The sequence below is a fragment of the Natrix helvetica genome, assembly GCF_964273705.1.
Source record: "Natrix helvetica genome assembly, chromosome: 5".
Classification (NCBI taxonomy): Eukaryota; Metazoa; Chordata; class Lepidosauria; order Squamata; family Natricidae; genus Natrix; species Natrix helvetica.
In genome coordinates, this window is record NC_138551.1 from 6,212,623 (window position 1) to 6,284,711 (window position 72,089).

The 72,089-nt window shown below is 41.4% G+C and overlaps 1 protein-coding gene across 1 annotated transcript; it reads left to right on the forward strand.

Moving 5' to 3' along the window:
• Positions 1 to 31,953: 31,953 nt before the first annotated feature.
• Positions 31,954 to 44,960, forward strand: LOC309393663 (cytochrome P450 2J5-like). The gene is made up of 8 exons (XM_081956128.1): positions 31,954 to 32,022; positions 33,297 to 33,446; positions 34,173 to 34,333; positions 34,801 to 34,977; positions 35,796 to 35,937; positions 38,953 to 39,140; positions 42,400 to 42,541; positions 44,633 to 44,960. Exons 1-8 carry the CDS (start codon positions 31,998 to 32,000, stop codon positions 44,821 to 44,823), a joined length of 1,176 nt encoding a protein of 391 aa, XP_081812254.1. The 5' UTR covers positions 31,954 to 31,997; the 3' UTR covers positions 44,824 to 44,960.
• Positions 44,961 to 72,089: the final 27,129 nt, after the last annotated feature.

Here is a 72,089-nt window from a genome sequence, read left to right on the forward strand (position 1 = left end):
AGTGCAGTGATGGTGTTTATATCTTGATTTTGGCTGAAATATTTCCCAGCAGCAGGCAACCTATATTGCGATAATAAGAATAAAGCTAAATGTGAAGCGAATTGTAAACTTCATTTACACTCTGTTGTAAAACAGGATGAACACTTATAACAATACATATAGATATCTTAGTTTACAATACAATACAATACAATACAATATAATACAATACAATAGCAGAGTTGGAAGGGACCTTGGAGGTCTTCTAGTCCAACCCCCTGCCTAAGCAGGAAACCCTATACCATTTCAGACAAATGGCTTTCCAACATCTTCTTAAAGAATTCCAGTGTTGGAGCATTCACAACTTCTGGAGGCAAGCTGTTCCACTGATTAATTGTTCTAACTTCAGGAAGTTTCTCCTCAGTTCTAAGTTCCTTCTCTCTTTTTGATTAGTTTCCACCCATTGCTTCTTGTTCTACCCCCAGGTGCCTTGGAAAATTGTTTGACTCCCTCTTCTTTGTGGCAACCCCTGAGATATTGGAACTCTGCTATCATGTCTCCCCTAGTCCTTCTTTCTATTAAACTAGACATACCCAGTTCCTGCAACCGTTCTTCATATGTTTTAGTCTCCAGTCCCCTAATCCTCTTTGTTGCTCTTCTCTGCATTCTTTCTAGAGTTTCCACATCTTTTCTACATTGTGGCGACAAAAACTGAATGCAGTATTCCAACTGTGGCCTTACCAAGGCATTATAATGTGGTATTAACCCTTCACATGATCTTGATTCTATCCCTCTATTGATACAGCCTAGAACTGTGTTGGCTTTTTGGGCAGCTGCTTCACACGGCTGGCTCATATTTAAATGGTTGTCCACTAGGACTCCAAGATCCCTTTCACAGTTATTACTGTTGAGCAAGGTACCACGTATACTGTACCTGTGCATTTCATTTTTCTTGCCTAAATGTAGAACCTTACTCTTTTCACCATTGAATTTCATTCTATTAGATAGTGCTCAATGTTCAAGTTTGTCAAGATCCTTCTGTATCTTTAGCCTATCTTCTGGAGTGTTGGCTATTCCTGCCAGCTTGGTGTCATCTGCAAATTTGATGAGTTCCCCATTTATTCCCTCATCCAAATCATTGATGAAGATGTTGAAGAGTACTGGGCCCAAAACAGAGCCTTGGGGTACTCCACTGCATATCTCCCTCCATGTAGATGCAGTTCCATTGAGGACTACATGTTGAGTGTGGTTGCTCAGCCAGTTATGAATCCATCTGGTGTTGATGCTGTCCAACCCACATTCTTCTACTTTATCTAGTAGTAGGTTATGGTCTACCTTATCAAATGCCTTATTGAAGTCCAAGTAAACTATATCGATGGCATTCCTCTGGTCCACTAATTTTGTCACTTTGTCAAAGAATGCAAGTTTGATAATATAAAATTTTATATAAACAACACATGGAGGTTTAAATGTTTTATCTAGAATATGTTATAAAGTATTGTGATTGGATGATTTTAGGATGATTTAATGGAATGTTATCATATAATCCTATTCTAGATTTTGAAGTGACACACTTTCTACAATTTGTAATGGAAGATGGTTTTTTTTTATGTTTATGTTTATTTTGTCCTTGTTGAAAAACAAATAAAAATTGTTTTTTTTAAAAAAGTATGGTTTTCTAATGAGTTAATAATAATCCAATAATAATTTAATTCCAGCAATAAGCAAATCCAATTAAAAATTAGCTTTCTTCCAAGAGAGAGAGAGAGAAAAAACAAATAGAAAACACAAGCACTCCTTATATGTGATGTTGACTTAGAACAGGCATGTCCAAAGTGCAGCCCGGGGGCCAAATGTGGCCCTTTTTCAAATTTTAAGCGGCCCGCAGCCTCTTCTCCCCACTGGAGTTATTTGTTTTAGTCTTTCATAAAATACTGTATTTTTCGAAGTATAAAGATGCATCTTTTTCCCCTCAAAAAAGAGGCTAAAAATCTGGGTGCATCTTATACACTGAATACAGCATTTTTTGCCTCCCAAAACTCTGCCCCCTTCACTAAAATGGCTGTGCATAGCCTTTAGGAGGTTTTCAGAGTGCTCCTGGGGGCTGTGGAGGGCATACATGAGCAAAAAACAGGCCATTTTTTGCTCAATTTTGCCCCCCCCCAGCCCCCAGGAGCACTCTAGAAGCCTCTTAAAGGCTATTCATGCCCTTTAAAAAATAGGCCCATTTTCGTGGGAGAGTGCAAAAACTTTTTTTTTTAATTTGCCTCTTCAAAATCTTGGTGCATCTTATACTCCGAAAAATACGGTAGTTAATTCGCATTTAATGTTAAGGGTTCAAAGAATGTCAGGCTGAATGATCGGCCCCACACATTTTCACCTCACCAAATCTGGCCCTCCTCGCAAAAAGTTTGGACACCCCTGACTTAGAAGAAATGTCATTCATTTTTAGAGGTTTAATTCCAGCAAAGCAAGCAGCTGAATTTAAAAGTTTCTTCCACAAAATACAAATCAACGGTAGGAATATCACTCCAGTAATATAACTGGATATATAACTGGATATATAACTATATCAAGATCACGTGAAGTGTTAATACCACTTTATAATGCCTTGGTAAGGCCACACTTGGAATACTGCATTCAGTTCTGGTCGCCACGATGTAAAAAAGATGTGGAGACTCTAGAAAGAGTGCAGAGAAGAGCAACAAAGATGATTAGGGGACTGGAGACTAAAACATATGAAGAACGGTTGCAGGAACTGGGTATGTTTAGCTTAAGAGAAAGAAGGACTAGGGGAGACATGATAGCATTATTCCAATATCTCAGAGGTTGCCACAAAGAAGAGGGAGTCAAACTATTCTCCAAAGCACCTGAGGGTAGAACAAGAAGCAATGGGTGGAAACTAATCAAGGAGAGAAGCAACTTAGAACTGAGGAGAAATTTCCTGACAGTGAGAACAATTAATCAGTGGAACAGCTTGCCTCCAGAAGTTGTGAATGCCCCAACACTGGAAATCTTTAAGAAGATGTTGGATAGCTATTTGTCTGAAACGGTATAGGGTTTCCTGCCTAGGCAGGGGGTTGGACTAGAAGACCTCCAAGGTCCCTTCCAACTCTACTATTGTATTGTATTGGAGGGTAATGGCACTCAGCATCAGCGTCACGGTCTCCATTATTTCATTAGGTTTGTGGAGGTATCTCTTAGATGAGATGACTAACATGTCTTCAGTATTTTGTAGTGTTTCTTCTAGGACTTGCCTCCTTTGTAGAAGCCCCAAATTACTATGTAAATTGCTACTGAAATTAATCTTCCAAACCTTGAATTTGAAATAAGCAGAGCCATTGGCAGATACATTAAGTTTCATATGAAGATTGTCCCTGTGCCTCATCCAAATTAATACAAGTTTAATTAATAAGTTTCTGTTGGGCAATTGGTCAACTATATATGACAGCAGACAGAAGCTTTTGAAATCTGCAAACATCCCAGTAGCTTCTAAAGGAAAGATCAAAATGTGGTGGATAACACAGGAAATAGAAACCTGATTGAAAGCCTCTACCAATAAAATAAACACCTGTTGTTGTTTTGAACAAGTTTTATTGCATTTTTCGCCATCATACCTATTTTATGGGCAGAGTGTTGACCATCTCACATCTTATGCATCACATTCATAATTATAGTTTCCATATATTCTAATCTTCCCACTTTATCATATTCATATTTTATAATAATAATAATAATAAATTTGGATTTATTAGCCGCTCCCTTTCCGAGTAGGACTCGGGGCGGCGTACAATGGAGCATAAAACATAAAAGATATAGAACAGCACAAAAACGTACATACATACACAACACACATACATACATACACGGAGGAGGAAACAAATTACATCATTAGACAGTTAAAAATCAGCTTTAAAATACCCCAATTGTAAAAACCCAATATGCAGTTAAGAATTAATATTTAAGGACAATTTAAAAAACAGTTAGGAGGAATGAGAAAATTACGATTGCGATTGAGCCAGGCCAGATAATTGAAAGAGGTGGGTCTTCAGCTGTACACGGAAGGAGCGGAGATCGGAAGTAATCCTGATGTCACGGGGGAGGTCATTCCACAGGGCTGGGCCCATCACAGAGAAGGCTCTGCTCCTGGGTGTCGCCCCCCGGCACTGTTTGGCGGACGGCACCCGGAGAAGTCCCTCTCTGTGTGAGCGAATTGGTCGTAGGGATGTGTGGGGCAGGATGCGATCCTGCATATAACTAGGCCCTGTGCCATGAAGCGCTTTAAAGATCATAATCAAAACCTTGAAACGCACTCGGTAGACCACAGGAAGCCAGTGCAGCTCGCGCAGGAGAGGTGTTACAGGGGAGAATCTAGTCCTCCCCATAATCACCCGCGCGGCCGCGTTCTGGACCAACTGTAGTCTCCGAGTGCATCTCAAGGGAAGCCCCATGTAGAGAGCATTGCAGTAATCCAGGCGAGACGTCACTAGCGCATGGGTGACTGTGCGTAGGGCATCCCGGTCCAATAAGGGGCGCAATTGGCGCATCAGGCGGACCTGATGGAACGCCCCCCTTGCCACGGCTGTTACATGGTTATCCATGGACAGCCGGGCATCCAGGAGGACGCCCAAATTGCGCACCTGTTCCATGGGGGCTAGTTGGACGCCCCCGATGGCCAGAGATGGAAGCACCTGGTTGAACCGGGAGGCCGGAAGCCACAGCCACTCCGTCTTGGAAGGGTTGAGTTTTAGTCGGTTGCCATCCATCCAGACCCGTACGGCCTCCAGACACCGGGACATCATTTCGACGGCCTCATTGGGGTGGTTCGGAGTGGAAATGTATAGCTGAGTATCATCAGCATACAGATGATATCCCACCCCAAAACCACGGATGATCTCGCCCAGCGGTTTCATATATGTGTTGAACAGGAGAGGCGAGAGCACCGACTCCTGTGGCACTCCACATGTGAGTGGCCTCTGGGTCGAACTCTGCTCCCCTGTCAACACACGTTGCGTCCGATCAGAGAGGTAGGAGCCAAACCACCGTAAAACGGTGCCCCTGACTCCCAGCCCCTCTAGCTGGTGCAACAGGATACCATGGTCGATGGTATCGAACGCCGCCGAGAGATCTAATAGGACCAGGATAGAGGAACAACCCCTATCTCTGGCCCTCCAGAGATCATCAACCAATGCGACCAAGGCCGTCTCCGTGCTGTGCCCGGGTCGGAAGCCGGACTGGCGCGGGTCTAGATAATCATTTTCCTCCAGGTGACGTGGGAACTGCTGTGCTACCACACTCTCTACAACCTTCGCTAAAAAAGGAAGGTTGGAGACTGGACGATAATTGACTAGGTCCGTTGGGTCCAGGGAAGGCTTCTTGAGCAGGGGCCTCACCACCGCCTCTTTCAAGGCGGCCAGTAGAGACCCCTCACCCAACGAGGCGTTCACCAGGCCCAGGAGCCAGTCGCGCGTAACCTCCCAGGATGCCAGTACAAGCCAGGAGGGACACGGGTCCAATAAACATGTGGTGGGTCGCAGACGTCCACGCAACCTGTCCAAATCCTCGATGGCAACCGAGTCAAACTCCTCCCAAAGCGGTCCCTCAAGACTCGCAACGGGCGTCTCTACTGAACCACTGAAAGGGGTCCATCCCATCCGAATTTGAGCGACTTTGTCCTGTAGATAATTCCCAAACTCCTCTGCTCTGCCCTGTAGTGGGGCTTCCCGTGGTCTCTCAAACAAGAGGGAACGGGTCACCCGAAACAGGGCGGCAGGGCGGTTATCTGCAGACGCAATAAGAGCGGCGCAATGTTGACGTTTGGCCGCTCTTAATGCCACGAGGTATATTCCTTTATCTTCTAAAAAATCATTGCTATGCATCTTTTTTTGTCTTCAACTAAATACTATTAATTCATCTTTACAAATGAATCATTTTTCATCATAGCTTTGCTATTCCAACTTCAACAGTAATATTCTCTTTACATAGTTCTTTATCATTTCTTATTCAATTTTTACACACAATTAGCATCACCATATGCCCTATCTCTCTACATGGGGCTTCCCTTGAAATGCACCCAGAGGCTACAGTTGGTCCAGAACGCAGCCGCGCGGGTAATTATGGGGAGTACTAGGTACTCCCATGTGACACCGTTCCTGCGCGAGCTGCACTGGTTTCCTGTGGTCTATCGGGTGCGTTTCAAGGTTTTGATAACAATCTTTAAAGCGCTCCATGGCTCAGGACCTAGTTACTTGCGGGATCGTATTCTGCCCCATACATCCCTGCGACCAATCCGCTCGCACAGAGAGGGCCTCCTCCAGGTGCCGTCCACTAGACAGTGTCGGGGGGCGGCGCCTAGGAGTAGAGCCTTCTCTGTGGCGGGCCCAGCCCTGTGGAATGACCTCCCTCCGGATATTAGGAATACCTCTGACCTCCGCTCCTTTCATATTAAGCTTAAGACCCACCTATTCCAAGTAGCTGGCCTGGCTCAACTTTGATCTAACCATATCGCTCCTGACGGGCTTTTAATTGGGTATTTTAATTATATTTAATCATTTAGGGGTTTTTTAATCACTGTATTCTAATTGTTTTTTATTCATCAGCCGACCTCCTCCTTGTGTATGTCTCGGTATATGTCTCTGTTATATGTTTGTTTTGTCCACATATTTATTTCATATGTTTCATTGTACGCCGCCCCGAGTCCTTCGGGAGAGGGTGCGGCTAAGAAATAAATATTTATTTATTTATTTATTTATTTATTTATCTTCCACCATTTTTATAGTTTATCCAATTGTTTACCCTTTTTCTTCTTCTCAAAAAAATCTCATGAATTCCCCTTTCCCAATCGTTAACATTTTAAATTCCCAACATTGTTTAAATTACATTCAAAATTAATAATATTGTTAAATTGTCTACTTTCACATTCCTATCTACTGGTCTACCTTAATGTATATATTTGGCATAATTTACCCTATTATTATACCTCCATTCTATTAACATTTTTTCCTTATTATCCAACATCTCTTGCTCTTTTAAGGATCCCACTTTTAAAGATTTTGTGATCTACCTTTTATCACACTCTCTTGATGTCCTGCTTCTTTCTCTTTTTATTGGTGTATATGTTGTACTTTCTCTTCTGTGTCGCTTTTATCTTTTTTTGTTGTATTGTTTGCATCCTTCCTCACCAGAACTTTCTCTTGTACCTTCATAATATTTCCCTTTTTATCTTTTAACTGTTTCTTTTTTTTTTTTTGAACAAAATGTTATTGGTTTTTTAAAAAATAAACAAGGAAAGGGGTAGTGGAACAGGTTATAAATTTTGGCAGTTACATTATGCAGGAAATGCCCCCCCCCCATTCTCATAACTTTCATTTATTAATACATTAGATTATTACTACTTAGTGTTTTTGTCAGCATATAAACTTTTATCTTCAAATAATTTCAATCATTTTATACCAAACAGATTTTCTTGTTCATTTTTGTGATCTGAGTTTTCTCGATGTTGCCCCTTCTCCCCCCTCCAGCAGAGCTCCGGCCCCTCCCATGTCCTGTATGTCCGGTGTAGTATCATCAGTTTTATCTAGGAGAACTTTATTTTTTCCATGAAGGCCTGCGCCTCTGTGGTTGTATTGATCCTAACTCTCGTGTCCTCCCAGAATATTAGCATACCTTCCGGCATCAGCCATCTAAACCACACCCCTTTCTGGGATAATTTCTTCGCTAATAGCAAATAGTTTTTTCTTTTATCTCTCACTTTCTTAGGGATCTGTTTCAGAATGGCTATTTCTCTACCCTGGTATTTTAGTGCTTGCCCCCTTTGTGCACTCAGAATCCCATCTCTTGTGGTCTTTCTAAGAAATTTAATGTGTACCTCCCTTGGAACATTGTGTGTTCTGGCATATGCTGAGTTTACTCTATAAACCAGGTCCATGTCCCACCCCATCTGTTGTTTGTCTTTTTTAATATATTCCGCCAATAGGTTTGTCATAATATCCCTTAAATCTTCATCATAAGCCTCAATTACATTTTGAAATCTAAGAAAAAGGGACATCCTTTCAAATTCCATTTTTATCTGGTGATTCTCAAGTTCTTGGTTCCCTTTCTGCACACCCCTCACCTCCCCCCTCATCTCAGCAGTCCCCTCCTCCAAAAGTTCCAGTCTCTGTGAATTTTGGATCGCCTGGTCTTGGTTCTCTCTAAGCTGCTCATTCATTTCTTTCAATTGGTTTTTTAAGTCCTCCTGCCCCTTTAAAAGTTGTTCAAACATCTGTTGAAAGTCCACCTCAGAAGGCTTAGGCTGAAGCAAAGAAGTTAAAGTCTGTTGTCCACTGGGGCTGGACGTTGAAGATGTTGGGGCGGAGACAGCAAAGCCCGGCTTCCCCGGTGGTGGTCTTTTAGGTGGCATTGTAATATGCAAAGAGATCACAAAGTCAGTACAGAGAAGAAACAATTAGGAAGGTAGACTGCCAAGAAGGGTTACGAGGCAAGGAGTCCAAGCAGATAAGAACCTTTTCTGAATTCAGCTCCTGGCAATGAAGCAATAGGGTCCTTTGTTCCAAGCCCAGGGTAAAATGTAACAAGAGATTTGTCTGAGTGTCACGGAGACAAAGACAAGATGCAGGCAGTTTCTGTGGGTGGAGTCAAATTTCAATGTCTATGAAGACGACGGAAGTGTGCCATCTTGCCCTGCCAGCTCCGGGGTCCGTGGGCAACAATCCAAAAGTTTTCAAAGTAGAACAGATCATCACCTCATTTCACAATTGCAATATAAATTCTGCCTTTGCTATGAGCGTGATTTCGTTACTAGGCTCCCCCTCCTCCTCCTCTGGGGGCAGGGAGCAAAACAGTTTAAATCCACTTGTCCAAGGGGGGGGGAAATCCCCCTCCCTCCAATCCCCCTTCCCAGAGACAAGTTGAAAGTTGGTTTTAAAAGGCTGACAGTCTTTTTTTTCCTTTAGTCAAAAAAGGGAACGGGGGGGAATTTCCACCTCACCGCACAGCAGCTGCGTCCTTCAGGTCTTGGTTTTCTTCCAGCTGCCTCATCGCGAAGACGCCGCGGAACCTCCCCTCTTGCCTCCCGATGCCTAGGGCGATGCGGGGAGCCCCCCCATCGCCGCCGACACAGGGGTCCCCCGCTAAGCCGCCCCCTCGGCAGGAGCCCCTCCAGGGCATCCTGTGCCCCCCCGGATCAAGGGGGAGCCCACCAGGAGTGCGCGGGGTGAGCAGAACCTGCCCGTCGCGATCCGCAGCCGGAACCGGAAGCCCTTTTAACTGTTTCTTTTGGGGGCAGGGTTTTCCTCCTTTCCTCTCTACACTTTCTACCTTTCCATGAATTTCTATGATATTGTCTAATTGATTCTTGTTTTTAACCTCTTTCTCCTCTATATTTTTCACTTCTTGCATCTTGTTTTCATTCCCCCCTTCAACTTCCTCTTCTATTTTCTTTTCTGTGTCTATGAACAAACTTCTTGTCTCTTTATTGTCTATCAAAGATTCACATACACTTTTTAGTAACAAAAATATTTCTTCATATATCTGAAACTCCATTCTATAATAATTTAAAAAGCTTTAAAAATCTCCTCAACTATATCTCTTCACAATTAGTCCGAATTTAAAAACTATTTAACTTCCTTATTTTTCTTCTTTTCTTCAATTATTCCTCTTCTCTTCAAAAGTATGGTGTTCTGAGAGAGAGGAGAGCTGATGTCGCGACAGCACAATGTGCAATCTTGGTGTTCCACAGTCGAATTTCTGCCACTGGACAGTCCATTTGGACCTAAACCGTCCTGCAGAGACAGTGATTGAGAAGGGCACCTCCTGCTGATCTCATGGACACCGCAAAGTCCCTGAAAGATCCAGGAATAGCCCCTTTTTTTCAGCGACAGAAACACCGCTAATGAAGCTGCTGAAGTTGGGACAGCTCCAGAACGGGAAGAAAGCAGAAAGAGAAAGTGTGTCGAATTGGTGAGGAAATTTTATTATTAGCGGAAGAGACTACCCAAGACATTTTTTTAAGTTAAGTTAAGATTGAAGACAGAAGACTGTAGGCGGCGAGATTGATCTACATTGAACTTAGTGTGTTATCCAGTTTCTATTTTTTTTCTCACGGATGGAACTTTTGCAGGGGCTCCCTATTTTTTAAATTGAATGGATTAATTCTTTCTTCTTCTTTTTTCACTTTTGCTTATACCTATGGATTAAATTCCCCTTCATTTTTTAAATGCTTGATTTGATTGATTGGATTGTTTTTGATCTCCATAAGGGGTTAAGGGTTTTTTTCTTTCTTAAGCTTGGAATATAAAGAAGATAATAAGGATTATAAAGAGAGTTGTAACAACAGGAGAAAAAGCATTTACACTGCCACTTTGAGGCTGGAGGCCAGATACATTGTTTTTTCTTCTTTCTCTTTGATCACTTGAGATTCAAGGTTCTTTCAGTTTGTTTACTGACAGTGATAGTAGGAAGAGCACAAGTTGTTTATACAGGTGCCTTTTGGGAGTTCTATCACTAGCTTTGGAGGGAAGACAACATTTTGACTTGAAAGATAATAAATGAACCTGTTTGAAGTTTATTAAAATAGCCTTGAACCCTATAGTGGCAGTGTCTGAAAAATTGAAAGAATGGCTCAGCAGGAAAAAGAAACTGTAACATTGCAAATGTTTATGTTTGAAATTCAAAATATATTAGTTGTGACAGAGAGAATTGAAAAGAGATTGGAGAATATGGAATACAAAATAGAAAAATCTGGTGGAGAAACTGAGGATGTTTACCAAATGAAGAAAGTGGAGGACAGAGTTCAAAAGATGGAAGAAAAAAATGAGCAAAGAGATAAGAAAACTGGATACTGACAACAAAGTGAGTGTGGCTGGTAATGGCAAGAGCGGACTATGGAAAGGGAGATAGATAGATTGGAACTCTACCCCAGACTTCAAAGCATAGAAGAAAAGAGAGAAAAATTGACGGAGATAAGGAGAGAAATCTTGACATAAGCACTAGCGATAACCAAAGATAAGCTGATGGAAAGAACAGATGTTGGGTTTCAAGCTTTTATGAGATATGAAAGAAATAACATGTTGCCAAGAGAAGTTTATATAAGATTTATTAAGAAAGTAACTAGAACATTAATGCTACAAATGGCAAGAGATATAAGACCGTACTATTACTGGAAAGGTACAGGTTGATGCAATGAAAAGGTATAATAAAACATTAAGCTAAATTTAGTTTACAGTAGTATGTATAAAATGAAACGACAATAGCTATAGTTAAAAAATGATTAATAATGATAACAATGCATATAGATATATTAGTTTGATAATATGAAATTTTATATAAACAACACATGAAGATTATGAGAGGAGGTTTAAAAGTTTTATCTAGAATATGTTATAAAGATGTACTGTGAGTGGATGATTTTAGGATGATTTAATGGAATGTTATCATATAATCCTATTCTAGATTTTGAATATTATATATAAAAGAATGTAAAAACAATTATAGTCAAATCAAGGTGGAGATATAATAATTGTGATATACATGAATATAGGTGAATTTAAAATATGTGATTTGATATGAAAAGCAGGTGGTGACTATGGAAGAGATGCATGGAAATACTGTAACCAACTGACACACTTTCTACAATTTGTAATGGAAGATGGTTTTTTTATTTTTATTTTTATGTTTGTCCTTGTTCAAAAACAAATAAAAATTGTTTTTTAAAAAAGTATGGTGTTCTAATGAGTTAATAATAACCCAATAATAATCCAATTCCAGCAATAAGCAAATCCAATTAAAAATTAGCTTTCTTCCAAGAGAGAGAGAGAAAAACCAAATAGAAAGCACAAGCACTCCTTAAATGTTCTCACACTATGCAAATTATCTTCTTCTGTATAGCCAAGGTCAGGTCTTCCAGCTGCTACTTCTCTTATTTTGTGTATTTGGGTCTTGCTATATATTGCGCTCACCAAGCCTCTTGAGTGTGGAGTTAATTGGTTACCCAGTAGCTGGCAAACCACACTAGGGGATCAATCAAAGTCCACATTTCTTCCTTTTAATCCTTTGCTTACAAGAAGGTACGATGGAATTTACATGTAGACATCACATTGCATGCAGCAGAAGATTAATTAGCAGATCTATAGCATGAGCTTTCCACGAACATATCACAAGGATACCATGCCTTTGTAATCCAACCAGCTTCTGGCAACAGTACAAGTTATTCAGAGCTTTTACAATAAAAGGGAGCCCTGAACAATGCTCTGGGTGCCTTTTCCCATCACAACCTTGTTCCTGTCTGGATCCTCATTTCTACGTCACCAACATTGAGTTTAAAAATTGTAAAACTTTTTTTCCTCCAGTAGATGGCACTCTAAATTTCTGTTCCATATAAAATAGTCTAACAAATACAGCTAACTGTCAAAATATCCAAAGAATTTAAAATACACTTTAAAAATGCTGCATTCTCCTGAAAATCAATTTTTTAAATGTTTTTGCTTTCGCTAATTTTCCAAACAAAAGGTTTCTTCTTGGGCTTTTTATTTTATAATCTACATTTTCTCAAACAAGTGCAAAATGGCCCATTTTCTACTTCCAGCACTCCATCCAAACACCACTCCAGCTCAATCCTTTAGTCCAGTTGTCCCAGCTTCAAGGTGGCTACAGAAAAATGGCCACGACCCCAGCTGCTGATCTGACCAGAGCTGCTTTTGACCAGATGAGGAAATTTCCAATTCCTCAGGGTCCACGAAATGCCTCTCCTTTCTTCACTGTCCCTACAAGTTGGCTATGACCCGAAGGCCTCCTGGCAGAAGTTTAAAGGCTGGCTTTTCATGGGTCACCGCAGAGCCCGCTAGCTTCCAGTCCGTTCCTGCCATGGCTTTTGTCAGACAGGGAGCCATTGAGAAGGGCCTTTCTTCCCCCTACTCCCAAACTGGTTCTCGCAGTGCCAGTGCCATCTTGATTTTCAGTTCTGCGCATACGCAGTTCAATTAAAATTGTTCTGCACATGCGCAGAACTCAAAAGCAAGAGGGCAGCGGCAGAGACCAGGGAACTGGTTCAGGTGTGTGGCAGGCCTGGGTCGCTGTCGATTCTAGTGACCCAGGCCGCCATACCACTACCAGTTTGGCCGAATCCAGCTGAACTGGTAGGAACCCACCTCTGGTCCAAATCCTTAATCAGGCCATGCCAGGCCTTGGAACTAAGAGTGCTTCTTGCTGCATGACTATTAGTTCTGCAATGGTTATAAAGTTATAATGGTACTAAGCGAGTCCTGGCTGTTGCCCTTTGACAATTCGGAAACCCTGGGAGGTCTACTATACTGTCTCTGATAGTCTCACAGAGCCAGGTTTCTGTAAAGCAGAGCGCTGCTGAGTTGTGTAGTGCTCTGCTTTACAGAAAATCAGTTCCAATTTAAAAGGAGCAGTTCATATGTTTTTTGACTAGTAGTGAATGTAGGTTTGTTTGGTGAAGCAATGGAAGCAGAGTCCTAATCCCCCTGTTCCCCAGTCTCACCAGCACACCTCCACATCCCTTTGTATTCTCCAGCTTCCTTTATATTCTTCTTCTTTGCTTCCTTTGTATTCTCCAGTTGCTAAAGGGAGCAGCTGCTCCTCTGATCAGAGCATCCACGTAACCTCTTTCCACATTTGCAAAGTCAGGGGAAACTGGAGGAGGAATATTCTTAGAAAGTTGTCTGCAGTTTAGAAGCTCATTTTTGGTGTATGCAATCTACCCTTCAGCCCTTGCATATAAAGTTTGCAAGACTTTCTTGCCACATTGTAAAGTGTTATGATCACAGCCAGAAATTAAGTAAGAAATTAGTCAGACAGCACTTAAGACTTCAAAGAACATAAAAAGTCTGTATAGTGTGTTATTGTTAGATTGGGTAATGGATAGGCACACACAGGCTTAACGGTAACAACAGCTCTTTATTAAGTAAAACAAGTGAGAACAATCCAGCGTAGGTTTTATGGGGAGCTGTCAGACCCTTCGACCAATAGGATTAAACCTCTGTTCCCGCCGGTATAGATCTTGGTGGAAACCATTGAAGTTAGACCAAGTATCTAACAGTTACAGCATATGTTGGAATGAAAAAAAAAAGCAAAGACAGTTTGGCTTTTAATGTTTGCAAGCTACCCATAGTTGTCTCTGGGTGAAATGGATGACAAATAAATTAATACTAGGTAATTTCATCAGTGCTTGTGCAACATGTTGCCAAATGAAGCTAATCTGTTATTCAGATCTTTTGCTCCAGGGGATAAAATTAATGTCTCAGCTCCTGTTCTTTGTAACAGATTTGAATAGCCCTGACTAGTAATGGGAAAAGCCTCTTGGATAAGAAGCGAAATGTCATCAAGCAAAAACAAAGAAAGTTCAGTTGCCTTTTGAAAAAACATCTTAGGGACAACCATGACCTGGATGACTGACAATCTCCATAGACAAAAAATTGAGTGATGTGTCAATTGATCAACTAGAACAGGGCTGTCAAACTCCTGGTCTGTGGGCTGGATGTGTCACAAGCTGGCCATGCCCATGCTCAGTTTAGCGAAAGGGGGGGGGGAGTCCTGATACTTCATGTGATGCCACCATGATGACATGACTTTGATGCCCCTGAACTAGAAGGAAAGTCACATGACGTGTAGCAGAGGTGGTATTCAGCAGGTTCTGACCAGTTCTGGAGAAACGGAAGTGGAAATTATTAGTAGTTTGGAGAACCGGTAAATACCACCTCTGACTGGCCCGGCCCACATCTATTCTCTGCCTCCCAAGTCCCAGCTGATCGAGAGGAAATGGGGATTTTGCAGTAACCTTCCCCTGGAGTGGGGTGGGAATGGAGATTTTATAGTATCCTTTTCCTGTCACACCCATGTCCATCAAGCCATGCCCACCAAACCGGTAGTAAAAATATTTAAATCCCACCACTGATGTGTAGCATTTCTGCTACAAACTCTTTATGTCAATTGCTTTGTTTAACAACAGAACTAGCTGAGACTACAGAGGCTGCTGGAAATGAACAGCTTGCATCAAATGAACCTTGAAGAGAGGTTCACTTCTAATAGTGCAATATTGCAACTGGAGGATGGTTCATTCTACCACTGATGCCTTACTTTGTCCCCTTGCTGCTACCACCAGGTACTGATGCCTTACTTTGTCCCTTGGATTCTGGGCTCAGGCCAGCCATTCACTCCCCCCCCCCCCTTCCACACTGAAACAGCTTGTCTATTTGTCCAACAGGGATCTCCGAGTAACATTCATACCCCATTTCTGATGGAGGGCTACAGATTCTGGAATGTTTTAGAAAAGCTCGATTTTAAGAGTTAGCTAAAAAGCTCCACCTTTACCTTTGCTTGTCATTATCAGAGAACGAAACAGAACTATAACTTTTGTAAACTATCAGCAAACAATTGATCTAACCTTTTATCTATAACTGGGCTTTATCTGGACTGGAAGGTAAAGCAAGGTTGGGGCTGATTGGGGGGGGGGACTTTTTAGAGTAATGAGGAAAATTTCTTTTAACCTGAAAAGAAACTCTTTTAAAAGCAAGGGAATACAAAGGGGAAGGGTGGGAAAACTCATTTCTCTGTCAAACTAAGACTACCCAACTACCCATATTTTTCGGAGTATAAGGTTTTGAAGAGGCAAATTAAAAAAAAGTTTTTGCACTTTGCAAACCTTCCAAAAATGGCCTGTTTTTTGCGAAAATGGGCCCATTCCCCCCCCCCCAAAGGCATGAATAGCCTACACGGAGCTTGCAGGGTTCTCATGGGGGCATGGGGGGGGGACGAGCAAAAAATGACCCATTTTTCATGAAAACGGGCCCATTTTTCATTTAAAAAGGGGCATGGATAGCCCATAGGAAGCTTACAGAGGGGGCTGGGAAAGGGAAAAGTGTGCAAAAAAAGGGCAATTTTTTCCTCACCTCTGTCCTCTCCAGCCCCCAGGAGCTCTTTAAAAGCTTCCTAGAGGCTATGCACGGCTATTTTTGCCAAAGGGGCAGGGTTTCAGGAGGCAAAAAATGCTTTATTCAGTGTATAAGACACACTCAGATTTTCAGCCTCTTTTTTGAGGGGAAAAGATGCATCTTATACTCCAAAAAATACTGTATATTGAATCAATCTGACAGTTTAAAAGTAATCAACTAAGATAACATGGAATCTATAGGATTGTGGATAGTATCACAGGTAGGCAATTAGATGACTACATTATTTATCAGTTCATATGAGCCTCAGAATAATCAGCTCAACCCTCTGGGGCAGTCCAGTCTTTTCTCCTGTCCTTTTCTGGCACAGACAAGTTCATTCAAAAGCTATTACAGCTTAACGTTCCAATCACAAGACAAGGCAACCTTGGTCGAATGAGAAGAAATAAAATGGAATATCAACTCAAATAGCCTTTGCAGATCAGAGAGCTATCCTTTTTTGAATCCTAGATAGAAACACAAGTGTACAGAAAAACCATCCACACAAACTAAGTGCTTTACTACTGCAGCAACAACCCAACCTCCCACAAGGGAAACTGTGTAAGAAATCAAGAAACTTGATTTAAATGAGAACAAACTTACTGCAGCAATCCTGACTAGCGGAATAAGGAAACAGAGCATCTATACAACATATTCCAACATATCAATGCAACTTCATCAAAAATGCCTGACCACGCAACTCAACACAGCACAGGCAATGCAAGTCCTGAAAAAATATAAGAGTGCCATACGTCAAGAGCTTTTCAGAAACCACCAACAGACTGTTACAGTGACATGGAATCAATGTAACACACAAATCAACTAAAGCCGTTCAAAACATCCCAAGCAAATCAAAAGACTCAGCAGCCCCAGAAGAAAAAAACAGGAATCATCTACAATCTACAGTGTAATGATTGCAAAAGTCACTATGTAGGGCAAACAGACAGAAGACTGGCAGAACGCATCCATGAATACCACCAGCAATGAGAAGACATGGTGAAAACGTCCTTAATTTCACAACAGATAGACAGACTTGGAAAACTGTGACCATTCTAGACCAAGCCACGTCCAAAAATGCTAGGGAATTTCTAGAAGCCAGGAACTCTGAGAAATTAGCCATCAATAGACACATTAACATAAACAATATCAATATATTATGCAAAAGAGACAAGCAACAAGCCAAAAAGGGATCAGAAAGACCAAAACACCTCCCTAACGCATGGGATGGGGAAGGGAGGAGACAGGGTGTCAGCGTTCCAAATATCATCCGGAATTAAATCAGAGTTCAAGGCATAGCTTCCATCAAAGATCTAATTTACTAAGAGAGACATGTTGGTACAAACTGTGGAAAACCCAAATCTGAAAGCTTCCTGGGTTTTCCACCCAGTTGAACGTTCAAGTCCTTGCCCCCACACCCACAAGTCCATCACATGGTCCAATCTTCCTCTGCCATGCTAGCATTTCCACCCATCTAGTTCTTGTCAGGTGCAGAGACAAAAGATGACCTTGGGCTTCTAGAAAGGAATGTTGTATTTTGACAACAACACATTCTGCTCCTTACTATTACCCAACTAATGAAACAGCATAGGAAATAATAGAGAGTGTGGCAGGCCGAAGATCCTAAAAGGAATATAACTGCAGGCCTGACACAGGGATGATGGGCATGGGAGTAGGGGAGAGAAAGGCCCCTCTCCATGGCTCCCTGTCAGACAAACGCTTCAACATCTACAAACACCCGGGCAACGCCAGGTTTTTAGCTAGTGACTTCAGAAGTACTGCCTCTCAGTACCATATAACTTTTTGACAACTTTCTCCTGACACATTTCCTGGTCATGCATAGCTACCTTGGTTCTAATTATTTTTACAGACTTCGTAGTTTTCCTACAGATAAAACGTCTTTCTCTTAATGTTATAAAGCCTCCTTTAACTAACAGTTCCTCGACAGAGTTATTGGCTGAGCACAAAGAAAGTAAATGCGTCCATGAAAGAGAGAAAAAGAGAGCGGGATGAATCTACTTTCAGCCCTAGACGCTCATTGTATGTTGAAGTGTATGTCCATACAGAGACTCAGAAAAAGATATAGTAGTAATGTTTTTGATGGGGATTAAGAGCAGTGGTGGGATCCTGCTAGTTTAACAACCGGTTCAGTGATCAGGCCTTCGCGTGCATGCACATGCACAGTTTTAAGAAAGCTTACCTTCCGTGGTACTTCTGGGGAGTAACACAGCTGAGGCACAGCAGTCCGCTATGCCATGTGAATCAGCTGAGAAGATATAGGTCAGTGAAGCGCAGGGACAGGAGGGCCCACCTGATCTTTGGAGTGAACCAGTTTGCTCCCAGCTGATCGTTGGAGCTACCGGTTCACCCGAACTGGTCCAAACTGGTAGAATTGATTAAGGGTGGTTATTAGTTCAGGTTCGCAGAGAAAAAATGCTTCATAGAGAAGATGCAGGTGAGCTGATATCAAATGCCACACAATCTGGCAGATGAAATCTACTGCGGCTCTCAGCAGCTAAGGAATTCCACCTGGCAAGGCTTAACTACACCAAGAGCCTTTTTCAACATGGCCCCCACCTTTTGGCCTTCAGAAACATTCAGAAGATCTGGCTCTGCCCGTTGGCACGAGGTCCCTATTGAGATGCCTCAGGCTAGAAGTAGTTGGTGTAGTTAACAGAAGGCACCATTCCCACACGCCATGAGCCCCGAGGCTTTTACTCTAAGATTGAAGTTTGCATTCTAGTAATCAGTAAAAAAAAAAAACAATTAATTTGTTCCTTTGTTTCCCTTCCAAACCGGAGGCAAAATTGTAAGAGTTCTCCAAATCTGACTGATTTAGAATTGATTGATGTTCACTGTATTGCTCAGCAATGTAATAGAATCAGAGCAATAAAATCTGAGTTTGATTTTCTTCATTAAGACACCTGTAAAGTGATCCTTGTGTCACAGCTTAAGTCAATGAGGATTACATGAAAACACAGAGAAAAATATACTAATTAATAGTCCACAATTATTTATAGAGTATAGCCAACATTTTTTCATTACTAATAAGGCAAATACTTGGACTCAAACCCTTGAGGCTGAAAAGATTTTTCTGTCTTCCCTGATCTGTCCCACTGAATACAAAATGTGGATATTCGTTTGCCCCTACTGAATTTTCAATTTATGGCCAAAAAAAGACCATGCTTCCTCTTGTGGCAGATTAAGTCTCAAATCTTTTTATTCACTGGTTAATTGTATTATACAGCTGACAACACTATATTAATATAAACACAGGATCTATTGCTTGCTTCCTTTGATGTGCTAGCTGACAATAAAATCAAGACTTTTATATCCATAATGGGTTCCCAACAAATAGGCCAATACAAATACTTTGAGGGAATGCCCAAGATATAGTGATTTCAGTGCCTGGTAAATTCCTAGAAATGTTGTTTCTAGAGATTGGTGAAGGATACTATCTCAATTTAAAAATAGTTCATCCTTTTTCAAATAGAATTCCTTTGGTGAAAAGAGCAGTATAATTCCTTATTTTTTACAACTTATTTCTTCCTTTCCCAAGAACAAGAGTAACCAAACTTGACTTCTATCTGTGGTGAACCTATGATAAGAGCAGCTTTATAATCCGGCTCACCTTTAATGAAGGACAAAGAGAACTGGCAGGATCATCATGAGCCAGAATTATGGAATAAGTAGTTGATTATAGTTTTGATGTGGAAACAACTAATCATTTGTGATCCAGTTTCTTGCAGGGATGTGGCATGGATAAAGTTTGAATGGATATCCAAATATGATCTCTCACTGTTAAAATGGGTCCAGATTGGTGATGTCTGACTGCAAATCCTTTGTATATCTCTAACTTTCTTGAAGTAATGAAAACTTGATGAATTGCTACCAATTTCTACTGAAATTGCTCTGCCACTGGGACAAACAAAGATATTTGTGGGAATAGAAGGAGCCAAGGATGGACACCATAATTGGCAAGGAGGAGGGATATCTGAATCGCTATCTGATCTCCATTGTTGTATACAAATTCTCCAGCTGGCAAAACATTCTCCCAATTATCCTGTTGAAAATGGATAAAACATTGTACTGTATTCAGACTTTCCCTCTTTATCAGAAGACAAATGAAATCTGTACACCCATTCATAATGTATCTAATAATAGCTTACATTTCTATTCCCTTTGAATTTCTATGAATAAATATCTATGGAGTCTATTAGCTATGATTTTCAGAGTGTCAGGTGATCTGTCTGAATTCTATCACAGAATTATCTGTTTGTATATCCATCCAAACCTGTTCCCAAGCATCAAGTCCACCTAAGCCAGGTTTCTCAAGCCATTCAGACTGTTCGAGGGACCAGTTTCTCTACCCAATACCATAACCATGAATAACAACGCTAAGAATATCTTTTCACCTGTCCCTACGGAACACGGTAGCTCGTGTAGTTAGGAGATTGGGTTAGATGGTAGCAAATTCATGTTTGAGACTTGAGTATTGCTATGGGGGGGGGGGGGTGAGCTTCCATCCTTCATTCCAGCTCTTGACAGGGACATGAAAAAATATGAAACAGAGCATCTCCCAGGCAATGGTGATGTCATCAGCTAGCCCTTTTAACTCGGAAATGCTTTGGTGCTTCTGACACAAGTGTAATGCAATCTCTCCCAATTATTATTCTATCCCTATCCCTTTGTGATCTTGACTGTCCTAGAAAAAGGCAGAAAAGAAGCCACAATACATACTATAGTGGTTACATCATAAAATTCAATTATTATCCCTTTTTCACATATTTTTCTTCCTTCATCCTTTTTTTCTTTACACTATTCTTTTTGTCTTTTTCTTAATTTGTATATAACTTGTACATGATTAAAGATTTTTAACGTTTAATACAATTATTGGTTTTTTAAAATGTAATGTATTAAGAGGAACCAAACTTGACTTCTATCTGTGATGAACTTATCAACATGCCATTCTTAGTTTGACATGTACTGTAAATGGCCCGCTAACCAGAGGTTGGTTGCTACCAGTTCATACCGGGTGAAACGGTGGTGGTATTTTGTCCCTGGTCGCCTGAACTGACAGCGACGCAGGCTGGCCACCCCCCTGAACTGGTTCCCCAGTCGCCGATGCTGTTGCTGGCATCTTTTTTAGTAATCTTTTAATATTCTGTGCATGCACATGAAGCGTGCACGAAGTGAACCAGCAGGAAAGCCGGTAGCAACCCATCCCTGCTGCTAACTATTAAAAATAGGTGTTTATATTACTGGTAGAGGCTTTCACATCCAGTTTCTATTGGACTGTGTTATCCTTCAGATTTTATTCTTTCTTTTGGAAGCTGTTGGGATGTTTGTGGATTTCAAAAGCCTATGTCTAGCTGATCAATTGCCCAACAGAAACGTATTAATTAAAGTTATATTAATTTGGATGAGAAGCACAGGGACAATCTTCATATGAAACTTAAGGTATCTGCCAAAGGCTCTGGTTATTTGAAATTCAAAGTTTGGAAGACTAATTTCAATATCAATTTACATAGTAATTTGGAGCTTCTATAAAGGAGGCAAGTCCTAGAAGAAACGCTACAAAATACTGAAGAAATGTTAGTCATCATACCTAAGAGATACCTCCACAAACCTAATGAAATAATTGAGCCAGGTAAGTTTCATTTGTACATATTTATAGCTGAGCTTATGTACACAATACGCATACATATAGCTTTTAATACCAATCAATTCTTGATCATCATTAGATATGTAAGCCCTTGGCCAACAAGAGCTTGGTACAGATTTGAAGAGTGCCCTACACTTGCTCCATTTAGTAAACATGCAGCTTCAGTCTTCAGAAAGCAATACTTTCCGTTCAGTTTAATTATCATAGCACACATTCTTTTTCTGTAGTTAAGTAGTGTTCATCCTGTTTTATAGCAGAGTGTAAATGAAGTTTACAATTCGCTTCATATTTAGCTTTACTCTTATTATTGCAATATAGGTGGCTTGCTGCTGGGAAATATTTCAGCCAAAATCAAGATATAAACACCATCACTGCACTACCATCATCCTACATTTATTGATCTGGAAGGAACCACGGAGGCCATCAAGGTGAATATCCTGCTAAATTCAGGACTCCAAATGAAGACATTCTCCAAAGATGTTTATTCAACCTCTTCATTAACATATAACCCCAGAGCCCACTGCTTCTGATCAATTGGTTCCACTGTTAAACAGCCTTTATCATTTAGATGCCTTCTTCTTCTAAAAATAAGAGATTTGTTCCATCACAGGGCCACTTGATTCTTACACAGTAGAAATGTCCCTCATTCCAAGATTTTTTTTCCCATCCTGATTTGATGATTTGGAAGACTGCCAAATTCAAGTTTAATTTTGCTTCTGAGATAGAAATTAATGGCAATAATTTTCCCATGAAACAAAATTACTTGGTCTTTGATCGGTTAATCTTCAGATCCATGTTGTATTAAATTATCCAGGAACTGATGTAAATTATTCTGGTTTTCAGCCAAAAACCTAAGTTTCATCTACATAGAAAACTGCACATCACCATAAGCCTTCTTGAGTTTTGCCATTCAGAACCCAATGAAGAGTGGTTGCTGATTGACCTAAATTACTTGCATTTTCCTACCAATCCAATCCAAGGACCTTATTTGGTACATTGTGTTCTCTATGTACCAAGCTTAACAAAAGCGAAGATCAGAGGAACATTTTGGACTACTTGAGTGGAACCGCCTTAGGAGTACTCTTCTCAAATGATCTAAGTCCCTGGACTCACTGTAACAGCATTGCCAAAGAGGCATTAAGAGTTTTCAATCTAATTTTGCGAAGCTTCTTCACCGGTAACATTGTACGGCAAACTAGGGCATACAAATCTTTTGCCAGACCAATTCTCAAGTATAGCTCATCTGCCTGGAATCCACACTGTATATCGGACAATAAGAAAATCGAGTGGTCCAGAGGTATTTCATGAAAAGAATACTCCACTCATCTGCTCACAATACAATACCTTATATCACAAGGCTTGAAATTTTGGGCTTGGACAACCTAGAATTACACAGACTAATGTCTTACTTAAGTGAAGTACACAAAATTGTCTGCTACAACGTCCTACTTGTCAATGACTACTTCAGCTTCTCACCGCAATAATACATGGGCAAGCAATAGATACAAAGTCAAGGTAAACCACTCCAAACTCGATTGCAAAAAATATGACTTCAAGCAACAGAGTGGTCAATGCCTGGAATGCACTACCCAACTCTGTTGTTACATCCTCAAAACCCCATAACTTTAACCTTAAACTGTCTAGCGTGGACCTCACCCCTTTCCTAAGAGGTCTGTAAGGGGGTGTACATAAGCCCACCAGAGTGCCTACCGTCCCTGTCCTATTGTCCCCATTTATTCGTACCCATTTCCTCTGTTCATATCCACTTTTGTACTTATACCTGTTAACTTGTACATGTTTGACAAACTAAATCAATCAATCAATAAAGTTAGAAGAATTTCTAGCAATTCTTGTTAAACTGCTCTATTTAAACTATTTAAATGGAAGTTGCTACAAAAGAACTTTGAAATAAACAATGACCTAGAAAGAGCATTTGAAGATTTTAGAATAATTTAGAATAACAGAGTTGAAAGGGACCTTGAAGGTCTTCTAGTCCAACTCCCTGCTTAGGCAGGAAACCCTACACCCCTTCAGAAAAATGGATATCCAATATCTTCTTTAAAACATCCAGTGTTTGGGTATGGGTAGCAATTTATACAGGTAGTCCTCAACTTACAGCATGGTTTAGTGACTGTTTGAATTTGCAGTGGCACTGAAAAAAGTGACTGGATCATTTTAACACTTATGATCATTGCAGTATCACCAAGGTCAAAATTCACACAGAATAAGAGTGTTGGAAGGGACCTTGAGAAGTCTTCTAATCCAATCTATTCTTAAAAACCTCGAGTACCTTCCTATATCTCTGCTTCCCAATATAGGTGTCTGCCTGCTTTAGTGGGACAGTTGGGATGACCTTCACACTTTGGGTGACCCTATTGGGAATATACACTCCCAGCGTCTTTTGCTCATCCCGCTCAAGACACACCTAGGGTTGACTGGTTGCCATCGTCTCTATACAGAGCAAACTCCCAGGCAATGGTGATGTCATCAGCTAATCCTTTTAACTCGGAAACACCTTGGTGCTTCTAACACAAGTGTAACACGATCACTCCGAATTATTCTTTTATCCCTATTTGTGATCTTGACTGTCCTAGAAAAAGGCAGAAAAGAAGCCACAATAGAAACTATAGTAGATCCATCATAAAATTCAATTATTTTCTTGGAGCTATTTTACAGTGGGTCAGCACTCTACCATTGTTTTGTGAATATTCCACACATTGCTAAATAAAGCTTCCATAAGGATAAGGATCATTAGTTTTCCCCAATACATTGATTTCAGGTTGGTAATATCCGCAGCTCCCAGCTGAAATCTTTGATTTTGCAATACTCACAGATTGGGAGATACTAGATTGGGAAAGGTTAATCTGACATTCCTAGCTTTTAATTTATCAACTGTGAGGTTGGGAGATACTAGATTGGGAAAGGCTAATCTGACATTCCTAGCTTTTAATTTATCAACTGACTTCTGAAAGAAGCAAAATGGCATCTTGGTAACATGTTCTTCAGACTGGCCAGAGGGGAGATTTCCTCCAACAGATTTTGAGGATGGGACATTCGGGAAAACTAGTTTAGAGGTTTAGCCAACTAAATGGCATCAAAGTGGCCATAATTTAATTAATTAATTAATTAATATAAGCATGGGTTACACCTTTTTAATGTCATACATATCAAATTACCAGTTCCCTAATCACTGTGACATTAATTCCCCGTCCTTGCATAATCTATTTTTTATAATCTCATGTTATCTTATGCTGGTTTATGTTTGAAATAAAGATGTGCTTTGATTGCATAAGATGATCAAACAAAGGCTGTTTAATAACCAAAATCGTGTCTAGATAGTTTTCATTTGTATGTATGTATGTGTCTGTCTGTATGTATGTATGTATGTGTATGCGTATGTGTGTGTGCATATATGTGTATGTATGTATGTATGTATGTATGTATGTATGTATGTATGTATATTGTGACACAGAGACTGAACAGATGAAGACAAATATCAGTAATTAACATTAAGGTGCATTAAGGGAATTAACTGTTTTGATAAAAAATATGTAGGTCCTGGCCATTTTGTAGGCAGCCTGTCCTCTCAGACTTACTTTTGTTAAATGCTTATGTCTTCTCCTTTGCAGGTTTTTTTTTTCATTTACATGATTCAGTGTCTGACATTCATCCATTCACATCCAAGGTTGCTCCCTCTTGGTAATATAAAACAGCATTCATGGTGGAAGCCATTGGCTGGGCCTCGGTTTACCCTTCTGGTTATTATTTCTATCTGATGTCTAGGTGTGAATGACGATTCCTTTTTAAACTTACATTGTGTGCTTGCTGTTCACTTCTTTCACTATTGTATCAAACCATCAAGGCTTCTTTCTTCTTCAACTGAGTTGGCTCTCTTTTGTTTTGACACATATACATACACTTCAGAAATGACCACTTTTATATGCTGTAAACTGGGCTAATTTCCAGGCTGTAACTCAAAGTAGACCTTATGTTAGGTCTTTCATTGGGAAAATTAGCACTACCCACCCAAGACTTTGAGGAGACAAATTCTCTCAATGGAGGACCTCCCCATTTGCCTCTCAGCTGCTTCTATGAAGAGATGGGAGTCAAAGCGAAAAAGCAGATTAGTTATTTCTAAAAATAATAAATTCAGGGTACAAATTAAGAAATAAAAAGGGAGGTGGCAGATGTAGCCTGCAGATTAAGCAAGGGAGTGCTTGAAGAATTTATTTTATTAACATCAGATTAATTTTTCATTATTTTTATTATTTTATTGACTTTATTATAAGTAACTCAAGGCACCAAACATACCTAATATTCCTTCCTCCTATTTTTTTCCACAACCTCCACCCTGTGGGATGGTTTGGGTTGAGAGTGCTTGGCCCAAGGTCATCCAGCCAGCTTTCTTGCCTAAACTGGGACTAGAACTCATAGTCTCCTGGTTTTCCAGGGTAGCACCTTAGCCACTAAAAAAATCTGACTACGGGAATATACTGAATGAAGTTTACAATTCACTTCACATTTAGCTTAATTCTTATCGCAATATAGGTTGCTTGCTGCTGGGAAATATTTCAGCCAAAATCAAGATATAAACACCATAACTGTACTACCATCATCAAGGTGAATATCCTGCTAAATTCAGGACTCCAAATGAAAAAATTCTCCAAAGATTTTTATTCAACCTCTTCATGAACATTTGTTCCAGCTACATCACAGGGCGAGTTGATTCCTACACAGTAGAAATGTCCCTCATTCCAAGATTTTTTTACCATCCTGATTTGATGATTTGGAAGATTGCCAAATTCAAGTTTAATTTTGCTCCTGAGATAGAAATTAATGGCAATCATTTTCCCATAAAACAAAATTACTTGGTTTTTGATCGGTTAATCTTCAGATCCATGTTGCATTAAATTACCCAGGAACCGATGTAAATCATTCTGGTTTTCAGCCAAAAACCTAAATTTCATCTACATACAAAACTGCACATCACCATAAGCCTTCTTGAGCTTTGCCATTCAGAACCCAATGAAGGGTGGTTGCTTATTGACCTAAATCCTTTGAATTTTCCTACCAATGCAATGCAAGGACCTTATTTGGTACATTGTGTTCTCTATGTACCAAGCTTAACAAAGGCGAAGGTCAGAGGAACATTTTGGACTACTTGAGTGGAATTGCCGCATAAGTCACTTAGGAGTACTCTTCTCAAATGATCAAAGTCCCAAGACTCGCTGTAACAGCATTGCCAAAGAGGCATTAAGAGTTGTTATTCTAATTTTGGGAAGCTTCTTCACCGGTAAGAAACTAGGGCATACAAATCTTTTGCCAGACCAATTCTCGAGTATAGCACATCTGCCTGGAATCCACACTGTATATAGGACATTAAGAAAATCGAGTGAGTCCAGAGGTATTTCATGAAAAGAATACTCTGCTCACAATACAATACCTTATATCACCAGGATTGAAATTTTGGGCTTGGACAACCTAGAATTACACCGACTAATGTCTTACTTAAGCGAAGTACACAAAATTCTCTGTTACAATGTCCTACTTGTCACTGACTACTTCAGCTTCTCACCGCAATAATACATGGGCAAGCAATAGATACAAAATCAAGGTAAACCGTTCCAAACTTGATTGCAAAAAATATGACTTCAAGCAACAGAGTGGTCAATGCCTGGAATGCACTACCCGACTCTGTTGTTACATCCTCAAAACCCCATAACCTTAAACTGTCTAGCGTGGACCTGACCCCTTTCCTAAGAGGTCTGTAAGGGGGTGTACATAAGCCCACCAGCGTGCTTACCGTCCTGTCCTATTGTCCCCATTTATTCGTACCCATTTCCTGTGTTCATATCCACTTTTGTACTTATACCTGTTAACTTGTACATGTTTGAAAAACTAAATCAATCAATCAATCAATAAAGTTAGAAGAATTTCTATCGATGCTTGCTAAACTGCTCCATTTAAACAATTAAAATGGAAGTTGCTACAAAAAGAACTTTGAAATAAACAATGACCTAGAAAGAGCATTTGAAGATTTTAGAATAATTTAGAAAAACAGAGTTGGAAGGGACCTTGAAGGTCTTCTAGTCCAACTCCCTGCTTAGGCAGGAAACCCTACACCACTTCAGAAAAAATGGATATCCAATATCTTCTTTAAAACGTCCAGTGTCTTTAAGACGAGGAGTAGACGATGATGTGAATCCAAAAAGCAAGAAACTGAAATGAAGATTACATCTTAAATTGAAGCTATTTGTGGTAAAAGAGAACATTTCTCTATGTTGTTCCAAACTGTAGTTGGCAATGTAATATGGGTAGCAATTTATACAGGTAGTCCTCAACTTACAGCATAGTTTAGTGACTGTTTGAATTTACAGTGGCACTGAAAAAAGTGACTGGATCATTTTTAACACTTATGACCATTGCAGTATCCCCAAGGTCAAAATTCACACAGAATAAGAGAGTTGGAAGAGACATTGAGAAGTCTTCTAATCCAATCTCTTCTTAAAAACCTCCAGTACCTTCCTATACCTTTGCTTCCCAATATATTGTGTTTATGTTTGTGTTTTATTGGATTTAGTATAGGTATCTGCCTGCTTTAGTGGGACAGTTGGGATGACCTTCACACTTTGGGTGACCCTATTGGGAATATACACTCCCAGCATCTTTCGCTCATCCCGCTCAAGACACACATAGGATTCACTGGTTGCCATCGTCTCCATACAGAGCAAACTCCCAGGCAATGGTGATGTCATCAACTAATGTTTTTAATTCGGAAACGCCTTTGTGCTTCTAACACAAGTGTTATGCGATAACTCCGAATTATTCTTCTATCTCTATTTGTCATCTTGACTGTCCTAAAAAAGGCAGAACTCCCAGGTAATGGTGATGTCATCAACTAATCCTTTTAACTCGGAAACACCTTGGTGCTTCTAACACAAGGGTAACACGATCACTCCGAATTATTCTTCTATCCCTATTTGTCATCTTGACTGTCCTAGAAAAAGGCAGAAAAGAAACCACAATACAAACTATAGTGGATCCATCATAAAATTCAATTATTTTCTTGGAGCTATTTTACAGTGGGTCAGCACTCTACCATTGTTTTGTGAATATTCCCCACATTGCTAAATAAAACGTCCAAAACAATAAGGATCATTAGTTTTCCCCAATACAATGATTTCAGGTTGGTAATATCCACAGCTCCCAGCTGAAATCTTTGATTTTGCAAACCTCACAGATTGGGAGATGCTAGATTGGGAAAGGTTAATCTGACATTCCTAGCTTTTAATTTATCAACTGACTTCTGAAAGAAGCAAAATTGTATCTTGGTAACATGTTCTTCAGACTGGCCAGAGGTGAGATTTCCTCCAACAGATTTTGAGGATGGGACATTGGGGAAAATCTAGTTTAGAGGTTTAAGCAACTAAATGGCATCAAAGTGGCCATAATTTAATTAAGGCAGATCACCCACTTGCAAAAAGCTATTTCAAATTAAAATCTGACAAAAGGAGAATATCTCAATACCATTATGTCTTTAAGAATAATCATTTTTAAAAATAAACATTATTTTCTGTAGCTGGCATAATTTTTGAAAGTTAAACTGGAACAACAGAAAAGCAAGCACTCTCCCCAGTGTCAATTAGGGAATACAAAAACATGTTTATGAGAAGTTGCTCGAAAGCCAGGAATAAAGTGACAGCTTAAAGGACGATATCAGTATCTTTCCTTTATATAGATCTCAGATACCTGAGATTGTCATGAGTAATAGTTAAAAACCCTACAAATAAAAAGGCTTTGTACCAGTGGTGAGTTCCAGATCCCATCGCAACTGGTACGCTGTGACGGGGCCGGGCGTCCATCTCCGGCACAGGCGCTGCTCAGGCATATGCACCCATCACCCTGCGATGCTCCAGTTGCTTGGAGGGGGTCGCGTAGGCACCATACGCTGCACGTGCGTGATCATATGGCCCATTTAGCTTAAAAATAGGTAAGGAATGTGGGCGGGCAGAACACCGTTCCGGTGTGATGGCTGCGGTGCCCAGCTGCCACTGGTACGCCCGTACCAGAGCATACTGGCTGAAACCCACCACTGCATTGTACCATTTTTCCCTATAATAACACAGCTATCCTTAATATCTATGATACATACTTGATCGTTTGCAAACTAGGGTTGTGCAATATAATCTCTGAAGTTTCAACTCCATGCAATTAAACATCTGCAAAAGGATATAAGTTATAATCCACAGCTTATTGATTGACATAATTACAAGGTGTTTTAAGTGTCCCGCATTTTTGCAGCAGCCACTCAAAGTTGGAAAAGGGGAAGGCAGGAGAATGTTGATGCTTGTTCTGCCTGGAGCATTGTAGGCTTGTTTGGGCTCGGCTCGAAGTTAACTCCATGCTTAGGAATATCATTCAGATCAAGTTTATTAGCAGGCATTCTTAATAGCAAAACGTAGAGTTCAGTGTTAAGATTCTTCTGACTTTCCATAAACTGTCCCATCACGTGGTGTCAAAAGATGATGATTTTACTCCCATTCTTGAGAGAGGGGGAGGAACATAGCTGCAGGCAGAATGCCCCAGTGGCCAATCAGAAACACAAATGTGATCACATGTCATGGAATTACATTTCCCATAAGGCAGTCTCTGCCCATATTTCCATGGACGAAGTTTCTTAAAGGAGACAGCTTTTAATCCCTACACTCACTAGCTACTGCTGGGGCAGCACAATGCTAGCTTTATTCTTTATCACTGTGATTCTGTGCGCAATACTTTTCTTTCTGAAACAGTTCCGAAAAAACAAAGACTGTCCCCCGGGTCCTTCTCCAATTTCCTTATTAGCAGGAAGGCTGTTGGAAGGGTCTCTTTTCACAGAGAAGACATTAATGAAGGTATGTCTTTTTAAATGCTTAATCAAATAACAATTGAAATAGGGGGAGCTTGACAGATTTCAACACTAATCAACAAAATTTGTTCAATGCCGAGAAAGATAAACTATGTTTATTTAGGCAAATACATGGGAACAATATAGATAGTACCTGGTTAAACAGTGATACTTTTGAGACGGACAAAGGCAATAAGCGTGAGCCAGCAGTATGTAGCAGCTGGCACAAGATCCAATACAGTTTTGGGCTGCCTCAACACGGCTATATCAAAATGACAGAAATTGATAGCAATTGCACCTATGGACTTACACTCCATTGATAAGAGTTTTACAGCAGTCTCTGAGTTAATTTCACAGAGCTTCATAGTACTCTCGGAGTTGTTTACAAAGTGAGCATATTGTTCTCAGCCATCTGGGTCCTCCTATTACTGACCTCGGAAGGATTTGAAGTGTGAGTCAAACTTGAGCTGGATAAAGATCAAAAAAGAACTTTATAGATTAAAGGCATATGTTGATGATTTGACGTTATTTTTCAAGAATCCATTCAAAGGAACAAAAATATTAATGGGGAAACTAAAAGAATTTAATATGCTAACAGGTATTAGATTTATAATCAGAAGATACAAATGTTAACAAAGATATGTAAACAGAGAGTCAAAGAAAATTAATTAAATTAAAGGAGTTAAACCAGTTTGTGTCCAGGATATGAGAGGTCTGTAGACCCTTTCTCAGCCCTCCTTCTGACTTGTGCAATATACAAGTCCTCAACGGAAGGGCAATTCTGGTGCCAATTGCTTTTTCCTGCAATCCTAACTATCCATTGAAGTCTGTACCTGTCCTGTTTGGTTGCTGTACCAAACCAGGCAGGTACAGAAGTACAAACGACAGACTCAATAATTCCTCTGTAGAACTTTATCAACAGCTCTTGAGGCAGCCTGAACTTTCTGACTTGATGCAGGAAGATCCTTAGAGTCATTGGTACATATGATACAGATACAGTACTGGGAGTCACATGTAATGGAAATTCACTGAGTTCTGGAGGAAGAAAAAGGCAGGTAGTTGAGAAGGCAAGAGGCAGGAAACTGGAACAGAAGGTCACATATTAATCTGTATTATGCATTGTTGGATCAGGTGAATGGATGAGACAGACTCAGGCTTCAGTGACAAACAACAGCTCTTTATTCGACAACTATTTACAAATCCAGCACGGGCCTTTTTGACAGCTAGCCCTTTTATAGGGAGCTGTCAAATGGCTCAGCCAATCGGCTTTCAGTATTTTCCCACCAGATCAGAGGACCTTGGTAGAACCAACCATTTGGCTGTCAGTATGTAACATGCATAATAACACAGAAGGTTTATCTTTTCCACTTTGTACAAACTGCAGCTGGCAAAGCAATATGGGAACATTTATTCTCTGTGGGGAGGAAATTATTATATTATAGTCTTCTCTGGATACCAAACTGTGAAAGAAACATTAACTAAACATGCAGAAGCCTTTCTTGATCGTCCGGTTACACCATTCATGTTAGCTGCAACCAAAAAAAGGGGTAAGTTTTGTCCAACTTTGTGGATTTACTATGCTCTTCAGAATTAAAATCTGCATATCCATGGCTAAGACTCAGGTTTTAGATAAAGATGTTGAATATTAGAGAAGTCTGTTGAAGAGAAGCATGAAATGAAAGGAAACATAGATCTCCAGTGACCAATATGAAATGAGGTATTAAACTCTATTTGACAAACATATCATAAAAAGAGGTGATTGCTCCATTTTAATTTTGACACTTCTTTTTGTAATTTCACATAGATAGAATTTATTGTTTAAAATTAAATTATTTTTTAGCTCACATGAGGAGCAGGATCATGAAATAGGCAGTGTTTCAGGGGTGGTATTCAGCAGGTTCTTACCAGTTCTGGAGAACCGGTTGAGGAAAATTTGAGTAGTTTGTAGAACCAGTAAATACCACCTCTGGCTGGCCCCGCCCCATCTATTCTCTGCCTCCCAAGTCCCAGCTGATGGGGAGGAAGTAGGAAATTAGCAGTAACCTTCCCCTGGAGTGGGGTAGGAATGGATATTTTACAGTATCCTTCTCCTGCCACGCCTACCAATGCCACACCCACCAAGCCACGCCCACAGAACCGGTAGTAAAAAAAGTTTGAATCCCACCACTGCAGTGTTTAATTGACCAAATCAAGAAAAAGCAGAAGTTTTAGCAAATTGGTAAAGAATATACGGCCAACATTTGGTTCTACTTAGGTTAGGATGGTTATTTCAGATGTTTCTTTAGGTTATAAGAGGTATTATAAGAAGTTTATTATACTGGCTCTATGGAATACAAAAGATTTAAATCCTTGAACTTAAAAAGCATTAGGCTAGGGGCTTGTCCTACCCATCTATGAAGACAAAAGAACATGGAAATATTTTGCATAATCAGAAGGAATTGTTTAGTGTTGTCCTCTCTATGTAAATCAAGGTTTTGTATGTTATTAAGAATCCAAATTTTCCATTTTTTAACAGTGAGATATTATTTTCCCCCCATTTCCTTTTTTTGAAGTATACTGTATGTTGCAGTTGAGTGTTAAACTGCGCAAGCAGGGATTAGATTCTTATTTATTTAGGTATTAAAGTTATATGTTGCCAATCTCACTTATGCATACTTAAGTATAGGAGCAGAAATTAGAGCTCCTTTCTAAGCCACAAATGATGATGATATTATTATTATTATTATTATTATTATTATTATTATTATTATTATTATTATTATTATTATTATTATTATTATTGATGCGAGCTATTCTTTCCTTTTAATCTTTGATTATTCAGGTATTGTATTTTCAAATGGCCACAACTGGTTGCAGCAAAGGCGGTTGAGTGTTGTTACCATGAGGAAGTTAGGCCTGGGGAAAAAAGGCCTGGAATCCCAAATACAAACCGAGGTTGAGAGATTTTTGGAGGATCTTAGAAGTAAAAAAGGTATCTGATAACCTCAAGTGATATTGTCTCGAGTCTAAATCTGCAGAATGTTTTTAGTATCTGAGTAGTTTTAGTAATAGAGCCAGGTACCACCTATTCTATACTTGTGCATTTGGTTTCTCTTGCTTAAATGTATTCCTTTTCTCTACATTGAAATTCATTTTGTTCTTTTGAAATCTTTTATTTTTCTGCTTCATTGGAATTGTGCTAGACTGGGCTTTTATAATCTCACTTTTCACTTTCCCAAGATTCTTAGGTTGTTTTCCACCTGAGGATTCTTAGCTATAGAACCCTTCTCAAGCTCTATCTTCTCAAGCTCTATTTATTGAAATCAGCTCTTTGAAGTCCATGACTTTATATTTCTCTATTGCCTGAACTTGCATAATGTAGAATTCCAATAATGCATGATCATTCCACCAACAAGGTTCCTATAATTTCAACTCCTTTTATCATTTCATCTTTGTTAGTGACAACAAAGTCCAATATGGCTGAATCTCCAGTTTCCTTCTCTACCTTTTGTGAGACAAAGTTGTCTACTAGGTTTTCAAGAATCAGTTTGATCTTCTATTTGGTGCAATCCATTTGATTTTCTACTGGCCTTTATTAACTTTTTACTCCCAGCACCGTTTATTTATTTTTAATAAGCTCTATTAAACCAAATTGCTTTTATTACTAGCATGAAAGCCAGAACTAATGTGAATATTAATAAAGGTTTTCTGTCATCAGGACAGCCATTTGACCCATCAATGTACATTACACATTTTGTTGGCAATGTGATCTGTGCTATAGTTTTTGGACATGGTTTTTCCACTGAAGATAAGGAGTTTCTGGAATTGCTTGAATCCATGGACATTATTTCAAAATTTTTAATGAGCTTCTCCCATGTTGTGAGTATTGTGGTCATTGACCTTCTTCTTCCCTGAGTGGTGCAGAATTAGCCAGAACAATGGACTCATTAGAATTACCAGAATTGCATTTCACTAAATTATTTTTTCTTTTTCATTCTCAAATTGCAATACATATACTGTTATTTTTAAACTAACTGATCACTAAGCTTAAAGTTGAATAATTTGAAATGTACATGAGGACCTTTGGGAGCAGATAATATTGCAGGGTGGCAGGGACTTTACTTCCTCAAATGTTTTGGGAATATAAAATGGAGTGTTGGGTGGCAATATGTATTTAGAGAACTAACCTAGGACAGAAATTCTATACATTTGTGTACTCAGTTCAAAGAAATGTGTTCAGTGTCAGATATGGGACAGAACATGAGGCTGAACTGGTAATTTATAGAAATTGGTTTTTGATTCAAGTGACTTGTCTTGTAACAGGACTTATTTTCTCTTTCTGGTAGATTTATGAAATATTTCCATTTATCATGAAATATCTCCCAGGGCCTCAGCAGAAAGCCTTGTCTGCTGTGGAGAGTATACTTGCTATCATAAAGAAGGAGATCACACACCATAAGGAGTACCAGAACCTGCATGAACCACAGGATTTCATTGATTATTATTTGCTTCAAATGGAGAAAGTAAGTGCAGGTAGTCCTCAACTTATCACCACAATTGAGCCCAAAATTTATGTTGCCAAGTGAGAAATATGTTAAGTGAGTGTTGCTCTGTTGTATGACTTTTCTTGCCACATTTCTCGAGTGAATCCCTGCAGTGATTAAATTAGTAACAAGGTTAAGTGAATGTGGTTTGGAATTGCTTGGCAGAAGGTTGCCAAGAGTGATCACATGAACATGGGACACTCCAACCATTCTAAATGCCAAGCAACTGAATGTAAACCACGTGATCAGGGGATGCTGCAGTGGTCATAAGTATGTCCCAAAGGTGATTTTTTGTCTCTCTCTCTCTCAAGAGGCAACTGGACTTTCTGGTTCTTCTTTGAAGACGTTTTGCTTCTCATCCAAGAAGCTTCTTTGGCTCTGACTGGATGGTGGGGAATGGAAGGATTTATACTTCCATTCCAAGGATTTAATTTTGAAAATTAATTTTTACTACTATATTAGTATAGTATAAAGGCAAAAATACGATTAATAAAGAGAAGCATCAGATGAAACACTACATCCTTCCATGTCAGTGCAAGCTCAACAATGTGTCTGAATTATTCCTAATGTTTAGTTCTACTGAAATTTATCTATATTGGGTCTATATTTCACAAATGTCCCACTTTTATAAACAGTCTCTCACCTTGTTTCATCCTGATGGTTTGATTACAGCTTCAATCTCTACAGAGAAAATGGACCATGAACTAGAAAAGTGAAGCACTAGGTTTGGGGAAGAAGTGGTAACAATAGGAAAATATTGGGAAATGACTTTTCATCTTTCTCACTGTTAACCCTAGAGCAAGTATGATCCAGATTCTACTTTTGATGAAGACAACTTGGCTCATTGCACTGGTGACCTCTTTATCGCTGGGACAGACACAACTAGTAGTTCTCTGCAATGGGCATTGCTACTCATGGCAACTCATCTGGATATCCAAGGTGACAATAAAGTAGAATTTTTAGTAGGGAACTGCAGTTCCTCTACGACAGTGGTTCTCAACCTTCCCAATGCCATGACCCTTTAATATAGTTTCTCATGTTGTGGTGAAGCCCAACCATAAAATTATTTTTGTTTCTACTTCATAACTGTAATTTTGCAATTTTCCGATGGTCTTAGGCAACCCCTGTGAAAGGGTCGTTCGACCCCCAAAGGTGTCGTGACCCACAGGATGAGAACCACTGCTCTATGAAGTCACACTACATAGAATATGTATGTATGTACTGTATGTATTGGAAGGGACCATGGATGTTTTCTAGTCCACCCACTGCTGTGGCAGGAAACCCTATATCAGTGATGGTGAACAGTTTTCTGCTCGGGTGCAAAAAGGGCATGCACATGCGCGAAAGTATGTGCCTGTGTGCCCACACCCATAATGCAATGCCCTCCCCCTCGGCGCATGCACGCACAACTCCCACACACTCCCCCCACGGATGTGTGCAGGCCTCACTCAAGCCTCTAGAGTTCTGGTAGGCCTGTTGGGCCATTTTTCTCCCTCCCCAAGCTTCAGGAAAGATGGAGAAAAATGGCCCCACCTGCCTACTGGAGGTTTGCTTCCAAACTTCCTTTGGGCCCAATTTTCACCATCCACAGGTTCTGGAAGCTTTCCTGAATCCTGGGAAGGGCGAAAACAACATCCCACATCATCTTGAAGGCCGAATGTTAGCTGGCCAGTGCACATATGCCTGCTGGAGGTAACATAGGGCAACGCCTCTCGTGCCCTCAGATATGGTTCCATGTGCCAACTGTGGCACATGTGCCATAGGTTCACCATCACGGCCCTATACCCTTTCAGACAAATTTTTGTCCAATCCCTTCTTTAAAACTTCCAGTGTTGGAGCATTCACAACTTCTGCAGACAAGTCATTCCACTGATCAACTGTTTTAACTTTCTGGAAATTTCTACTTACAGTAGTTCCAGGCTGTTTCTCTCCTTGATTAATTTCCATCGGTTGCTTGAAGGCTTCCGAGAACAGGTTGACTCCCTCTTCTTTGTGCCAAACCCTTCAATCAGGCCTGTCTAACTGGCAGCCCGCAAGTCGGATACGGCCTGTGCAGGCCACACCTACCCCGGCTCTGCAAAGGCAAAAAACGTTGTGATACATTACGATCCAGCCTGAGATGTGATTGAGTTTGAAACCCCTGCCTTAGATAGTGGAAGACTGCTATCATATCACCTCTAGTCGTTCTTTTCATTACACTAGACATATCCAATTTCACCAAATGTTCTTTGTATGTTTTAGCCTCCAGTCCCCTAATCATCTTTGTTGCTCTACTCTGTACTCTTTCTAGAGTCTCCACATCTTTTCTACATTGCGGAAACCAAAACTGGATGCACTATTTCAAGTGTGGTCTTACCAAGGCATTATAAATTTTGTGTTAACATTTCATATGATCTTGATTTTGTTAATGCAGCTAGGACTGCATTGGCCTTTTTGGCAGCTGCAGCACACTGCTGACTCAAATTTATCCACTAGGATTCCAAGGTCCTTCTCAATTACTACTATTGACTCAGGTACCACCTACACCATAACTCTGCATTTTGTTTTTCTTGTCTAAAGGTAGATTCTTAATTTTTTCACCATTGAATTTCATTTTGTTAGATGGGGCCGTGTTCAAGTCTGTCAAGATCCTTCTGTATCTTGAGTTTATCTCCTGGAGTGTTGGCTATTCCTGCCAGCTTGCTGTCATCTGCAAATTTGATAAGTCTAATCCCTCATCTAAATCACTGATGTCCTGGGAGGGTAATAAGTTCTAATTCATTCCTCAAACTGGATATAATTTGGAGGAGGGGAAAAGGAATGCCACTCTTGTTAGAAGACTTGTTATTTTTTTCATCCTCCTCTAAAATAAATAAATGAATCAATCAATCAATCAGTCAAAGGTTTGACTTTGACAGTAAAAAAATAAATAAAGAATGCAAATTTAGCAACTCTGTCTGGATTATCCTAAAAGGCGGGGGATCATATTTAAGCCTGAAGATACACATGTTCTACTGGCTAAATAGAGCTTGTTCCTTTGTCTGTTCCTTACAGCCTCGATTATTAGTCTCCTTACCATTGAAACTCACTCCCGTCAGCCCTCTTTAGGTTGCTGCACACAGAAGGGAACACAATGTTCTAGGTGGGGAATCATGTGCCCTGCTTGAGTGATTTGGACCACTGATGTGATCCTCCAGGGCTCGTGTTCAATTACTTTCCCAACAGATGTAGGGGATAATAGGAGATCTCTAGAAATAACGGCTTCCCAGTGTTCTTTGGCTTGTCTTCTCAGCTTTAACGCTTCCTGAAGTCACAGTTGTTATGGAGTGAAAGCCACTGTGAGCACTGGGTGCAGTTAACCTCTTGCATCTGCTTCCTGGACTTATCACGTATTGGGAAGTGCTGTTGTGGCTGCAAGGAAGAATAGTACTCTCATTTCTGCTATTTTTTTTCTTTTCTCCAATCTGCCTACAAAGTCCAAGAAACATTCAGGAGAAATAATCCCTGATGCAGATGACTGAATTTGAATAGATTAGTTATGGTGGATGCAGTGATCTAAGACAAGCAGTTCTTTCAATACCTTGTTTTTAAAGGGACAGTAAGAATAATGTCCTCTCCTGAACAAGGAAAAAAAAATCTGAAAGACAAGCAACCCAGAACCTCAAGACATCCTTGTATTACTGTTTGCATGAAGGACTGAATATTTTGCTTTGGATTCCAGGAACGACAGCAGGTAAAGTCTGCAAAAACAAAACAGACTTCTTTAGAAGCAAAAGATCTACATGATGTGAGGTCTGCCTCTTTCTAATGCTAAGAAAGAAAAACCCCGGACTCCGTGGATTTAATTCCAGACTTGAGCTAGGAAGAATCTCAGTGATTTGGGATCCCCACCCCAGAACCTCACCAACTTACTTATTTTCTGAGATAATTTATAAGCTCTTCAATAAAAGATACTTTTTTTACCCTTTTTCTCAGACAAGGTCTTCAAGGAGATAGAAGAAGTTTTGGATCCATCTCACTCCATCTGTTATGGAGATCGGAAGAACCTGCCTTACACCAATGCTGTGGTTCATGAGATTATGCGAAGCAAATTCGTCACATATTTTGGACTGCCAAGAAAATGTGTGAAGGATGTGTACTTCAATGGGTTTCTCATTCCCAAGGTATGAATCTTTCTGAATTCCAAGTATAGCAGAAGAAAATAACAGAGTTAGAAGAGACATTAGAGGTCTTATGTTCCAATCCCCTCCTCAAGCAAAAGACTGTACCAATCCAGACAAATGACTATCCAATCTCTTCTTTAAAATCTCCAGTGTTGGATCACCCACAACTCCCAGAGGCAAACCATTCCACTGATTGATTGTTCTCGCTGTCAGGACATTTCTCCTTAGTTCTAGGTTGAATCTCTCTTTGGTAATTTTCCATCCATTGCTTCTTGTCCTGCCCTCAGGTGATTTGAAGAAGAGGTTGACCCCTTTTCTTCGTGACAGTCTCTCAAATATTGGAAGATGGCTACCATGTTATCCCAGCCGTTCTCTTTGTTAGACTAGACCAGGGGTGTCAAACTTACTGTTCTGTAGGGAGAACGAGGCAGACAGGGACTGAGGCAAGGCAGGTTGAAGCTAACACAACCTTTATTAACAGTGAACAACAGCTCATATGTACGGCAAATCTTGGACCGGCAAACAGCAAGCAAATGACAGCTGACAGCTCTTTTATAGTCGAGCTGTCAGGCGATTGACCAATCAGGTAGCTGGATTCCCCCGCCGGCAGGCTACTGCATCTTAGCCAAACAGGAGGCAGCAAGGCAAGTCTCTGGCAGGAGAGTTCAATACACAACACTTACAACGACACTTTGTCCTCACATGACGTATCACAACTTTTCCCCCCTTCACTAAAATGGGGGTGGGCATGGCCAGCGCGTGACACATCCGGCTCACAGTCCGCAGGTTTGACACCCCTGGACTAGACATACCCAGTTCTGCAACTGTTACTCATATGTTTTAGCCCCCAGCCCCCTAATAATCTTTTAAGAGTTCTGTTGAACTTCCACTGTTTGCTAATATTTTGTTGGAATGCAGTCTTTCGATCCAAGTGATCCACTTGCTGTTATGCTAAGGGTGTCTTTTAAGGAAGAATGTATGAATGCTGGTTTTGTCAGACTTCTCGTGTATCACACTAGGCCAACTTCCAACCCAAAGCTTTCTTCCAGTAGCTCACCTGAGAAGTTTCAATGCGTTATTGTCATACTTCTTTTAAGTATACCCCATTCAGTGGGCTCCACAACACAAGAAAGTCAACCCAACAACACAAGACCTTAGGCAACACACACATAAGCACTTACATGACTGCACTCACTGCTCACTACTCCACTCTTATCCATTACATGTCCTCCTACTGCTCCTCCACCTTACTCCTTGTGAGTCCTACTGCTGGAGAATAATATATTTCTGCCTGTTTTAGCCTACTTCATGCCGTTTCAGTTCCACAGACTAACATACCACCCCAACCTGCCTCTCTGCTCAACTTTTATAGCCAACAGTTGCTATTAGCCTAGGGAAAGACCTTAAAGGAACAGCAGCAGCACAGGTGCTGGCCCTTTTAAAAAATATATTATTTAATAACTGCACTGCTTGAGCATTTCCTGCATAGGGAGACATTGTAAACAATCTTGTTTAAAATTAAATCCTGTTTATCTGTTTAACTACAACCTAAAGCCATTTTTGAAATTTTACATTTAATATGAAATTAAACATTAAACAATGTTTTAAGCACATGTCCAGCTAATTCAAATAAAATATTACAAGAAAATTCCCCCTTTATCATTGCTGGTGGCTTAAATGGCATTTGCTCATTCATTTGCTGTAAACATGATGTTCGTCCATCGTGTTCGAAGAAGACCTTGACACCTAACAGGTTGTGGGTTGTCCACGATGTGTCCGCAGGTGGCTGGTAAGGCCTATCCGAGCACAAAATGTTCTGCCACATGTCGGACAGACATCTGCGGGCACCATTGTTGCAGCATTTGCAGTTCTGGCCATAAACATATATAAGCATGGGTTGCACCTTTTTAATGTCATACATATCAAATTACCAGTTCCCTAATCACAGTGACATTAATTCCCCGTGCTTGAATAATCTAATTTTTATACTCCCATGTTAGGTATGCTGCCTTATGTTTGAAATAAATATGTGCTTTTGATTGCGTAAGATGATCAAACAAAGGCTGTTTAATAACCAAAATCGTGTCTAGATAGTTTTCATTCATATGTATGTATGTATGTATATATGTATGTATGTATGTATGTATGTATGTATGTATGTATATGTCTGTCTGTCTGTGTATGCGCATGTGTGTGCATATATGTATATGTATGTGTATGTATGTATGTATGTATGTATGTATGTATGTATGTATGTATGAATGTATGTGAATACATTGTGACACAGAGACTGAACAGATGAAGACAAATATCAGTAATTAACATTAAGGTGCATTAAGGGAATTAACTGTTTTGATAAAAAATATCTAGGTGCTGGCCATTTTGTAGGCAGCCTGTCCTCTCAGACTTACTTTTGTTAAATGCTTAAGTCTTCTCCTTTGCAGTTTTTTTTCCTTTTAATTTGCATGATTCAGTGTCTGACATTCATCCATTCACATCCAAGGTTGCTCCCTCTTGGTAATATAAAACAGCATTCATGGTGGAAGCCATTGGCTGGGCCTCGGTTTACCCTTCTGGTTATTATTTCTATTTGATGTCTAGGTGTGAATGAGGATTCCTTTTTAAACTTACATTGTCTGCTTGTTGTTCACTTCTTTCACTATTGTATCAAACCATCAAGGCTTCCTTCTTTTTCAACTGAGTTGGCTCTCTCTTGTTTTGACACATATACATACACTTCAGAAATGACCATTTTTATTTGCTGTAAACTGGGCTAATTTCCAGGCTGTAACACAAAGTAGACCTTCTGTTAGGTCTTTCATTGGGAAAATTAGCACTACCCACCCAAGACTTTGAGGAGACAAATTCTCTCAATGGAGGACCTCCCCATTTGCCTCTCAGCTGCTTCTATGAAGAGATGGGAGTCAAAGCGAAAAGGCAGATTAGTTATTTCTAAAAATAATAAATTCAGGGTACAAATTAAGAAATAAAAAGGGAGGTGGCAGATGTAGCCTGCAAATTAAGCAAAGGGAGTGCTTGAAGAATTTGTTTTATTATCATCCAGCCAGCTTTCTTGCCTAAACTGGGACTAGAACTCATAGTCTCCAGGTTTTCCAAACTAGCACCTTAGCCACTAAAAAAAATCTGACTACCAGAATATGCTAAATATATACCTGAAACATGCAAGGAACAGAAATAGGATATACAGAAACACATGAGATTGTCTAGATTTTTCCATTTGTTTCTTTCTTCATTTTAGGGAGCTATGATTTTACCGGACCTGCGCTCTGTTCTTTTTGATCCTGAACAATGGGAGACACCTGAAAAATTCAACCCCAACCATTTTCTGGACAAAGAAGGACATTTTGTCACAAAAGAAGCATTTATGGCCTTTGGAGCAGGTAATATGTAGGTTTCTGTAGAACCAAGGTGGCACAGTGGTTAGAGTGCAGTACTGCAGGCTACTTCAGCTGACTGCGAGTTACAGTTTGGCAGTTCAAATCTCACCAGGCTCAAGGCTGACTCAACTTTCCATCTTTCCGAGGTGGGTAAAATGAGGACCCAGAGTGTTGACGGCAATATGCTGACTCTGTAAACCACTTAGAGAGGGCTGTAAAAGTACTATGAAGCTGTATATAAGTCTAAGTGCTATTGCTATTTCTTTTTCTTTTGTAAAAAGAAAAAAAAGATTTAGGTTTCTTTTGCTTGTAAGGAAAGAGATTGCATTTGAAAGTGTTAAAGGGCAAAATAATATTTATCTACTGGAGATTTGGGGAAAGGTGAATTAAGAAGCTTCTTTTCCACATAACTGGATCAATGGAGGAGGGGACCCAATAAAACTGAAATAAATATTTAATGATGCAATTTCCCCTGATGTTAGATTAATCTAAGTAAAACTCAGGAATGCACATAGCTGTCTTAGCTCCAGCCAGTGAGTTTAGTAATCTTTATTTCTCCTAAGATGAGACAAAAGTCCCAGAGAGGCTGTTTGAAAAAAGAGGCCCCAGTACTCGGTATCTTATGGATCCTCCACCCTCATCCCCAGAGCATCTGGCAGGGTTAAAAAAAGAAATACAGTACATCCATGGTGGGTCCAAATGATGATTCTGCAGTGGCCCTGGACCGTATGCTTCCTCTCTATTCTTGTTTTAAGAAATGGCCCCAGCTTGGAGAAAAGGGAGGATAAGGTAAGTGGGTCAGGAAATGAGGGTTTCCTTGTATATTTACTACAGCTGGGGAAGTACCATCTGAGGTACTGCAGTTACCACTATCAGACCTAACCATCCTAAATCAAGGGCTGACCGTGCCTGATATCCAAGGACAGGGACTTAGAAGAAGATAGCTGGTTGAGTCAAAGGAAAAGTTCAAGAAAGAATTAGAGGAAGCTGCTCAAATCGCACATATAAGATGGGATAATTGTATCACTAAAGCCTGTATGCCGAGGTGAGGGAGATGAGAGAGAGGAGATGAAAGATGGAGAAAGAGATGAGAAAAAGAGAGATACAGAGAAAGAGAAAGAAATAAGAAAAGGAGAAAGAGAGATGAGAGAGAGATAGGGAGAAAAAAGGAAAGAGAAATGAGAGTGATAGGGAGCTGGAAAAAGAGAGGAGATGAGAGAGAGAGAGAGAGAGAAAGAGATGAGAGAAAGAAAGAAAGTGAGAAAGAAAGAAAGAGATAGATGAGAAAGAGAGATGAGAAAGAGAGAGAGAAAGGGAGAAAGAGATAGGGAGAAAGAAAAAGAGAGATGAGAGATGAGATGTGATAGAGAGAAAGAGAGTTGAGAGAGAGGGATAAATAAATAGACAAAGACCAGAGGAGCTCTGGAGGCCAGGCAAGCGGGGCGAGGCAAGGCGCACCTTGATGTGAGTGATGTTGAGTTGGCCACGCCCATCCACTCACATGACCACCCATCCATGCCCACTCACTCACATGACCACCCATCCATGACCACTCACTCACATGACCACCCATCCATGCCCATCCACTCACATGACTACCAAGCCACACCCACAGAACCAGTAGTAAAAAAAATTGAATCCCACCACTGGGCAAACATGCTAGTCTTGGTTGAGGATTTCTCCTGATAGGGTATGGAAGAGGAGCCAGATCCTGGAAAACTATCAGCCTAAGATAGTTGTGTCATGTGGACTATTCTAATGAATGTTAATGAGTAAATGAGTAAAAAAAGAGAACAGTGCTACAAAAGGGGTTACTAATAATAGAATTGCACTAATTAGTTCCTGCTGGTGTCTTCTCACCAACATCTAGTTTCCACAATAGAAACAGAAGCTTAGACTAGATAAGCCTTTGGTTTAAAGGGATACATCTTTGTTTTATGAAATTTATTATAACTATCCAGTCAGGCAGAGTCCATTCCTGTTAATTGGTATGGGATTAGTAAGTGAAGTAGGAGATACCTTTTGTAGATTGTTGCTAAATGTGGTAAAGGCTGCTACTATTCATTTTGTGCTTTTATTTTATTTTCACTGTAGGTGCTCGGAGCTGCTTGGGAGAACTCTTTGCAAGGATTCAGTTCTTCATTCTGTTCACCAGCATACTGAGGACATTTAGATTGCAACCCCCAGAAGGAGTGGAGAAACTCAGTGAAAAACCAGTGTTAGCAGCGACTCTGCATCCCTCTCCTTTTAAGATCTGCGCTGTTCCTCGCTCTGGAACACCATAGAAGGGAAAAATGACTAAATGTTTATTTCATTTTACAGATCTTACTGTCTTTTCCTATTTCAAGTATCTGTTGCACCAGTATTGAAAAGTCAAGGATTTGTCACACCAGTAATGAAAAGGAACAAGACAGATTAGACATATGTATGGCAATATGAGTCAGGGCTTATCGGGATAGGTAGAGTAGAATTTCCGCAAAAGTCTAGGAGCTCTAACATGGGACTTATCAACCCATTCAGCTTGGGATGGGGGAAAATGTTTCCAGGAGACCAGGTATTGAACCTGATTCCTACGTCTCCTGGAATCAAAAATCTCGTTGATCTCAAAATGTTGCTCTCCTTCAATGAGAAGAGGGGCAGGAGGCGGCTGTACGGGTGACTGAACAGAGGAGGTGTGCACTGGTTTCAAAAGGTTAACATGAAACACGGGGTAAATACGGTTGAGATACTTAAGCAATTCCAACCGTACAGAAACAGGGTTAATGATGTTCACAATAGGAAACGGACCAACATACTTAGGCCCTAATTTCTTCGACTTTTGGGTAGTTTGGAGAAATTTGGTAGACAGAAAAACTTGATCTCCAATCTTGTACTCCCTTTCTTTCTTTTTGTCAGCTTGTTTCTTGTCTGCTCGATGAGCAGCTTCCAATGTCTTTCGGGTTATGGGCCAAACCTTTTGGAGGTGGTCACTCCACTCTGAGAGGGACAAGATTTGTGGTTTTCCACGGGGCAATTCTGGGATTGGCACAAAGTCCTGCCCAAAGACAAGTTTAAATGGGGTGAAACCGGTGCTGCTGTGCACAGAGTTCTTGTACGCTACTTCAGCATGTGGTAACAATTCAGTCCAATTATCTTGCTGATAATTGATAAAACACCGGAGGTACTGCTCCAAAACAGAGTTAGTCCTTTCACAAGCTCCATTTGTCTGAGGATGGTGGGCGGAGCCTAACCCCTGGACGGAGCCAATCAACTTCAAAAACTCCTTCCAGAAGAGGGAGGTGAACTGTACCCCTCTATCTGATATTATGCGCTCTGGCACCCCATGCAAGCGGTATATATGTGTAATAAACAATTTAGCTAAGGACTTAGCTGAAGGGATCTTGGAACAAGGCACAAAATGAACCTGTTTAGAGAACAAGTCCGTGACCACAGTATTTCCTTGACTCTCCGGTAATTCGACAATGAAATCCATTAATATTTCCTTCCACAGGGATTCAGGACAGGCTACACCTTGAAGCAGGCCTTGGGGCTTTCCTGGAGGTCGCTTAGCAGCAGCACATACAACACAACAGGCCACATATGATTCAATGTCTTTTTTCAAAGACGGCCACCAAAATTGTCTTTTGATGAGATGCAGAGTTTCCACAAACCCAAAATGCCCTGCCATGCGGGAATCATGAGCTCGTTGTAGCACCAAAGACTTCATGCTTGCAGGAACGTACAATTTAGCACCTATCCAGGCCAGTCCATTTTTCATGGTGCATTCATCTGAATGTTCCTTAAACCAGTAGTCGGACTCAAGGCTTTCCTTGAGTTTGCAGATGAGGCTGTTGTGACCTCCAACTTAGAGTTGCTTTGGCTTCTGGTAACCATTGGAGCAGCAAGACTTTTCGCTGGGATGACTGGAATGCTGGCAAAGGATGGAATAAATTGACGATAAAAATTCGCAAATCCCAAGAAACTCTGCAATTGTTTCCGGGTGCGGGGGGGTGCCAATTCGGTAACGGCTTGGACTTTAGCTGGGTCCATCTCGATGTCATTGTGGGAGATGCGATAACCAAGGTAGTCAATTTTTTCCTGATGAAATTCACATTTAGACAATTTGGCATAAAGCTTCGCCGTGCGGAGTTTCTTGAGAACTGAACACACCAAAGTCACGTGTTCCTCACGTATTTCCGTGTAAATAAGGATGTCATCGAGATAGACTATCACGCCTTTGTATAGGTGGTCATGCAAAACTTCATTTATTAGTTGCATGAAAACCGTTGGTGCCCCCTGTAGGTCAAAAGGGAGTACTCAGAATTGAAAACAACCAAATGCGCAGTTCCATTCATCTCCCTTTTTAATCCTGATTCTGTAATAAGCCTCCCTTAAGTCCAATTTTGTGAAAATCCTCCCTTTACCCAAATGGGCCAACATGTCCTTCATCAGAGGGAGGGGGTAAACATTGTATACAGACAACTGCATTTAAGTTTTTATAATTCACACAGAGGCAAAGAGAGCCATCTTTTTTTTTCTCTAAACAGCACTGGAGCAGCCACTCGGGGCCTGGCAGGTTCAATAAACCCCCTTCGTAAATTTTTATCAATAAATTTCCATAATTCGTCCATTTCACGAGGGATTATTGAGTAGATTTGGGGGTTTGGAAGTTTCCCCCCTGGGAGAATATCAATACTGCAATCTGTTGCGCAGTGAGAGGGTAACTTATCAGAGGATTTTTCACTGAAAACATCCTTTAGGTCCCAATATTCTTTTGGGATTTTCTCCTCCCCCTCAATTTTTTCTTGTCCTGTGGCCACTAGATTAGGTTTAGCGTTAATGGGCTTTGGAGCCCCCCCCACCCTCAGGAGGTGTTGCGGATCGGATGTGCAACCACTCTTTCCGACAATTGATGTGTGGGTTCCACTTCCGTAACCAAGGTAATCCTAGTATGAGAGGCCGATCCATTCCTGGGGCGACAATAAAACTTATAGTTTCTTGGTGAGTTCCCATCCACATGTCTATTGGCTCAGTTACAAAATGGGCAGGGCTCCCCCCAGCTATTGAGCCATCCAGGTGGCAAAAAGCAATGGGGACTTTTAAAGTTTTCAATTTCAGCCCCAGTTTTTCCACCACCTCAGGACTAATGATGCAATGTGTGCATCCTGAATCTAAGAGGGCCAGCATTTTTTCTTGCGCTCCAGTAGAGGGCACTTTTAGTTCTACTGGGATAGTCATGGGGCCCGATGAGGAACTTACCAGACGTTCGTCATCAGATTCGGTTTCACTTTCTTCCGATGAGGAGGATGGTCCCCCCTCCCTTAGGGTGGGATGGAACTGCGCAGTCAGCTCCACCCCTTTCATGGCAGTTTCCCTTCTTTTCCCGGGGTGTTTGTGTGGTTTTCTCTCTCCCCCAGTAGTAGGTTTTGGTCCCATCTTGGTGTGGCAGTTTGCTGCGATGTGCCCCTCCTTTCCACAATGGAAACAGGTGATGACTCGGGGCTTGCTAGTAGACCAACTTTTCCCTCCTTTTGGAACTCTTTGGAGGGCCTTGGGGGGGGGGAGTAGCCTTCTCTTTTTCACTGTCATCACGGTACTTGTCTCGGGCCAAATCAATTTCCACATCCACTGCCAATTCATACCAGTGCTGCAATGTGCAGGGAGCCCCTTGTTTACACAGTTCTGGTATATATCTTTCTTTAAACCGTCCATGAAGCCATCCAAAAGGGCTTGTTCGGACCAACCCCTCATATAAACAGACAATTCACAAAATTCTTTCATATATTCAGCAACTGGCCTGTTAACCTGGGTGAGGGTTTTAAATTTAGTTCTGCCTTTTTGCTCTGTGAGTGGATCATCAAAGCGTTTCCTCAGGACAGCCATAAATCTATTGTAATCTCTCAGTAGGGGGGAATTAACATTATTCAGAGCAACCATCCAAGCATAATAATAATAATAATAAACTTTAATTTATAAACCGCACCCTTTCCTAAACAGGACTCGGGGCAGTGTACAGTCATATTAAAACAGTATGAATACAGAATATAGATATACTTAAATATATAAATAAGTAAACGGAGGAGGTAGTTGTTCGCCCCCTATGGCCAGCGATGGGGTCCACTGGTTGAACCGGGGCGCTGGTAGCCACAGCCACTCAGTCTTGGAAGGGTTGAGTCTGAGTCTGTTGTCCCCCATCCAGACCCGAACGGCTTCCAAGCACTGGGACATCATTTCGACGGCCTCGTTGGGGTGGTTTGGGGTGGAAATGTACAGCTGTGTGTCATCAGCGTACAGATGGTATCCAACCCCAAAACCACGAATGATCTCACCCAGCGGCTTCATGTATGTGTTGAACAGGAGGGGCGAGAGGACCGACCCCTTCGGCACCCCACAAGTGAGTGGCCTCAGGGTCGACCTCTGCTCCCCTGCCAACACACATTGCATCCGGTCGGAGAGGTAGGAGCAGAACCACCGCAAAACGGTGCCCCCTACTCCCATCCCCTCCAGCCGGCACAATAGGATACCATGGTCGATGGTATCGAAGGCCGCTGATAGGTCTAATAGGACCAGGATAGAGGAACAACCCCTATCTCTGACCCTCCAGAGATCATCCACCAACGCGACCAAGGCCGTGTCCGTGCTGTGACCGGGCCGGAAGCCGGACTGGCGCGGGTCTAGATAGTTGGTTTCCTCCAGGTGACGTGGGAGCTGTTGTGCCACCACACTCTCTACAACCTTCGCTAAAAAGGGAAGGTTGGAGACAGGACGATAATTAGCTAGCTCCACCGGGTCCAGGGAAGGCTTCTTGATTAGGGGCCTCACCACCGCCTCTTTCAAGGCGACTGGCAAGGACCCCTCATCCAATGAAGCATTCACAAGACCCAGGAGCCAGCCTCGTGTAACCTCCCAGGATGCCAGTACAAGCCAGGAGGGACACGGGTCCAATAAACATGTAGTGGCTCGCAGTCGCCCACGTAACCTGTCCAAATCCTCGGGGGCAACAGAGTCAAACTCCTCCCAGCATGGTGCCTCAAGACTTGCTTCCGACGTCTCCCCTGGTCCACTGAAGGGGGCCCATCCACTCCGGATCTGAGTGGTTTTGTCCTGCAGATATTCCCCAAACTCCTCTGCTCTACCCTGCAAGGGGGCTTCCCGCGGCCTCTGTGATAAGAGGGAGCGGGTCACCCGAAACAGGGCAGCAGGGCGGTTATCTGCGGACGCAATAAGAGCGGCACAGTGTCTACATTTGGCCGCTCTCAGTGCCACAAGGTAGGTCCGTAAATAGGCTCTTACCTGTGTTCGGTCAGATTCGGAGCGTGAGGACCTCCACCTGCTTTCTAGGCGTCTCTTGTGGCATTTCATCACCCTCAGCTCCTTGGTAAACCAAGGAGCCAGGGTGGTTCATTGCCGCAGGAGAGGCCGCAAAGGCGCTACCCGGTCCAAGGCTCCAGCAGCCGCCCTATTCCAAGCGGCTACTAGGTCCTCCGTCCGGGAGTGGGTCAGGTCTACAGGAAGTGGCCCAAGCTCCGTCTGGAACCTGTCCGGTTCCATTAGTCGCCTGGGGCGGAACCATCTGGGACAGTCTGGTTCCGCCTCCCTGCGGTGGGGGGTAGCGCCGGGGAAGTCGAGCCGGAGAGATGAGTGATCTGACCATGACAGGGGTGTAACAACCAAATCCCCTATTCCCAGATCACTCGTCCACTGTCCAGAGACAAAAACAAGGTCCAGTGTGTGCCCACCTTCGTGTGTGGGGCCCTGAATTAATTGGGTCAGGTCCATGGCTGTCATGGAAGCCATGAACTCCCGAGCCACCTCGGATGCTTCGCCCGTCGACGGCAGATTGAAGTCCCCCATAACCACAAGTTTGGGGGTATCAACCGCCGTCTCCGCGATCAGCTCGAGGAGCTCAGGCAGGGCCGCTGATGCATAGCGAGGAGCCAAGTATACAATCAGCAAGCCAAACTGCCTCCCCGGGCCCCATTTCACACCAAGGGACTCACACCCGGATATCTGTGGCACAGTGAACTCCCTCGGTTCCAGACTCTCCCGTATAATTACCGCCACCCCACCACCCTTGCCCTGGGCCCGCAGCTGATGGAATGCATGGTAGCCTGGCGGGCACATCTCCACGAGGGGTAAACCACCCTCGTGGCCCAACCAGGTCTCTGTTATCCCTGCAAGGTCCGGCTCCCCCTCTGAGATCAACTCATTGATGAGGGGAGCCTTGTTAACAGCGGACCTTGCATTGCAGAGCATCAGCCTCAGGCCCTGGCTCTGTAGATCCTGGCCACCTAGGCTGCGGGGGTTGGTACAAGCGACCGGGCGTGTCCAGCAGCCACGGTCTCCCAACCGACTTCGGGGTTTTCTTCCGTCCTCGCACCCACCCCTCCCCACGACCGTTGGAATAAGACAACCCTCTATGGGAATGTCATTTTCCCTTTTCCCCCCCCACTCCACTCACTTCCCCCTTGACCTCACCTGTTCGCCTGGCAAAAGTCCCCCTCCTGGCCTGATTATCCCTCCCACCCACCCTGGAACCCCCTAAAATGGATAAAAAACATCTGGTTAAAAACCCCCTAAGTCTTCGCTTCCTCCACCTCTCAGGGTTAACAAACCCATCATTAAGGTGGGCCCTTGAAAGGGCAAAGGGCCATATCTGCGAGAGGGGGGACTCCCGCAACAGGAGCAAGTCTGACCTCGAATATATACTGGGGAGAGCTGTAGCAAGGGCCAGGGTGCTATGGATGTTAAATTGAGTCACACACGAAGATGTTAAATAAAACAGCCGCTTTATCTTCTAATGCTATGGTAACAATTCTCACCTTGGCTTCTTCTGTAGGCAAATCCTCGCCAAACTGTAATTCCACACTTGAATGAGAAAAAATCCTAGATCTTTTGCCTCCCCACTGAATTTCATTCCAAGTGGAGGAACTTTGGCCATCTGGTGTCTGCGGGGGGCCCCTACCCCTCTTGGGATGGCTCTGGTGGCCGCTGCTACTGGGGTTGGGGCTCGTTCATCCTGATCATCACCCCCATCCGCGGTCCCAGTCTCTCTCAGGCAGAACAGACCCTCGGCAGTTCTCTCCTCTGTTTCTGGGAGAAGATCTTCTCTTCCAGGACCACTCTCACGTAAATGTCACCTCTCCCAAGCCTCTTCAAGAGTTTCATGGCCTGAGACATCTTAAGGTTCTCCTCCTTGACCTCCTGCCACTCAGCGGCTGGACACCTCTGTCTCCTTGTGGTGACCCCAAATGGAGTTTCCTCGGGATCATACTTCTGCCCCACTCCCAATGTCCATCTGGGGTGAACGGATTGTTCTTCCAAGTGTAGTCCAGCCATTCGCTCCATTTCCAGAGGGCAAGAGGATGCAATTGCTCCCATGTCTTCCTCCTGGTCACTGTCTGGGTGGGACATTCTTTTGAAGTTTGAGATTTTATTGCACTCCCCTCGGAAGGTGTTAACTCCAGGTTGAATGCAAAACTGAGATCTTGCTTAATGTCAGGGCAGCCTCCATCAGTAACCAAGAAAGAAACCACTTAACTCCATTTTTCAGAATTAAGAGTACTTTTACTGGTTATGAGTAGAAAGCAGCTAGCAAAGCAAGATCTGAGGCAAAAGCGTACATAATTATAGATATCAATATGTGACCCAACCCCCTCCCCCTAGTAACCCCAACCCCCAGTCCAATCTGCACACCCCACAGGTGTCATGTGGGCTGCAGCTTCAAAACCCATCATCAGGTTGGTATGCCGGACGGTTGACCTTGACGGCAATTCCACTAGCTGCAGCATGCGCAGTAGATGGTGAGAAAACCACTCCCTTCTTCATTCACTCCTGTGCTGAAGCTTCCCCTCCCAAATGCCATGTCATCCCCCCTCCCCATTTCAATGGCAGCTGAAAGCAAGCAGCAAAGCAGAGGCTGACAATAAATTTGCATGTTGTGTTATTTTATACATATGTAGCCACCCCCAAAAGGGCCACTAGAGTCCCAATTCCCCTACTCCCATTCGACAGGTACCCAGGCTCTTCCCCGCTACACAGTCATTGGCCGGGTGTCTCAATGTCCATTGTTCTGGACGTCAGTCTGCTCTGATTCTCATCCAGCTAAGGTCACACCTCCGCTGTCCACTGGGGTGTCTGGTGCCCCTCTGGTCACTAGCTTGGTCACTCATCTGGGTCAGTTCACCTCTGTTGCATCTGGCACCCATTCTGTCTGGTGACAGGCTCACTCACTCACCTGACTGTCTGCCCTCTTCCCTCCCCTTTCAGGATTCCAGCCAACTTCCTCCTCCAAAGTCTTCATGCCAAAACCTGTCAGAATCCCCTTCTCTTCTTTCCCCTTCTCTTTCTCCCCCAGCCAACACTCCAGGGCTCAAGCCCACTACACATATTTTTAAAAGAAAAAAAATTAGAAGATCAGAATCTTTTTCTAGCTTCATTAAGGTGTTTCACTTTCACAGTCGTATAAGCAAAATGAACAAAGTATTCCTCGACTTGGTCCCAATTATGGGAATTAAGGCCAAGATAGGTATCACAGATTGACACAGTTGTGAAATGTGCTTCACAGAGAAATGCAGCTGTGCCTATCCTAATCCTACATCACTGGCCAGAGGCCAAAGTGGGAGCAACATCAGAGCCATGAAAACCTCCCTCTTATTGGATTTCTGGCAGAAGGAAGCAAGATGGCTTCTCCCTGGTGCATCAGAAGCCAGAGGACATCAGGGCCCCTGGATTTTAACCCCAGGAAAAGGAGCCAGGTTGTACGAGGGAGGCCTTTCCAGCCAGAGGGCTTCTTTCCTCCTCCATCTTGCCCCTGCTGCCTCTCAGAGGGTTGAGGAAATGGGAGTAGTTCCTCAGCCAAAGACATTGCTGAGGGGGAAATGGCTGGAGACGTTGCTGAGGGAAAAATGGCAGGAAGGCCCTCTGGGGAATGGCACCTGACATGTAGCATCCCTGCTCTCTGGGAGCCTCACTAGTCAGCCAAATGAGTCTGAAGGAGGGGAAAGCCACCCTGTGTCCTCTTGGCCTGCTCTGTCCCTTACAAAAGGGGAACAAAGAAAAAGTGATGGAGGAAAAATAATTTGGGCATAAAGATCAGCTGTAGGGGAATGAAATAGAAAGCATCCATCTGGAATGAAAGATCTATTTGCTCCCATATTAATATTTCCCTGAAAACAATGTTATCTGTTTTTCCAGCATTCCTAGAGGTGATCCAGGAGATGTGAAGTAGGAGGCCATGGACAATGATACCTAAGACACACATGGGTTAGGAGTCTGTTGTCATCTGCCATGCTAACAAACACCTGCCTCAGAGGTTTAAAAAAGAACATTGGTGCAAACACTGAGGATTTGGAAGAGTGAATCCATTTTTTCTTCAACTTGTCATCCAAAAACCCTCTCTGTTCTGTACTGAGAACAGTGGGTGGTTGCCGAATAACTGAGGCGGAGGCAGGAATAAAGGCTAACAAGTTTATTCCTGAGCAGTAACAAGCTAACAGAGGAAACCTGCTCTGAGCCAGGCACAGCTGAGCTTTTCCATCTGACAGCTCCCTTTTATACTTGGAGCTATCAGACGGTAGCCAATCAGCTGTCGGCTTTCTCCCGCCAATACACGAACGTGGTGAGCATGCTCAGAACATGACACCCTCCAAGGTGGCTGACTTTCCAATAGACACGGGATATTACCTCCTCCATGGAATTTGGGCTCTTGGATTTGAGTTGTGGTACAGTCTAAGGTGTATGTGGGTATGTATGTGTGTGTATAGTTGTCTCCTACTCCACAAACTTATTTGCAAGATTGGAGTGTTTGGTATAGCAGAAGAATAAGTAAGCTGGGCAGGCATGGATGAAGAATGAGAATGGAATGCTTTCAGTTGAGGGACACAAAATATTTTTTTCCTTATTTTCAGAGGACATCCTTTGATTGTAGCCAATCACACACACACACCCCAACATAATAAGAACATGTGAAAAATCAGCCACACAGAGTGGCAAGAATTCAATGTGGTCTTTTATTGTCAAGGGCGAAGGTTTGGTGAACAGACCAGTTCGTACCATCTTCCCATTAATTGTTTCTATCAATATTGGTAAACTTTATGAGTGGCAAATTAAAGCTTTGCACTGTGGTCCCATCTGTGAAATTGGGTGTAGCCCCAGAGTTTATAAGGCTTGAGAGTTGTATCTCCCAGTCTAAGCAAAATCTAACTCTGAATCTAAATGAAGAACTATCGGGAGTAATAGAATGCATTTTCTGTTATCAGTTGTCTGAACTACCCTACATAGTCTGAGGGACTCCTTTGTAAACTCTTGGGATGAGAGCCAGCAAAGTTTCCCAAATCCATGGCCTCAAGGTAAGTTGGGCATTTTCTTGCTACATAGTTGCTGCCCTCATTCAAAGGCATAAAGTTTAATGGTGCAAGATCTGGAAGTAGATAAAGATCTCTCTCCTCTCCCTCTCCCTCTCCATTGTCTGTTCCATTCTCCATATGACTTCTCCAGTACTTAATTCTGAGGAGGCTTTAACTAGTGATAAAAACAGGCTGTATACCCCCTCATCTTGCCATTTCTTTTCTGCTTCAGTTTCCAACCAGCCATCTATTGGACACAGCATTGGAACAGCTCCTCCACATTATCTAGGATGCCTTGCCTCACCAATTCACTCCTCAATAATTCTTCTTGAAATTCATTAATTAAAGCTAAATAATTCTTCCCCAGATCTCCAGGGAAATTCTTCAAAATAAGATGTGTATCTATTCACTATAGAATGACCTTGTTTTAGCTTGTGACCCTGATCTCCTCTAAACCTCTTTGGCTAACTCCCATGTGAGCAGAGAAATACCTAAAGGCAGCTAGCTGGGGTGCTGCTGCTGGATGGGTAAACCTTTCCTTCCTTCTGAAGTAGTTTCATCATGGCATTTTGCAAGTTAATTATTTGCAAATCCCTATATTGTTGATATTGCAATAAAGCAGCAGGAAGATATTCTGCAAAGAGTGGGCTGCTCCAAAGTCATCCTAGTGGCTTTGAAATATCTTCCATGCTGGGATATAATCATTTCTGTTTTTTATTATAAAATTATTAACCTTCCTTAAGTTTTTTTTATGATGGCTGTTTAATATTTTATGGATTTATATGCTATTCAAATTCTAAACGTCTAAACACTTCCATTTGAATTTTAGGAGGAATATTAGCCAATTGTTTCACTGTGCCTGGCATGCAAAGCTAACTAAACAAGAAATTGCTCTTTAAACAACATCCCAGTTGTTTTTGTTAGGTATAGTTTCAGACTGTACTGTTATAGAGACTAATCTGATTTTGAACCTAACGACGGCAGCAAAATTGTTTCACTGTGCCTGGCATGCAAAGCTAACTAAACAAGCAATTGCTCTTTAATTGCTTTATTCTGTACAGAAAATGAGCACTTGGGTAATCTGATTCCAAATCAAGAACTAGGACTCATTTTAAGACAGTGGATTTTAAACAACCAAAACCATGGAAACTTTCATTGGCAGGTCCTATTAAATATACACTTAAAAACTCACCCCAAAGGTAGGCACTATTGTTACTGAGGGAAATATGAGCCAGTTGATAGATACTAAATTTATTCTGGTTGCTAGCATAGCTATTCTATTCTATTCTATTCTATTCTATTCTATTCTATTCTACAGGGCAATTTCTATTGTCTTCCATAGTTTTTAACTTTCACTGAAAAGGTATATTGCTTTCAAGAGAAAGAAATTTGAACAAGCTTGGCAACTCAATTATCTGCTTTTGTTCTGTGTCAGGTTACTGATATACACATGCAGGCACGCTTGCTATGGAGCTGAGTTATTTACTACAGGTAAGCTACAGGCCCGAGTAATTGCATCCAGCTTCCTGAACTCAGATTTATATATCTGCTTTGCCTTCAACCCTTGTTGGAATCAACTGTTTGGAATTCTGGTTTGTGACTCATGCTCCTATGTTTGCTGCTCTTGAGCCCTTGATCATTGGATCAGCTTATTCGTTGTCTCTTGACTCCTGCAATGAATTTGGACTGCTCTGAACTGGCAGCCGTGCAGCTTGTGGAAAAGCATGGGCCACCCTAGGGGCCCCAGGAACTGGAGCTTCCGGATACTTTTCAAGAGTAGCCCCATGTAGAGTGCATTGCAGTACTCAAAGCATGATATGGACTGAGGTGGTCAATTATTTTTATTATTTGACCAATAAACTGGGTTTATGAGTGTGTCTCCCAGCATACTTCTCAAAGAACCAAGACTGTCCTTGGAGTGGAAAGAAGTGCATATCCCTGGCTTCATCTGGCACAAACTGTGAAGCTACATATCCCTCTCAAGGTTTTCTGTCCAAATTCTTCCCTCGTGAATAAACTTGGAGAAGTAGGTTTGTGAAATATTCTTGGGTCAATCATTTGCTATCAAAATTCCTGAAAATACAATAATGGTTTCACATCTGCAAGGATTTTCATTATGCTTTCTACCGTATTCTATCATTTTCTGGAGGTCTCTTATCAAAGAGACATGTTATGAGTTTTGACTACCTTCATTTTCTAGCTATGACTTTTCTGATGAAATACTATTAGATTTTGGAACTGAGTCAAATTGTGCCTCTGAGCCTCAGGGGGGGAAAATACAAGTTCCTTCTGAAACTACAACTGTTCTTGTCTCTTCCTGTCCCAAAGAAAAACAAAGCAGATATGACACTTAATATCCAAATGTGAAACTCTCGGCATTTGAAAGGGAGTGATTGCTGGAACTCCATACAGTTGGAGGTGGAGGAATATTAATTGTAGAAATAATGTTAAACCAAAAAAAGGTGTCACTGGTTGCAATATATGCACCTAATGAAGATCAGGAAATTTTTTTACTATAGATTACGTAGCATTATTCGAATGATGGGAAATGAAAATGTCTGTTTAATGGGTGATTTCAGTGCTATAGTTGATCAGAAATGGGACTATAAAAGTGGAAAAAAAAGAAGAGAAAAAGAGCTAGGAGAATTTTGCCCAGATCATTTTTCCAAAAGCTAATTTCGGAAGTGAAGGAGATAGACATAGAACCCAATTTAAGGGGCCGATCACAATCCCATGAGGATTATATGGAAAAAAACAAAAGGGCAGTTATCATTGGTTATTCAATAGAAGAATCCTAAAGGATCAGGAATATATTAAAAGAGTTAATCAGAAATTGAGATTTTTTTTCAAAGAAAACTGGCCAGGAGACACATCCATACAAAACCTAAGACATTTATAAGAGGGGTCACGATATTGGCTACAGCTAGGAAGAAAAAAATTGAGAATAAAAAAATAAGAGAGTTGAAAGAAAGGTATAGAAATTTAGAGAATGAACTTCAAAAGAAACCACAAAATAGAAGTATAAAAGGAAGCATGGAACTGATTGAACATGAATTGGCTATATTTGAAAAAGCAAAATTGGCACAGTCTATAAAAAGCAAAACAAAATTTCTTTGAGAATGCAAATAAACCAGGGCAGTGGCTATCCTATAAACTAAGGAAGCAGAAGCAAGATCAGGATCAATAAAATACAAGATGAAAAAGGTGAGATCTGCTATCAACTAGAGGAAAAGAAAAGGATTACCCAAAACTTCTATGAATAATTATATAGAGAAAACCGAGACTATACAAAGGAAGGACTACTACAATATCTGGAAAAGTCAGATCTGCCAAAGATACCAGAGGAAATAAAAGATATGCTCAATGAAGAAATTAAAACATCAGAGATAATTGAGGCCATACAAAGACAAAAGAATAATAAAGCTGCAGGGCTGGATGGACTGTCAGCGGAAATATATAAAGAATTCCAGGATATGCTTGTTCCAATGCTGTTGGAAGTTTTTAATGCTGTGTTGAAAGAGGCAAAGATACCATTATCATGGATGGAGGCTAACATTGTATTACTACCTAAGGTGGACACAGATCAGATGTTTATACAAAATTACAGACCAATCTCACTGCTAAATGCAGATTACAAGATTTTTGCTCTGATAATAGCAGAATGGTTGAAAAAATTTCTTACATCGTTCATCCACATAGATCAAAATGTATTCCTCCCCAGAAGACAAATTAAAAACAATATGAGAATTATGCTGGGCATTCTCAAATATTATGAAGTGCATAATGAAAAACAGGTTGCACTATTTTTTCTCGATGTCCAAAAGGCATTCGATAATGTGAACTGGGAATTTTTGCATCAACAATTGGAACACATCGAATTTGGGGATAAATTTTTAAACACAATTAGAACAATATATACAAAGCAAAAAGCCAAAGTAATAATTAATGGTGAATTAACGCAAAGTATAGCAATTCAGAAAGGTACAAGACAAGGTTGTCCTCTGTCCCTGCTGCTGTTTATATTAACCTTAGACATTCTAGCTAGGAATGTAAGTAAAGAGGAACAGATAAAGGGACTAGAAATAAAAAAGGAACAATTTATGCTACAGGCTTTTGCGGACGATCTAGTTTTCGTGTTATAAAATCATATAAAGTCTGGTATGAAACTCATTGAGGAATTGACAGAGTATGGGAAAGTAGCAGGTTTAAAGATAAATATGACAAAGGCTAAAATGCTGGTTAAAAATATGACATCCAAATTGAAAGAGGAGTTAATGAAAAAATGAGGGAATAAATGGGGAACTCATCAAATTTGCAGATGACACCAAGCTGGCAGGAATAGCCAACACTTCAGAAGATAGGCTAAAGATACAGAAGGATCTTGACAAATTTGAACATTGGGCACTATCTAATAAAATGAAATTCAATGGTGAAAAAAGTAAGGTTCTATATTTAAGCAACAAAAACGAAATGCACAGGTACAGTATAGGTGGTACCTTGCGCAACAGTAGTAACTGTGAAAGGGATCATGGAGTCCTAGTGGACAACCATTTAAATATGAGCCAGCCGTGTGCAGCAGCTGCCAAAAAAGCCAACACAGTTCTAGGCTGCATCAACAGAGGGATAGAATCAAGATTACTTGAAGGGTTAATACCACTTTATAATGCCTTGGTAAGGCCACACTTGGAATACTGCATTCAGTTTTGGTCGCCACGATGTAGAAAAGATGTGGAGACTCTAGAAAGAGTGCAGAGAAGAGCAACAAAGATGATTAGGGGACTGAAGACTAAAACATATGAAGAACGGTTGCAGGAACTGGGTATGTCTAGTTCAATAAAAAGAAGGACTAGGGGAGACATGATAGCAGTGTTCCAATATCTCAGGGGTTGCCACAAAGAAGAGGGAGTCAAACTATTTTCCAAGGCACCTGAGGGTAGAACAAAAAGCAATGGGTGGAAACTAATCAAGGAGTAAAGCAACTTAGAACTGAGGAGAAGCTTCCTGACAGTTAGAACTAATCAATTAAATAATTGGTTATTTAAAACTGGTTTTATTTCTTATTTTAATTTTTTTCTTAATTTTTAATAAGTGAAATAATCCCACGTATCTGAAAGAACCCATGTCTTGGTTGTGTTGTTATCAACAGATTATCATTATAAGATCTCTTGGCTGCTACTTGTATTTTGCTTTTTTTTAAGTATAGTATTTTAACAGTTTTAATCATTTTTATGATTGTATACACCACACCGTATTACTGGTTTGCAGTGGGTGACTTTACAAATGGAATAAATAAACACATAGATTTTCTTTAAAGCTACTTATTTGTTTATTTATTTTATTTGATTTCTAGACCGCCCTCTCTCCCCGAAGGGACTCGGGGCGGTGTACAGGTACCAAATTAAAAACCATACAAATAATCATAAATATAGTTAAAATCAAATTAAACTTTAAACCCCTGTACAAATTTATAAAAATTAAAAACTTAGCCTAAGACCAACCCGTGAAATTTAAAAATACAGACTGAGGTGGGAGAGCTGGAATTAGGCCAAGCCGGCTAGATTAAACAGATGGGTTTTGAGCTTCTTACGGAAGGAGCGGAGGTCCGTGGTTGTTCTAATATCAGGGGGAAGGTCATTCCAGAGGGTCGGGCCCATCACAGAGAAGGCCCTTCCCCTGGGCGCCGCCCGTTGGCACAGCCTAGTGGACGGCACCCGGAGGAGTACCTCCCTGTGAGAGCGAATTGGCCGCAGGGATGTATGTGGGAGGATGCGATCCCGCAAATAACTAGGCCCTGTGCCATGGAGCGCTTTGAAGATGATAATCAGCACCTTGAAACACACCCGAAAAGCTACAGGTAGCCAGTGCAGCCCGCGCAGGAGAGGTGTTACGTGGGAGTATCTAGCGACTCCCGAGACTGCCCGCGCGGCTGCATTCTGAACCAACTGCAGTCTTCCGGTGCATCTCAAGGGGAGCCCCATGTAGAGAGCATTACAGTAGTCCAGCTGGGACGTCACAAGCGCATGGGTGACTGTGCGAAGGGCGTTCCGGTCCAATAGGGGACGCAATTGATGCACCAGGCGAACCTGGTGAAACGCCCCCCTTGCCACGGCTGTCACATGGTCGTCCATTGACAGCCGGGCATCTAGGAGGATGCCCAAATTGCGTACCCAATCCACGGGGGCCAGATGTTCGCACCCAATGGCCAGTGATGGAATCAGCTGGTTGAACCGGGGTGCCGGTAGCCACAGCCACTCCGTCTTGGACGGGTTGAGCTTGAGTCTGTTACTTCCCATCCAGAGCCGTACGGCTTCCAGACACCGGGACATCACATTGACGGCATTGTTGGGGTGGTTCGGGGTAGAGATGTACAGCTGGGTATCATCCGCGTACAGGTGGTAATCTACCCAGAACCCACGAATGATCTCGCCCAGCGGCTTCATATATGCATTGAACAGGAGAGGCGAGAGGACCGACCCCTGTGGCACCCCACAAGTGAGCGGCCTCAAGGTCGACCTCTGCCCCCCTGCCAATACAAATTGCACTCGGCCAGAGAGGTAGGAGGAGAACCACTGCAGAACGGTGCCCCTCACCCCCAGCCCCTCCAGTCGATGCAATAGGATACCATGGTCGATGGTATCAAAAGCCGCCGAGAGGTCTAGTAGGACCACGATGGAGGAGCAACCCCCATCTCTGGCCCTCCAGAAATCATCCACCAACGTGACCAATGTCGTCTCCGTGCTGTGGCCAGGCCGGAAACCGGACTGGCGTGGGTCCAGATAATCAGTTTCCTCCAGGTGGCGTGGAAACTGTTGTGCCACCACACTCTCTACAACCTTCGCCAGAAAGCAAAGGTTGGAGACGGGACGGTAGTTGGCTAACACAGCTGGGTCCAGGGAAGGCTTCTTGAGTAGGGGCCTCACCACCACCTCTTTCAGGACGGCCGGCAAGAACCCCTCACTCAAAGAAGTGTTAACTAACTCCTGGAGCCAGCCTCGTGTGACCTCCCAGGGTGCCAGTACAAGCCAGGAGGGACACGGGTCCAGTAAACATGTGGTGGCTCGCAGTCGCCTACGCAGCCTGTCCATATCGTCGGAAGTAATAGAGTCAAACTCCTCCCAGAGTGGAGCCTCAAGACCCACCTCCGACGTCCCCTCTAGACCACTAGTAGAGACCAATTCGCTCCGAATCTGAGCGATTTTGTCCTGCAGATACTCCCCAAATTCCTCTGCTCTACCCTGCAAAGGGGCTTCTCGTGGCCTCTGTTGAAGGAGGGAGCAGGTTACCCCAAACAGGGCGGCAGGGCGGTTATCTGCGGACGCAATAAGGGTGGCACAATATTGATGCTTGGCCACTCTTAACGCCACAAGGTAAGTCCGTAAATGGGCTCTCACCTGTGATCGGTCAGATTCAGAGAGTGACAATCTCCATCTGCTCTCTAGGCGTCTCTTGCGGCGCTTCATCACCCTCAGCTCCTCGGTAAAGCAAGGGGCCTGGGTGGTTCGCTGCCGCAAGAGAGGCCGCAAAGGCGCAACCCGGTCCAAGGCCCCGGTGGCTGCACTGTTCCATGCAGCCACTAGGTCCTCCATCCGGGTGCGGGTCAGGGCTACAGGAAATGGCCCAAGCTCTGTCTGGAACCTATCAGGTTCCATTAGGCGTCTGGCACGGAACCATCTTGGACATTCCGGTTCCGCCTCCCCGCGATGGGGAGTAGCGGCTGGGAAGTCGAGCCAGAGAAGTGAGTGGTCTGACCATGACAGGGGTGTAATAACTAAATCCCCTACTCCCAGATCACTCCTCCACCAGCCAGAGACAAAGATAAGATCCAGTGTGTGACCTCCCTCGTGTGTGGGGCCCTGAATTACCTGGGTCAGGTCCATGGCTGTCATGGAAGCCATGAACTCCCGAGCTACCTCGGATGTCTCCCCTACCGATGGCAAGTTAAAGTCCCCCATGACCAACAGCCTGGGGGTCTCAACTGCCATCTCGGCGATCACCTCGAGGAGCTCGGGCAGGGCTGCTGATGCATAGCGAGGAGCCAGGTATACAATCAGCAAGCCCAACTGTCTCCTTGGGCCCCATTTCATGCATAGGGACTCACAACTGGTTATCTGTGGCACAGTGGTCTCTCTCGGCTCGAGACCTTCCCTCACAATGACCGCTACCCCACCACTCCTGCCTAGTGTCCGTGACTGATGAAATGCGCGGTAACCTGGCGGGCACATTTCCACGAGAGGGAGACCTCCCTCGTAGCCCAGCCAGGTCTCCGTGATTCCTGCCAGGTCTGGCTCCCCCTCCAACACCAAGTCGTTAATGAGGGGGGCTTTGTTGACAACGGACCTGGCATTGCATAGCATCAGTCTCAGGCCCTGGCTCTGTAGGGCCTGACCACTTAGATTGCGGGGGTTGGGACATATGACCGGCCGTACCCAACGACCACGGCCCCGGTCTCCCAACCGGCGATAAGATCTCTGGCTACCCTCGCACCTGCCCCTCTCCACAACCGTTGGAATAAAAAGACCCTCTTCTGGAATATCACTACTCCCCCCCCTTAATGGCTCCGCTCACTTCCTTATTCACTCCACCCTCCGGCTTGGCATTGGTCCCTCCCTCAGTCTGAGTAGCCCCTCCCCCCACCCTGGAACCCCCTAAAAAATGAATCAGACATTTAACTAAAAAACCCCTAAGAGTGCGCCTCGCCCAACTTCCTGACCTTATAGCATAAAGACACAGAATTAGAGATACTGCTATCTCTAATTCTCTATACAATATCTCAGGGGTTGCCACAAAGAAGAGGGAGTCAAACTATTCTCCAAGGCACCTGAGGGTAGAACAAGAAGCAATGGATGGAAAATAATCAAGGGGAGAAGCAACTTAGAACTGAGGAGAAATTTCCTGACAGTTAGAACAATTAATCAGTGGAACAGCTTGCCTCCAGAAGTTGTGAATGCCCCAACACTGGAAGTCTTTAAGAAGATGTTGGATAGCCATTTGTCTGAAATGGTATAGGGTTTCCTGCCTAGGCAGGGGGTTGGACTAGAAGACCTCCAAGGTCCCTTCCAACTCTGCTATTTTATTGTATTGTATAAATTGGATATCCAAACTGTCAAAAAAGTCAAATATCTAGGTATACATTTGTCTGCAAAAGGTATGTGACCATCAAAGAAGATAACTATACTAATTTGATCAATAAAACTAAGAAAGACTTAGAAAGGTGGAAAAACCTACAATTATCCCTGATGGGTAGCATTGCAGTCATAAAAATGAATGTATTACCAAAATTTCTTTTCCTATTTCAGAATATTCCCATTAAATTAGAAAAATGTTTTTTAAGGATTTGAATCAATTGGTTTCGAGATTTATTTGACAGGGAAGAAATCCAAGAATAAAACTCAAAGCTATGCAAGATACTAAAGAAAAAGGAGGATTTGGCATACCAGATTGGGAACTTTATTATACTGCGGCCACCCTAACATGGTTAAAAGAATGGATAATGTTGAGAAATAAAAGATTACTCAAATTGGAAGGTCATGAACTCCAAGTAGGATGGCATGCCTTCCTTTGGTATGAAAAAGGATGTGCACACAAATATTTCAATAGACACTACATCAGACAGTCCCTGTTATTAATATGGAAGAAAATTAAACACGTCCACTATACCAAAAATACCCATTTGGCTATCTACAATGGAAGTATACATACACCCAAATTTAATTAATATGGAAAATATAGTTACATATAAAGAGTTATTGAACAGACAGGGAGAGATTAAAACTAGATTAGAATTGGTATCATAAGGGGTACAAGTAGAATGGTGGTCCTACTTACAGATACAATCAAGGTTTGCGCAGGATAGGAAGAAGGAAGGGATTGCCAAATATTACACAATATTAGATAAACTTTTGATACAGACAGAAAACAGATTGATCAAAGTGTTGTATAGATTTTTGTTGGAATATAAGCTAGAGGAGGAACATGTCAAAGAAACTATGGTCGCTTGGGCGAAAAAATTCGGTTATAATGTGGAATTGGCTAAGTGGGAAAAACTTTGGATACTTAATCAGAAACTTACAATGGATACGGCATATAAAGAAAATCTTTATAAGATGTTCTATAGATGGCATCTCCCGCCAGCACGGCTCTCCAGAATGTTTAAAAATCTGGCCCCAAATTGTTGGAAGTGTAAAAAAAAACACCAGGCACTTTTTATCTTATGTGGTGGACATGCAATGAGCCAAAAAAGTATTGGAAAATGATTCAATCATGGTTAGAACAAATGGTGGGAGACCAAATTTTGTTTAAACCAGAAATTTTTCTCCTAGGTATAATACCGGAGGGGTTTAAAAAAGCTACACTTTATCTAATTATACTTGTACTAACTGCGGCGCACATAACCTATGCACAATATTGGAAAAAAGAAAATACACCATCAGAGCTAGATATAATCAGAAAAGTGTTGGCCTGTGCGGAAGCAGATAGGCTCACTCTTGAACTTAAAGGGGAATCAGAATATTTTGAAGTCTGGAACAGATTTTATGATTGGTATAAGACAAGGTGACAAGACTGGAACAAACTGTTTATATTGTGATTGGACAGAAGGATAGACAATGTATTAAGTAGGCTAATAGTTAATGGTTGATACTCCACCATAGAAAGTGTCTTCACATATTGTATTACAGTATGGTATGTTGGTTTAATAGCTGCAGACAGGAAGGATCTACAGAGAGTGATCAATTCGGCACAAGAAACCATTGGTTGCCCTCTGACACCACTGGATGACATTGCCAGATCTCACTGCTTTAGCAGAGTAAGGAAGGTACTCAGAGATGATTCACACCCTGGTCAGTGTCTCTTTGCACTTCTACCATCAGACATCAAAGTATAGCCAGCCGAACCAACAGGTTTAAAGATAGTTTCAATACTTGGGCTATGAGACTTTTAAATACAACCACAATCACTCCACACACACGCTAGTTTTTCTTTCTTTCTTTCTTTCTTTCTTTCTTTCTTTCTTTCTTTCTTTCTTTCTTTCTTTCTTTCTTTCTTTCTTTCTTTCTTTCTTTCTTTCTGTTATAATTTTGCACCAGTGAGGTTTAAACCAATTTTATTGTATTTAAGTACAATGACAATAAAGATTATACTTATACCTATATCCTTTTTCAATTCATTGTGATTTTTAGCCATTGTCTCTTGCATAACCTGTAATATCATCTGAAGCTCCTTGGTTGAATTAGATCTTTCTCTCTGGAGCATATCCTCAGTGGAAATTTGGTTCAAAGGGCTAGTGGCCACTAGAGACAGTTGGGATGCTGGCTTCCTCCCCGTGCCAATTTTCGTTAGATTTGTAACGCTTGCCATTTTTTTAAAGAATTGGATCCCCAATTTAGTTATTTTCCAGAATTCCCACTTTCTTCTCTCACTCGTAACTTTCTCCAGTCTTTCCTTCCTTCCTTCCTTCCTTCCTTGTTTCTTTCTCTCCTTCCTTCCTTCTTTTTTCTTTCTTTCTGCCTTCTTCCCACTCCCTCTCTTCCCTTTCCCTCTCCTTTTCCTTCTTCCTCTACTCATTAATCAATTTTAAGGAGTATTGGGATAGTATAATCTATATATCGATTAGTATATTAAATGAAAACAGCTATCATAGGATAAAAAGAGAATGAGAGAGACTTGTCAATCTATCTATCTATCTATCTATCTATCATCTATCTATCTATCTATCTATCTATCTATCTATCTATCTATCTATCTATCTATCATCTATCTATATCTATTCATAGATTTTCACGGGTGTAGGTATGCTGGTCTTGTTGTATTTGGGTCTTTTCCCATGTAAGATTGTCTTACACAGGAAAAGACCCAAATACAACAAGACCAATATACATACATACATACATACACATACACATACACATACACATATACATATACATATACATATACATATATACAGGAATATTATAAGTGATACGAAAACATATATATATATATATATATATATATATATATATATATATATATATATATATATATATATATATATATATACACACATATACATATACATATATATATATACAGGAATATTATAAGTGATACGAAAACAAATATATATATATATATATATATATATATATATATATATATATATATATATATATATCACTTATAATATTCCTGTATTTCTATATTTCTATTAATCTATTCTATTAATCTAAGAGTCAATTCTAAGCATGAATTCCTTATTAAATATATTGTAATCAAACCATCTCCTTAATCAATACTAATACCAATAATATCTAAAACAGTGAAATTAATAATTTTATAGCAATAACAAAATCCAATGACATAACAATATGTTTCTTTGATAGTAGTATTATAACATTAATTCCTAACATTTAAGTTCAACCTTACATATAACCCTCCTGTATTAATTATATAGATATTCTGAGTCCCCTTGGTCCATTAAATCTTCTTTCTCTCTCTCAGATCGTTTCTTTTAATAATGTCCAAAGATTAACATCAATGTTCTCCAATAGTCACGTCTCTATTATCCAAGGGGTATAGTCACCAAAAATTCTATTTTCTCTTGAGGTATACCATAGGGGAAAGAAAATTCCAGATTTCACCAGTAGATATCGGTCTTCCACAAACTATCCAGATACAGACTAACAAGATACAGACTTAACAAAATGCACTGTCATGTTATGAGTAAGCTTATTCTTGTTCAAACCTTCAATAGTTAACTCATTTCCCCCTGAAAGCACCCATGTAATCAGAGTTATTAACCCTTTGTTGTGTTAACTAATTAAGTTTAGATTCTGCTCCTCAGATAGTTCAGAGAAGAAAAGAAAAGAAAAAGTCTCCAGACTTCGCTCAGCGTATTTATCTCGCCGCTACAAAGGGGGTGATAGGAGGAAAGATCCATCCCACTCCTTCTTTGAGCCCCTTAGTCTCTTGAGCTGTTTTGGAATAAAATACCTTTCACCAAGATCAGGAATCTGTTAAACCACTCGCTACTCCTGCAGATTCACTGTAATAAATCCTCGCTTATTTTGAACTGCTATCAGCACTCTGGGACGGCCATTACAGATCGCCCTCTTCCATGCCTGGGGTTATGAAGGAAATTTAGGAGCATAGACCATGAACTGCCATCCTATGGTCATGCCAAACCAACCTTCTCTTCAGTCTTCCCTTCAGGAAATCATTGGTTTACAGAAGTCTTTCAAGAAACCTTCCAAAAAAGCCAACACAGTTCTAGGCTGCATCAACAGAGGGATAGAATCAAGATCATGTGAAGTGTTAATACCACTTTATAATGTATTAAACCCCTCCGGACGCCAGATCCAGCTGCTTTATACGAAGTTCTCCGTTCAAGCAGCCATTCGTGCTGGCAGCTAGCCCTGCACACCCCCCCCCCTCAGTTTTTTCAGATTTTGAAAGCATATCCACTGATCCAGAACAGAGGTGATATTCAGCAGGTTCTGACCAGTTCTGGAGAACCAGTAGCAGAAATTTTGAGTAGTTCAGAGAACCGGTAAATACCACCTCTGACTGGCCCCAACCCCATCATTTCTGAACCTTGCTGTTTCAGAGAACTATATCTGATTTTTGGTTATTTAAAAGTGGTTTTATTTCTTATTTTAATTTTTTTCTTAATTTTTAATAAGTGGAATAATCCCACATATCTGAAAGAACCCATGTCTTGGTTGTGTTGTTATCAACCGATTATCATTATAAGATCTCTTGGCTGCTACTTGTATTTAGTTTTTTTTAAGTATGGTATTTTAACTTTTAATCGTTTTTATGATTGTTCACCACACCGTATAACTGGTTTGCAGTGCGTGACTTTACAAATGGAATAAATAAACACATAGATTTTCTTTAAAGCTACTTCCTGACCTTATAGCATAAAGACACAGAATTAGACATACTGCCCTTTCTAGATAGATCAATCTCTCAAGAGATGCACAAAATCAATTGTTTTTTAATTGAGTAGATGAGATAAAATGTAAAAAGTAAAAGCTTATAACTTTTCTTTTGGGAAAAAAGGCATTGGTTGAAATTGATTGAAGATAGCTAAAACAAAATACTTTATTGACATGCATAATCATGCCAATAAATGAACAATGGGTGCTTCACCAAAGGAATTGCCCTCAAAAAAGTATGATTACAAATTACATACTTTCATTTTATTACACAGCAATGTTTGTTTAATGTAAATCATGCTATGACCGCTGCAACAGGAATATCTCTGATAACATTTAAGAACTGATCTCACTGCATTGATGCACAGAACTAGAAATTGTGGTCTTTCTCTGATTGGAAAAAAATAGATGAATCTCACTGGAGGGGCAAAAAACCATCTTCCTTTTTAAATAAAAGAAAATAATTATAGTATAATTAATATAATATGAAAAAGTTGTATGACTCCAAATACTAAATATTCATAATTGGATAAGGTAAATCTCATAGCTGCTCAAGTCATTTTGATGAAAGAGAGGGGGGGATGAGCAATCAATCACCTGCACAGATTGAATGAACACAATTTTCTTGGAAACTTGTCTATAGGAGGGGTCAAAGCAACAAATGAGGGAGGGAGGGAGGAAGAGGAAGGAAGGAAGGATACATTCCAGTGGTGGGTTCGTGCAGGTTCGCACCGGTTCGTGCGATCCAGTTCGTGACCGAACCCGGAAGTAACCAGACCCGGCAGTAACTTCTGGGAACCGGCACTGGCCCTGTCGCTCGAACGCCCTTGCCATCCCGACGCATATCGCTAGCTCTCTAAACTAAACTAGGCTAGCCCAGCCTGCCGCTCACTGATTGGCTGGAGTCCAGCCAATCAGTGAGCGGGCTGGAGGCGACCTGTTTAAAAGCGGGTCTTCCATTTCAAAACTCCCTTCCCTTCGCCTTCCAGGAGCTTGCTGCTTCCCTCAGATAAACAACTAAGTGTGAGGAGGGTGGCGGGAGGCTAGCTTCCATGACGTAAGGCCTTCAGGCCCTCCCTCGCTGAAGCGGCGAGCTGGCAGGGGCGGTGCGGGTGGCAGGTGGCAAGCCTCCGTGAGGGGAGGCCTTTGGTCCTTCCCTCACTGAAGCGGCGGGCTGGCGTGGGCAGCGCGGGCGGCGGGTGGCAAGCCTACACGAGGGGAGGCCGAAAGCCCCCCGCCCCTCCTCTCCAGCCTCGCCTGGCTGGCTAAGCTTGCCAGGCGACCTGCTTAGTGACAGTCTTACCTGTCCTGCTGCCTCTCTGCCTCTATGCTGCCTGTTGCATCCATCCATCGTATCGGAGTGCTGCTGATTCTGCCTGCTGGTAAGTAACCCGGGTTTTTTTCTTTTATTTTTTTAATGTATTTTAAAATAATATTTTATTTATTGTGCATAGAATTTTTTAAAATAATTTTATTTAAAAGTATTGAGTATCGAATATTTTAAAATGGTTTACTTCAATTTATTGTGTGTGGATTCTTTTTTTAAATTGTCTTAGATTATTTTAAAAAAGATTCTATCCAAAATAAATTAAAATAAACCATTTTAAAATATTCTATACTCAATACTTTAAAATGTATTGTGCATAGAATTGTTTTAAATTGTTTTATTGTAATTTATTGTGTATGGAATATTTTTTATGGTTTCATTTTAAATTATTGTGTGTGGAATAGTTTGAAATGGTTACAGTAGGAATTATTGCTGGTGGAATACTTAATAATGGTTTTTAAGGATTTTTATTTATTTATAGAATATCTTTTTTAAATTATTTTTAGGAATTTTTATTTTTTAATTGTTTATAAAATATATTTACTACAAGAAATGTTATTCCTTTTTGCAAATGTTTTCTTTGTGATGTAATATGTTGCTTAAAAGTGTTCAGACTAGGTTTATGTATCTCAAAGAGGCTACTTTTTTATGGGCAGGCCAGGTTGATGCAAGGCAGCTTTGCCTGATTTTGTGTGTTTCACCGTCGTTGTTTATGTAATTCTGAGGTGGTTGATGGTTCTGTGAGCTTCCTGGCACTGTCCTTTATAATTTCCCACAATGCCTTCATGGTTTTTATTCCAGTGGCTTTGTCTTTCCTGTCCTTAGGGTTAGGAAAAAAACCTGGTTTCATTTGCAGTCTTTTTTTTGGGGGGGGATTCTTATTTTTGGGTGTTTTCCTGGCACTGTCAAAATTTGTGTGGGTGTGGGTGTGTAATGTCCCGCAGTTATCTATGCATTAATAATGATCTAGTAATATTTCCTTATACATTTTAGGGACCTTTCCTTACATAATTGGTGTTTTCTTTCATACTTTTGGATTTCTAATTTCTGTTTCCGTTAGTTAGCAATTGCTAAAACAAATCCCACATGAAAAAGTATTCAAAGCCTTCTTGATTCAAATTGTCAATTTATTTATTCCTGCACATTGTAATATTTATTCATTTTTGTATCTCTGTTTTTCCACTGTTGTGCAAACACAATTCCAGCAGCTGCTAACATGTGTAAAATCAAATATATATTGTACTCCCTTTCAAATAGCCAACAAAATATTTCTGGTTTCAATTCCATATCTTGCTTTTCCATTGCTTCTAACCACTAACATCTGAATAGCTACTTGGACTGATCTAAGTACTGAACCTAATTCATATATTCCTGTTTTTTGGAACTGAGAACTAAATTTCAGAAAAAGGAAATCTGTATTGCTCTGGGAATATGACATTCATTCTTGAACCATCTTCTTGGATGAAAGACTATATCTTTCCTGTTTGTTGGGGGACATCCTTCCTGAAAAGACTGTACATTGTTGGGTGAAAACAGAGGTCCCTTCTGTTACCTGTAGTGTAGTCCTCAGCTTACAACCACAATTGAGTCCAATATTGTTTTAGTTCTTCTGCAGTTAGTATTATTTAACAGGATGAAGAGGCAACAGAGTATGACCTCTAGGACAGACATCTTTCCTATGTAAGTAGCTGTTTTATTGCTTTGTGTGCTTGTTTCATCCTTAATATAGTAATGCAAGCAATTAAAGTCTTGCTTTCTGTGTCTGTTCTTTGTGCAGGTTTTTTGAGCAAAGTAAATCGATAAGGTGGTGTGCAGAAGACCGGCAAGCCAGGGATCCTTCCTCTATAAGAAGCTGTCTTTATTGCTGGGTGTGATGTGGTCTGTGCTGTGTTCATCCTTGAGATAGTGAAGTGCAAGCAATTAAAGTGTTGCTTTCTGTGTCTCTCCTTTGTGCAGGTTGTTGGAGCAAGGTGGTGAGA

Excerpts from the sequence above, each read along its gene's own strand:
- LOC309393663 (XM_081956128.1), top strand. The coding sequence starts at position 31,998 with ATGTTAGCTGCAACCAAAAAAAGGG. Across the intron at positions 34,978-35,795 it reads ATTTGCTTCAAATGGAGAAA|AGCAAGTATGATCCAGATTC; the intron begins GTAAGTGCAGGT and ends TGTTAACCCTAG. Across the intron at positions 39,141-42,399 it reads ATGGGTTTCTCATTCCCAAG|GGAGCTATGATTTTACCGGA; the intron begins GTATGAATCTTT and ends TCTTCATTTTAG.